The 72,089-nt window shown below is 46.2% G+C and overlaps 1 protein-coding gene across 1 annotated transcript; it reads left to right on the top strand.

Moving 5' to 3' along the window:
- The first annotated feature begins 21,645 nt into the window (after nt 1–21,645).
- Gpr26 (G protein-coupled receptor 26) lies at nt 21,646–48,846 on the top strand. The gene is made up of 3 exons (XM_005064291.3): nt 21,646–22,979; nt 28,477–28,590; nt 39,788–48,846. Exons 1-3 carry the CDS (start codon nt 22,312–22,314, stop codon nt 40,023–40,025), a joined length of 1,020 nt encoding a protein of 339 aa, XP_005064348.1. The 5' UTR covers nt 21,646–22,311; the 3' UTR covers nt 40,026–48,846.
- The last annotated feature ends 23,243 nt before the right edge of the window (nt 48,847–72,089 follow it).

The following is a 72,089-nucleotide window of genomic DNA, read 5'->3' as shown; positions in this document are numbered from 1 at the left end:
TTAACTTGGACCAGAATGAGTATCCAGAACCTTCCACTGAGGCTCAATTCTCTGGAGCACAAATGAAAGAATTCTAGGATTTTTAAGAGGGGTGGTTCTCATGGTCACATGGGATTTGGAGCATGTGGCCTTCCTCCCAAGGCATCCTACATCTCATGTGCAGCCAGGGTGAGCACTGGGACATGCTTCTGCCTCCAACCTGCTTATATTCCCACTCTCTGCTTTGTAGAACCTCTTAGCTATGCTTGGGAGTCTTTATGGCCTGCCCCCTCCCTGCCATGGTGCTCCCCAAGAGTCCTCAGATGCTTGGAGGTAGCTAAAGCACACTCTCCATGTTACCACCACCACCCCTGCTTTCCCCCACTTCCCCAACCCCAACCCCTACCCTGACTCCTGCACAGTCATTGTCCTGACCGAGGAAATAGACCATGTGATGGTCAGAGAAAGAGAACCCCCCTGTAACTTTGTCCTGAGAGGATCGACTCCTTGCCCCCGTATCACAGGCCCATCCTGCCCATTGTTGGGTAGATCTGCCAACATCAGCCCAGATAAAGCCATCAGAAAACCTGCTGCTTGAGTGCTCAGTGTCTCAGCAGCCCCCGCAGAGGAGTTTAGATAGGATTCCTCGGTAATGTATTCCTGCCCCTGGGTTATTATTATCCCCATTGTACAACTGAACAATAGAAATCGGAGTTGGAGGGATGAGCAATGCGCCCACAGACCCAGAGCTCCAGCCTGCCTGCTCAGCTTCTGGGCTTGGGTCCTCCCCTGCCTTCTGGGCACTGCTGCTGTATCTTTCTGGGAACATTCTGGTACAGCTAGAGCCACAAGTAAAATGCAGGTTCCTCTTTTGTGACTTTTCCTTGTCCTCTGCATTGTTGTAGGGAAGCTTCTCTTTTAGAGCTGTGCCCACGAGAACCTGCTCACACAGTCCCCAGGAAGAGACCCATTGACCTCATAGAAGGGTCTGTGCAAATAAAGCAGATTGAACACTCTGGGACTGGGTTATTTTTGCTTTGGAGGCAGGTGGCTGAGGCAGAGTCATCCCTAAAATAGAGGAATGTGTAAAACGCTCGCTTCAGATTCCCTTCTCAGGAAGTGAAAGAGGCTCACCTCTCAGGCCCCAGCCTCCAGCCCTAGGCCTCTTCTGGGAACTCAGTGTGAGAGCTTCATCCCCCATGAGGGTCTTAAATGTCAAGTCATGAGACGATTCCTCCAGACTCCTGAAGGGAAGACACTGCAGCATCCTGCCCACAAAGGTGGGAACCATGGGCACAGAGTAAGGGCACACAGCCATGGGGCAATGGGGGATGGGGGGAACTTCCAAACCCCAAATCAAAGAACAAAACCTTAGGGGAGTTTAGTACAGATACCTTGGTCACAGCTAAGAAAATCTAGTGGACAGGGGATGATACCGGCAGACGCTCTAGATGGTGAGTTTGTCTATAAGGGGCTGCCTTGACCTCTTCGGCAAGTCTGTGACACTTAACTGAGACTCTGCTGTGCTCAAAGGCACCCGGGAATGACACCCTCTGGGTGCCACTGAGCAGTACACTTCTTTGGACAAAGCGGCTCTGAAGGACATTATGGGGCCAATTGTGGCAACTGGAGAACAGTCTGGGAGGTAGGTGCCTAGAATGTTCCAATATGACAGGAAAGTGGGGACTGTTGGCTGAAAAGACACCAGATTATAAAACATTATGTACATAGTGATCTCATTTGGGTGAAGTGAAAATGGAATGAGACATACTAAGGTGTTAAAAGTGGAAATCTTTGGAAGGCAGGGACGCGAGAATCTTCCTTTTTATCATTGCCTGCCTGTGTCTCCCATTTTCTCCCAATTTACATGCAGAGCTCCAGGAACAATGCAAGACTGTTTAAAAATTTAAAAGCCCATCCGTTTGGACAATGTCAGTAAGTGAACGTGGTAGAACAAGGTTACCAACCCAAGGCAAACATTCCCATAAGCCGCCCAAAAAGCTCCCAGTCAGGAAAGAGGCTGGGGAAAAGGAGCCACAAACAAGGAAATGGAAATGACCAGTACATTTGAAAAGGCTCAGCCTCATTAGTAATCAAGGAAATGCAAAGTAGAACAAAGAGCCAAATTTCTACCCCTCTGACTAATGTGCATTGAAAAGATGAGAACCTGGGTCTGAACTGAGGTGTGAAGAGCTACTGGTGGGCATGGCCACTCCCTCTGTTGTGGAGCTTATTACATCTTGCGTGATGTCCATGCTCCTCAATCTACTTCTGGACTTCTTTTTAATTTAAAAATTATTTTTATTTATATGCCAACCCTAGTTCCCCTTCCCTTCCCTTCTCCCAGTCCCCTGCCTCTCCCACTTCCCACCCCCCATCTCGTCCTCATCAGGGACAAGGCCTTCCTTGGAGAGTCAACTAAGTCTGGCAAGCTGAGGCAGGACCAAGCCCCTCCCCTCTGTATCAAGGCTGAATAAGGTATCCCACCATAGGGAATGAGCTCTAAAAAGCCAGTTCATGCCTGTGGGATAGGTCCTGGTGCCACTCACTGCCTGGGGCCTCCCCAACAGATCAAGTCACATAACTGTCACCCACATTCAGAGGGTTTAATTTGGTCACATACAGTGACTGTCAGTCCATAGTCCATGAGCTTCCCATTAGCTTGGATCAGCTGTCTTGTGGCTTTCCCCATCATGATCTTGTTCATATGATCCCTCCTTCCTCTCTGCCAGTGAACTCCAGGAGCTTGACTGTGGGTCACTGCATCTGCTTCCATCAGTTACTTGATGTAGATTCTATGTTGACAATTAGAGTAGTCTCTAATCTGATTAAAGAGGAAGGCCAGTTCACATACCCTCTTCATTATTGCTAGGAGTCTTAGCTGGGGTCATCCTTGTGGATTCCTGAGAGATGACAAGCCAGAGTGAAGCAAAAAACAAAAACAAAACAAAACAAAGAAAACCAAAAAGCAAAAAACCAAAACAAAACAAAAAACCAAAAAGCAAACAACAAAAACAAAACAAAAAAGCAAAAAACAAAAACAAAAGCCACCACCATCAAAAAAACCCAACCCAAACCAAACCAAAAACCAGCTAGGACTGAGTACATGGTTCAGCAGGGAGACACTTGCCTAACATATACAAACAAGACTACAAGACTAGGTTTGATCACCAGTATTGAGAAGAGAGTTTCACTATCAGGTGAAAAATGTGAGGCATCAATCTTACCCAAAGCAATCTACAGATACAATGCAATCCTCATCAAAATTACATTATTGACAAATCTGAAAAGCTATATAACTCATTGTATCCAGCACCTGGAAGACAGTCACTTAGCAGTCCTTAGATGGATTATCCCAAAGAAGTTGAGATGAGTTGGGCTGATCTTGTTAGAACACTTAGAAGTGTGAGCCCAGCTGGGGAGAATAAATGACCAGAAAGAAGTATGAAGAAAAGAGAATAAAGAAACCCAGGGATATGGACAGCATTCTGCTGAGGCGCTGGGATGGCAAGTAGACATGACCATCCATGTTCCCATATATCCAGATGTTGATGGAAGTCTATTCAGGGTTTTGGAAAGTAGTACAGCTTGCAGGAGTGCAAGAAGATGATTGAAGCCATGGGTAAATGGCAGCCATATGCTGGTCAATTCTCACACACACCCAGTAACTGGTCAGGAGGCCACATACCCTTCCCCCCAGGAAAAAGCCAAGAAGCAAAGAGAAGTCAGATGTTCAGTAGCAGGACCAAGGGAAGGTAGGACCATAGTAGAGGTCTGATGCCACAGCCAGTCTTCATTGCTGACTTGTCAAGAGTTAGAATGAGCTAGGGTATCTGTGAGAGTATTTTCAGACAGATTTAACTGAGGAGAGAGGTACTACCCTGATTATGGGCAGCACCATTCTAGGGGCTTGGGTCTCAGATTGAATAAAAGGGAAAAGGAGAAGGTGAATTTAGCACCAGCAGCCCACACTCTGCTTCCTGGCTGTGGCCACAATGTGACCAGCCATCTCACACTGCTGCAGAGCCACTATTGTCAATATGCCTCCCCTGCCTAGTGGACTGGGCACTCACACTGTGAGCCCAAACAAACCTCTTCATTGCTGGGTCACTTTTGTCAGACGAGCATCACATGGGAAGTAGCCTAGGGGTGGCAGAGATGACGCTTATTTGCCTGGCTGCAGCCAGACCTCGCCAAAAACAAAGCCATCTAGGGAGTTGGGTGCTAAGGGGACTCTCCTACCTTGGAAGCTTGGGCTTCCACAGAAGCCATAAAGACAGCTCAGAATGCAGCCTGAATGATGCGGCTGTGTCACATTGGGCAGTGCCATCCCGGAGTCCCTCCCTAGTCTTGTCTCCCCAATATATTCCACCTCTGCCACCTCCTCGTGTGGCTTTGGGCAAGGGGTTTCAACCTAGCTGTGTTGTGTTTACCTATAATTAGACACCTTGCTTATTTCCCAGGGTTTTTATGACAAATTACAGCTGTGGACTTTGAGCTATCAGAGCTTCAGTGTTAAAATTCAAAGCGTTGACAGGGCTGCGCTTCCTCCAAAGGCCCACAGGCGGATCTTTTACTTGCTTCTTCCTGGTTTAATGTGGTTGCTGGCAATACTCGATGCTTCTTGGCTTGTGGCAACATCACTTCTTCTCATCTTCAGTCTTGACACAGCCCTCTTCTTTTTGTGAGTCTCTGTCAAAATTTTCCTCTCCCTATAAAGGCACCAGGCACAGGATTAGCCTCCTAATCCAATAAAACCCTGTCCTAACTAATCAATTACATCTGCATAGACCTTGTTCTCAAATACAGTCACATTCTGAGGTTCCAAGAAGACTTGGATTGGAGGCATGGGGGCTTATCAACCCAAGGCAGACGGAACAACAATCACACTCACATCACATGGTTGCTTTTATAAAATGGGTTATTCTACATAACCCAGTTAGGACAGATCTCCACATATAGAAAGCACCGTCTAAGTGGTGCCAATGACTTCTCTCCAGCTGCAGTCTAGGCTACCATATGGAACTTTCCTCTTCTCAAAGATGCAGACCAAATAGTCCAACCATTTGCAGCATTGGCCCAGTTTTGCTGCCAGTCACCCAGGCTGCCCAGCTCATCTTCCTTTATTGTGGGATGAGAGTGAACAAGGGAGAGCTGACCCCCACCCCAGGAAGCATCTTGGTCCTCAAGTCTACATCCGAATACCACCCCCATGAGGAATGCATCTGAGGACACCCTGTTTGCTTCTTTTAAAAAATGTATGTGATGTATGTGTGATACCCATGTGTATATGAAGTACATATGTGTGAGTATGGGCATATATGTGCTATGGTATGCACATGAAGAAGACCAGAGGACAAGTTCAGATCACAATCCCAGTCTTCCACCAGGGTGAGCATAAGGATTCTTTGTTGTTTGCCACTGCCTACACCAGGCTAGCTGGCTGAAGAGCTTCTGGGATCCTTTGCCCCTGCTTCTCATCTTACCACAGGCACTCTGAGGCTACGGACGCCCACTTCTATATGGGTTCTTGGGACTCAGGCTCAGGTCCTCACACATTCACAGCAAATGCTTTACCCACTGAACCCTATCTCACTGAGGTCACCTCTTTGCTTCATAAAACACTGTTTATTCCTACCGAGCCTTCTGGAAATATGAACATTCAAAAACTTACCCTTAGTCTGTTTCTTGCTTATTTGTAGGCAAAAGTAGCCTCCAATCTAGATTTCCTTTCATCCCCTTGAAGGGCTCACATCAACTGCATTTGTACAGAACACATGCAAGAAGTGTAAAGATGACACATTAGGAAGGGTTTGAGTTGTACCTCATCCTTTTCCTTCTTCTAACAGCTGTTATAGTTGTGCCCAGTGGACCAGGCATAAACACCTGACCCCAGCCTGGCAGTCAGAGCCTCCCTGGGATTTGTTCATGTCTAACTAATGGAAGAGGGTCACAAGACATAAGGGGTCACAGCCTTAACCACCATGCTGTCTACCAGACTAATGAAACCAGCAGAGAGAAAAAGTGGAACACAAACAGAAGAGGGTTGTATTCCATTCCTGCTCTTAGATATCTGCAGGGACAGAAACTGCTGTAGGAACAGCTGTTCCTTGACTTAAAGTGATCTATATCTTCCAGTCTTCTTCTAAGTCATCTCCTCTTTTGCCTGACCTAGTTAAAACTTGGGTTATAAACACAAATACTCTTGCTAAGATAGCTGGCTGTGTGCCAGTGTAGTCCCTATGTGTAGCCTCTGACCTCTTAGAGTGGATCTGGTGGAGGAAGGAAGAAACTGAACAACAAATTTTAGCTGTAACCAGTCAGAGAGAGAGAGAGAGAAAGAGAGAGAGGGAGGTAGGGAGGGAAGGAGGGAGGGAGGGAGGGAGAGACAGAGAGATTGATACATTAGCATGCACTCTGGTTCCTAGAAGGAAGAAAACAAAGGTATGTGTGTATTATTAAACCCAGAAGTATCCCACACCCCAGATGAATATTCAGAAATAGCCAAACAATTCTCACAGACAGCAGTGAGCAACAACAGGCTTGTTTCTTAGGTATTGGTGGGCAGGTGTACTGTGTATCTAGATCTCCGGTCAATTAGATTTTTCTAACCATATTTTATAAGGGAAAAGATTGGATTGGGGAGAAATGTGAGAGGTGCCTAAGATCTGAGAGTGGTTCATGCCTATGGGGCACTGCCATGTCATGATATGTGGCACACATAGCTGCACATTGACCTGATACACGGTCTACACACCCACGGGGTAGACAGCTTCTGCTGGTGACATTTGTTTGCAGACAGAAGCATCTATCACTTTACCAGGACCTTAAAAAGCCTTCTGATGGTTGTTTCTTGCTCACACCCAAACGTGAAGCAAAGCTGGGGCCTGGGGAGATGGCTCATTCAGTGAAGTGCACAAGCATAAGAACTTGTGAAAAGCTGGACATGGAGTACATGCTGCGGCGGTAGAGACAAGGTAGACTGGAAACGTGTTGGTCAGCCAGCTTAGCCTACTCAGCCAGGCTTAGGTTCCACTGAGAGACCCTGCCCACTGGAGGGTGCTGCACATTCAGGATAAGTCTTTTCCCTTTGCCACGGTCTCACATGTTAGTTCCCTCTGGAAATGCCTCCAGAGACACAGAAGTGGACTTCACCAGCCCTGACATCTCTTAATCCACTCAAATTGACAACGAGGACCCACCACCGCACCGGTGAGCCTGTACTCTCCTAGATCAGGTGACTGTTCATGGTGCCATGGAGCAAACTACCAGGAGGCGAAGGTGGGCTGAACAGATGAGAGCTTAAAACCCAGAGTGCCGCTTGCACCTGAAGTATGTGGTTTCTCTGTCAGGTTCCTTGTCTGCCCAGAGCATCACAGCAGTGGACTGTGTTCTTTTCTTGTACAGTTATGGTGAAGACAATGTTTATCGTGGTCTTGAGAGTATCTTAAAAAGTTCTGGACAGAATTCTTCATATCCAAGGATTTGTAAGACTTTCTAAGTATGTTACGTCCCTGCCTGTGAGATCGTCATGCAGGAGGCAGCTACAGTCCTGGGTCATACCCCTGGGTTCCTGGTGCTGCTTAGCACTGTCCAAGTTACCCCAGCTGGGCTTCAGCATTTGGCACTAAAATGTTGCTTCTAGAATGCCATCATGTTCCTCTCCGGCCAAACCAGCCTCTCAGCTAGGATCAGTGTGGTTCACTGTGGCCCCAGCAGAGGGACAGACACTTAATTCTACTTGGATTCCATAGATAGTTTAGCCAAATAAGAGCAGGTTTTGCACTGTGCTACACAAATATGTTCCTTCCACATGTTCTGGGACTCCATCTTTGCTTAATTCTCCTTTCTACTATTCTCCCCATCCAAGCCACCTGGCTCTCAAAACCCTCTGTAATGGCTAATTTCAACTCTCAATCTAGCAGGGTCTGGAATAGCCTGGGAAGAGCATCTCAAGGAAGGATTATCTAAATTAGGTTGGCCTGTGGACATGTCTATGAGGGACTTTCCTAATGGGATAGTTGTGGGAATGTGGTACCACCTGAATGTGGGCAGCACCATTTCATGGTATGGTCCTGAACTGAATATCAAGGAGAGAGAGGAAGCCAAGCACAAACATTCAAAAATTATGAAGGGCAAAGATTATTTCCCAGCTACTTTTACCAGGCTAGCACATCCCTGCTAGTAAAACTAGGCAACTATATTATAAAAGGACAAATATAAACAGATCTTTTTATGCACAGAGGTGCAAAAGTTCAGGATGTAACATAGGCCAGTAGAATCCAACAATACACAACATGGATAAGAAATGAAGACAAGGTGTGATTTCTTTCTGGGAGGGCAAGGTTGGATCAACTCTCAGAACATAATATAGTTCACATAAAACTGAAGAAAACCCTCACAATTTTTCCCATGGGCATAGCAATAGGACTTGATGAAATCATCATCATTCATTGTGCATCCCCACCCCAGAAAACAAAAGTAAAAAGGAACCTCCTTAGATTGATGCATGTTGGATATCTGCAAATTACTTACAGTTAGACATTGCAATCAATGCTGAGAAACCAGATGCTTTCACCTGCGATTGGTAATAAATCAAGACTGCCAAGCATCAGGGCTCCCAAATCAAAGTAACTGGTGACATTCTCTCTCCCTGCCGTGTGTGTGTGTGTGTGTGTGTGTGTGTGTGTGTGTGTGTGTTTGTGTCTCTCTCCTCTCATCTTCTCTCTGTCTCTCTCTGTCTCTGTCTCTCTGTGTGTATGTGTGTGTGTCCTCCCTCCCCCCTCTGTCTGTCTTTCTTTGTTTCTCTGTCCTTCTCTCTCTCTCTCTCTCTCTCTCTCTCTCTCTCTCTCTCTCTCTCTTTCTCCATGTAGCTCAGGCTGGCCTCAAACTTGCTGCATATCCAAGGAAGACCTTGGTCTCAAGATCCTCCTACCTCCACCATCCTACAAGCACACATCACCATAACTGGTAAATTACCCTTTCTTAATGTGATAAAGAAAAAACATCTGTGCAAAGCTTACAACGGGCATTGTAATGAATAAGGAATGAGATACAACTGTTTCTCTGAAAATGGGAACAAAGCACAAGTTGCTCCACCACCATCTGATATTGCACAAGAAACCCTGGCCAGTGAAATAGACAAGGAAAACAAAACTATTGTTTTGGTTTAATTCATAGTCAACATGATTATGTATTCACAAAACCAAGAAATTCATGAAACCATCCTAAACTCACTCACATGCTAATTCAGTGAGGGCACAGAACCAACCTCCCTCCCTCAACACAAATCAGCTGTATTTGTATATGCTGGCACTGGCACTGAACAGATCAAGGACACATTTGCAAGACAATGGCACAAATGATAGCGTTGAAGCATAATATGTGTGGAGATTAAAAAAGAAACACAAGACAGAAACTGCTGAGAAGAACTCCAGGAAAACTCCCAGACAGAATTCCCTCTTCAGAGACCGATGTCATTAAAAAAAACAAAATTTCTCAAACCAATGCATTGGTACAATGTTACCCTGTTAAAGCTCCAGCATGTTCCTGGCTGTACAGCAGCCAGGGTCTGAATTGATGTCCTTGGCCCCTGTAACCACCTAGGCCTGTTTGGATGCCCAGAGTCCTGTCAGCCACCTGGGACCATGTTGGTATCTGAGGGCCATGCTGCTGCCACAGCCATGCTGACCTGGTAACCTGCACTACTGTCATGGCCACGTTGGTTGAGGTCCAGGCCCTGGTTGCTGCTTAGGGCCATTTCTAGGTCTGTGGTCCTGCCACAGCTGGGGTCTGTGTTGATGTCTGTGGCCAGTGTTGCCACCAAAGGCAACATGGATGCTTGTGGTCTAGGCTGAAGCTTGTGGTCATGCTGGTGTCCAAGGGACATATCACTGCCAGGGCTATGCTGATCTGAGTGGCCTGCACTCCACACAGGGCCATGGTGTAATCCAGGCCCAGGCTGCTGCTGAGGGCCATGTCTGAGTCTGTAGGCCTACAGTAACCAGGATATGAGTTGATGTCTGTGACTTCTGTTACCACTAAGAGCCATATGCATGCCCAGGATCTGGCCAGCTACCTGAGACCATGTTGGTGTCTGAGGGCCATGCTGCCACTGGGGTCGTACTATTTCTGGGTGACCTGAGCTGCCACTGAGGCCATGGTGATGTCCAGGCCCAGGCTGCTGCTGAAAGCCATGTCTGGGTCCATGATCCTGCTGCAACTGGGATCTGTGTTGATATCCATGATCAGTGTTATCACAAGGAGTCATAGCGACAACGTAGTTTGAAACCCAAGGTCCATGATGTGCTGCCCCTGCCCTTTGCTGGCCCTAGGATAGCTGGGCCTGCCACTTGCTGGACACGTCAGTAAGAGAGCCACTCCCACCCCTCATGGGAGAGCTGACCCCCACACTCAGGAGAGATGGCCCACCCCTCACCATGGCCACGGGAGAGCTAGCCCCAATGGCATGGGCCTAGAGGAGCTGGCTGCACCCCTGGCCTGAGAGGGGGTGAGTCTAGAGGCCTGGACTGGCCAGATCAGCTAGCAACCAGACCTACATCATGGACCTTGCTTGGTCCACGCTAACATCTACTCCATATATGACCTGCTGGAGCACATGAACAGACAGGGCCTGAGGAACGATAGCAGCAGGATCCCCATGACTTAGGGCAACAGCAGGATATCTGAGAGGAGTTTCAGCGAGATGTCTTGAACCAGACCAATGACTCAGTTCAGTGAGCATTTGCAGGTGGAGCTGATTAGACAAAAGCTATACTGTGTGACACACTGCAGTGCCCAGTGCCAATAAGACGAATTAAAAGGTGTTGGAGAGGCAGGAAAGATGGAAGGTCAAGGTGGGTTTTTTTGTTGTTTTTAATTAATTTTGGAGAGAGTCTCTTTTTGAGGGATGTTGAAGGGGTGAGAGATGGATATGGAGGAGCCTGGAGTTGAGAGGTATTGGGGTACATGATGTGAAATTCTGCCCCCCAAAATCAATAAAGAATTATGATATATAAAATAATTCCAGAAAGCTTTTAAATATACATATATTCAAAATTTTGTAAAGTTTATAGGAAAAATTGACAGAAAAAAGAATAAAATGGGAGAAATTTTATAACATCATATTGGTATTAGGAAGTCTTTAAAAATGGGTATTAAATTGGCTTTTATGACTTACTATGAAGGAAAAATAATCAAGAGAGTATAGACTTGTGTCAAGACACACCAAGAAACAGAATAAAATAAAGCATATAGCAACTGTTAAGTGTTCAAAAGTAATTTAATGTAGGAAGCAAAACAGGTTCAATCTAGGCTGCTTGAAGCAATATCAAATGTAAAAAAATAAACTCACCTCAAGCCTATATATGGATTAATTTGAATGAGTTCTTTGCTTCAGTATAAAAGTTAAAGATACAAGACTTCTAGAAGAAAAAAAATGTTACCAGTTTGGGTTGGTTTGGGAAAATGTTTAAGGGAAGCCAGAGAGCAGTAATCATAAAATCATGATAGGCCCAATTTCATGAATATTAAAAACTTTGACTTCATGAATATTAAAAATTATCCTCATCATAGCATACCTTTAAGAAAAAGTATGAAGAGATGGCTGGAGAGTGGTTAACAGTGCTGTCTGTTCTTACAGAGGACCCAGGGTCAGTTTCCAGTTCTCACATGCTTGCTCACAACAACAAATAACTCCAGCTTCAGGGGATCTGAAACCCTCTTCTGACCTCTGTGGGGCAGCAAGCATAAACATATATATATATATATATATATATATATATATATATATATATGCATTCACACATGCATGCATGCATGCACACACACACACAGGCAAAACACTCACACATAAGAAATAAAATAAGTGTCTAAAACATTTTAAAAAATAAAAAAGGAGTAGAAGGCTGGCAAGATAGCCTGGTAGATAAAGGCACTTACTGCACACCTGAAAGTCTGAGTTAAATTCCTGAAATCTATGTAAAGGTAGAAAAGAGAATTGAGTTCTCCAACCTCTGCATGCTTGGCTTGGCATGTGAACCCCCACCTTGATCATGTGCATGCACACATGTACACACACATGTACAGACACAATAATAATCATTTTAAAATAACTTTAAAAGTAGAAAATCTACAGGTTAGAAGAGTACTTGAAACTCATGTATCTAATAACTGTTTTGAATGCAAACATATCTTAAAATATTATAGTTCATTAGGAAAAAAACAGTCTGATTTACTCTAGGTTGCATGGTAAAATTGCATTGACACTTTTGAAACTGGCATTTTTAAAAATAGATATATCATGATGTGGTTTCCCCTCCCTGAACTTCTTCCAGATCTTCCCCACTACCAAACCACCCAAATCCACACCCTTTCTTTCTCTCATTAGGATACAAACAAGCATCTAAAACGATGATGATAATAAAAATAGAAAATTAAATAAAATAAAACAAACAAGCCAAAATATAACAAAATAAACAAGAAAAAGAACAAAAAAATCAAGAAACAGACATAGAGACACACATTCACACACAAAACTCCTATAAAGACACAAAGCCAGAAAATATATATATATATATATATATATATATATATATATATATATTCAAGGGATCTGTAAGGTGGGTGGGGAGAAAGTCCTGACAAAGCTTTATAAGACAAAGAAACTCCAAAAACGCCATCGAGTTTATTTTGTATTGTCCATCTACTGCTGAGTATGGGGCCTGGCCTTAAGAGTGGTTTGTATACCCAGTGAGACTCCATTGAAAAAAACTAAGTTTTCATTCATGAGCTGTTATCAGTTGGAGATAGCTTCTGGGTTGAGGATGGGGCCTCTGTTCATTTTCCTCTCAGTGCATGCTGCCACAGTCTCTGTGAGTTCATATGTGGTGGACCGCTGTGTTTGAAAAGCCATGTTTGCTTGGTGTCCTCTATCCCCTCTGGCTCTTAGACTATTTCTGCTTACCCTTCTGCAAAGTCCCTGAGCCTTGAAGGGAGGGAACTGAAGGAGACATCTGACTGGGGCTCCAAGGTCTCTCATTCTCTGCAAACTGTCCAGCTTTGGGTCTCTGTGTTAGTTCCCATCTTACTTTAGAAGATTCTCTGATGATGGCTGAGCCAGACTCTTATCTATAAATATAGCAGAATGTTGTTGTCATTTTATTGCTATGTTCCTTTAGCAGAACAGTAGTATTTTGTTTTCCCCTATGTTTCATGCTCTTGGCCATCTGAGCAGTGTCAGGAATGGGTTCCATTTCATGGAATGGGCTTTAAATCCATTCAGATATTGGTTGGTTAGTTCCACAAGGTATGTGCCACTATTTCACTAGTGAGTCTTGCAGGCATGTCACCATTGCATATATTAAGGGTTTGTAGCTGGGTTGGTGTTTACTTTCTTCTTTGGTAGCATGCAGAGTACCTTCTAGTACCATGAACACTAGTCACTCTAGGTAGGAACCAGCTCAACTGTTTTAAATCTACCACAATAATGCCCATAGCAGCTTGATTCATAATATTCATGAATTGTATCTGTGCTTACTATTATGCCAATTTGACACAAGCTACAGTTATCTGAAAGGAGGGAACCTCAATTGAGAAAATGCCTCCATAAGATTCATCTGTATAGCATTTCCTTAATTAGTGATTGTTTGGAGAGGTGCTAGACTGATTGTTATGGGTTCTATAAGAAAGAAAGCTGGGCAAGCCATGGAGAACAAGCCAGTAAGTAGCACCCCACCATGGTCTCTGCATCAGCTCCTGCCTCCAGGTTCCTGTTCTACTTGAGTTCCTGTTCTGACTTCTTCCAATGATGGACTATGATCTGGAAATGCAAGCCAAATAAACCCTTTTCCTCCCCAACTTGCTTTTGGTAATGGTTTCATCACAGTAATAGTAACCCTAACTAAGACAGAGTCTGACACAGATATCTATCAAAATGATAATAGCTAAAACTTATGAGTATGCTCATGCAATAGGCTTATACTAAATAACAGAAAGAAATGAACTTGCAAAGGATGCAGCAGGGTGGATAAATCTAAAATATACTGTGCTATGTAAAAGAAGCTTCTGTTCAAGCAGAAAATTAATCCATGATGATTAAAGAAGAGAACAATAAGCAGCTGGAGTGGATGGTCACGGGTTGAATGTAAAGGGCCATAAAGGGCCTTTCTGGGGGAGATAGAAACACTGTCTCAGCAAATGCATAGATGCCATTGATGCCAATCTTATCAGACTCATCAGATGCTATGCTCAGGACTTCCCATTTCATTATGTAAATTTAAACTCCAGGAAGCAAACTTCTATAATGATCTGCATAAGAGGAAATGCTTCTGTCTTAAGAGTCACAGCATACAACATGCAACATACACATGGTGATGTGGTGGCTACTGCACTAAAGGTCAAAGGGCAGGGAAGAGGAGTACAGGGTGGAGAGGGGAGGCATATTGGAGGTGTGGGGCACTGAACCAAGGCTTCTTTCTATTTGTATCTGTCTGAGCCAGCCCATGATGACACATCTTGATGGAACCTCCAAGTACCAAAGCACTAGCTTTGTGAGTGGACTTCAGATGTTAACAAATGGTGCCTGAACGAGGAGCGTGTCTCGGATTAGGAAAGGTCCAATAAGCACAGTGCAGTAGGCTTGTTTATGAGTTTCTTTTTTCCCTCCAGATAGGGTTTACCAGACCTCAAAACTACCACCATTCTTCCTCAGCTTCTGCAGCTGCCAAGACCACAGGCATACACCCCTGCACCAAGCAGCGGCCCTCTTACTCAACATGGGCAAATAATTTGTTTTTTCCTTTAAAGTTACTCTCAGTATGTATGCAAATTAAGGACTATTTTCCTACTTTCTAAATCTTGCTAAGCCTCCCAAAGAGTTGAGTCATTTAGAAAAAGACTCATGTGGGCCTTGATTTCCCTGATCCCAAACCGGGTTGACAAGAAGCCATCACTTTCATGTCATTGGCTGGCTTGACCATATGCTGGGGGAGTTATGCTCCTCTCTCTCTCTCTCTCTCTCTCTCTCTCTCTCTCTCTCTCTCTCTCTCTCTCTGTCTCTGTCTCTCTGTCTCTCTCTCTCTGTCTCTCTCTCTCTCTCTCTCACACACACACACACACACACACACACACACACACACACACACACACACACACACCTCCTGGAACAGAGGAGCACACACCGTGGCTCTGACTCCAGCAGACCTGCTTGCTAGCAGGCTTAGTCCTTGAATGCACACACTGAGCAGGGCCTAAAATGCATAGGCCCCTTTGGTGCACCAAGGGCCGAGAGCTGAGCGCAGAGACTGTCCCCATTAGCTCACACTTGCAGGAAAGTGAATTCTCCCCCTCGTGTCCACCCACACAGCCCTCAAAAGCTAAAGTGGTACATGGGTTTCAGTTGCCACTGCAGCAGAAGGGACTTCATTTCTACCATATGGGAAAGAAGGCCTTTGGGTGCCTGTTTCTGGCCCTCTTTCTTCCTCTCTTCTTACCCATGTTCCTTGTGTGGCATTTTCAAGCAACCTAAATTCACAGGTGAAATCACCTTATCCACCCACCTTGTTTCCAAGATGGTGAAAGGGTGAGAAATTGTCTAAAGGCATATGGTCAATGATTTCAGAGACTAGACTAGAATCCTGACCTCATTGGCTTCCAACACAAAGTTTTATCAACAATGTGGTGCTTCTAGACAGGTACTAGACAGTGATATTCAGTCTAGGAGCTCCTCTTGTGGCTTTCTAAGGATGTGATATGACTGTTTCCTTTGGCTTAGTGTGGGGACACATCAAAGAAAAATTTGGGGTCACCACCAATAAAGGAGATAAGGGACTTTCTTTCATCTATTCACTGGAAACACACAAAAAGCTGATTCCATAAAGAGCCCCCAGGAAGTCAGTGGAGTAGGTTCAAGTCTTGTTATACATTCCATTGGGAGGGGCCTGATGAATGATGGAAAGTGTAAGACATGGTTTGAAACACCTAGCCTCTTAAAGTGACAGGGCAGTACAGCTCAGTGACTAAAACAGACTCCGTGGTCCAGCAGCCCTAGCTACTGCCCCTCATTGGCTTATGTGGACATGAAACACAGTTCTGAAACAGCCCTGAGCAGGCTCAGTACATCATAGCCACAGCTGATTTTTTCTGAAGACTCAGTTGGAGAACTCAGCCAATGTAGCCTAGCGGGGTTAGCTCTATCTACTTCTGCAGCCAGTGTTTCCTGAAGCCATCAGAGGTGAGGAGGGCAAGAGGTTGTGCAGGACCCAGGAGCTGTCCACCTTCGTGGTGCTGATCTCCCAGCACACCAGGCATGTTTCCAAACTTTGAGGTTGCCTAGCAATGCCCAGTGGCTGCAGGTAACTGAAAACCGGGACAGGGACAAAGACCTGAAGGCTCCATTTCTGGAAATATAAGGCAAGTTCCACTGTTCCTCTCCAGTTCAGAGACAGGAAATGAACAGTCTCGGACGTTTTCAGGAGTCAGTGCAAGCTCAGAGAAGCCATTGTCTGTGATAGGTTCAGTACCTCATGCCCCCAAACCCAGAAAGGCCAATGCCTTTGCTTCAGGAGCCAGTTTAAGTTGCAAATAATGAGGTTTCCCTGCATCAGGCAGATGAGATAATTTCTAAAGCAGAGTGAAATTGCCCCCTTCCCCCACTAGCTATGTGTGCACCTGAGCCCAGCAGAGAGAAGCAGCACCCCATTTTGGCCAGACACACTCTAGTTATATGGCAGCCACTTCCATCTCATCATCTGCAGGACAAATGTGGTATAAGAACCGGAGTCCTGGCTTGGAAAGCATCTGGTCTCTGATCTACCCAGGCTATTTGAGAATCACTGGACAGGCTGATTCATGCCATGCCTCCCTCCAACACCCAATCTACAAGCAGAGTGGTAAGCCCTGTCCCATGAACCATAAATGGGGAAATGAAGCAGTGTGCTCAGCAGAAGCCCTCTCTGGGATACTAAACTATCATACTGTGTAGCTGATACCCAGTCCAAGAACATAGTTAGGAAGAGAGTAGATGAGAGCAGAGTGGGAATGGCTGTCAGTGGGTATGACTAGGAGAGGCTGTGGGACCAAGTATGGCATCAGAACAGAGACAGAACCATCAAATACTTGGATCTGCATTACCCTCACTTTTCCCACTAGCTCTGGTCTTTGGGCATTGTACCTAGATTCTCGGAACCTGTTACCTCATCTGCTATAGCAGAAACATCTCTTGGTTTCCTTAGGAGACTACCAGACAAGCTATCATACAGTGGGACTTCTCTTCCCTCTTTTTGAACTTATCATCTCACATTGCTGGTTTGTGTGGTCTGGGGCCATCATGGAGACTTTGGAGTGGTAAAGGTTCAGGGCCATAGAGCCAGTTCTCCTCTTTGACCTCTTTGACATTGAACAGATGAGCCATGTGTGGTGATGCATTCTTGCAACTCCAACACTAGGGAGGTGGAGGTAGGAGGATCAGAAGTTCAAGGTGATCCTTAGCTATGAAGCAGATCTGAAGCCAGCCCAGGCCAGCTGAGATATTGTCTCAAAAAGCCATATATTTATGGTCAATTGAAACTCTGTACCCTGTTGAAATGATAGAATGTACAGTTGGTCCTGTTTGCCCAGTGCAAGGGCTGACCAGTGCATACATTTGGAAAGAGACTGCCAGTCTGGCATGCTAGTTGTAATAGAGAGCACTAATCAGTGAGCTAGTCCCTGGTCAGTATTCCAGGATCTAGTCTGCCACTCTGAGTCATATGTCCTTCTACAAAGAATGAATGCCTTCTCTATGGTCTCAATGTCCTAATCTGCATGATGAGACCATCTGTAGTTGGCCTCCAGTATACTCCAGTGCTACTGTGATGACTTTAAATATCAGTTGAGCAAATGATTTGAAAATGGAATACTGCTGCTGGGCCCAGTTGGGGAGGCTGACAGGCTGACTGGATGTGCCAGGCTGTGGAATTCATCATCTATCTCAACAGGCCTTACATTTTGTGCTTGTCATGGGGGCTGGTACATTCATCTGTGTCTCTTACCCTCCTGAAGGTCCACTTTATACTGTAGGGACACAATTCTGCTGGGTCTCTAGCCTTAGGTCCATAGGCATTTCCCTTGATACTTCTTTTCCTATAGAATGTCCAGAATCTTGCCCACTCTCTTTAACTTGTACAAATACAGAATCTCCTGGTTCCTTACTCAAATGACCACCAACATATGTGTTCTTTGTATCCATAGAACTTCAACTGTAATTTCCTTGGAACACTGGTATCAGTCTGGTTCTTGTTGTGGAAGCAGTGGAAGTAACCACCTCTGTCAGCAACGTGTGTGTGTGTGTGTGTGTGTGTGTGTGTGTGTGTGTGTGTGTTTTATAGAGAGCAGTGCAGTAGGGAGAATGCGGGGGTTTATGCCTAATAGATGTGGATCTCTAACTAATTCACTTGATTCTGTCAACTGATGTGACTGAAAGTGACCTTGAAGAAACTGTTGCCTGTTCTGGAAGTGTTCTTTCACTCCAGGATGGGCACACCGGAGAGTTCCTACAAGGACTGACAAAGTCACGTGCATTCCTCTGCCTCTATGGAGTTCTGTTGCTGAGCCTCCCCAGGGGGCACAGTCACAGCATTTTATGAGTCATGTTAGTGCTGTCATCAACATTCCATCACTGCTGACTTCCCTCTGGCTTGAAAGTGCATACTCTATAGAACCACAGTGTGGTTGCCTGGCAGGCATGTTCCAGACCTTGCAGGCTCCAGTTGGTTGAGTGGGCTGAATTCTTAGATTTTATTCTGGAGGGTCAGCAGAAGCTAGTATTGAGTTCCACACAGGGCTGTGCTCTGCGACTACAACCTCATTATCAGTGTGTAAGGCTATGCTAGACCTGAACTCAGTGAAGACTGCCCTGGATAAAGCCAACAAGCCTGGGGACCTGGTCGCTATGGAGATCAGCCCTCCAACAATACCACTGCGAGCAGGAACTTTTGTTTAAATAAGCAGAAGAAAATGAGCTTTGGTTCCTCAGTAAACTGAGTTATAATATTCTGAATTTCTATTCTGGCATTTTAACCTTTCAGTGTTGCTCTTAGGAATTTAGAGAGAAAATGATCTTCAATATGCTGTGTGTGTGAGAGAGATAGTGAGTGGGTGGGAGGGGGAAGGTTGGGAGAGAAGGAGAGAGAGAAGAAGAAGAAGAAGAAGAAGAAGAAGAAGAAGAAGAAGAAGAAGAAGAAGAAGAAGAAGAAGAAAGAAGAAGAAGAAGAGAGGGAGAGAGGAGAGAGGGGAGGAAATACTGATTTTTTTTTACTGTTGGGCCCGTTATCTGTTTATCAGCATCATTTGATGCTGAGAAGTTAAGGTTCTTTTAAGCTATAGACCAAAGGCATCTCATTGAGAAGGTGACTGAGGAGCTCCAGAGCACACAGTCAAAGCCAGCCCATGTCGCCAATTCTGTCTCTTAACTCTTCTGTATTTTGCTGTCCTTATCTCTGAGATACCAAAAGTAGTTAACTCTTCATATCTATCATTCTTGCAATGATTAAATCAATTGTGATATTTGAACAGGCTTTGGCAATTCATGTGCTATGAATATATTAGTTAATATTTCACATTTTAATGTCTGTGCTCCCTACAAACATGGGTAGTCCTGTGAGGCCAGAGCATCAGGCCACTGATGGAGGATGTGTCCAGAGCAGGATTAGGCATCAACTATCTATCCTGATCACTTCTGGTCATCATATGTAGAGTTAGTAAGCAGACAGAATCTCAAACTCTCTGACTTGGAAACCCTGGGAAGAGGTGACCCCGAGATATAAATCTTTAACCAGCACATAAGGTGATTCTATAGAACACTGTAATGTAAGATCTAAGGATCCATTGGTGTATCCCAAAATAAACTGGTTTACTCTAGAAGTAACCCTGAACACCTGTCTCATCCCAGTGGTGGTTTGCCAAGTCAGTCTGTGGAAACAGGAAGACACACAGGTGGACAGCCCACTGTGTTGTCGCCAACCAAGCAGGAGATGAACACCCACAGCCAACCTGAATTTTGTAGGCCACATTAAGAGACCAAGAGTTGAGAATATTGTGGGTATTCTGCTTGTTTGGCCCTTCCCTGAGAAGCAAAGCCACCCCCACACAATATCAATGCAGCTCTGAAAAACAGATAAAGAATTGAACTCGGGGAAGCTGGGTGCCTTGCCCTGGGTCCTGTGAAGTCAGCGGGTGGTGTGCTAGTAAATGCTTAACCATGGGCTCAGATGATGGGGGCCCTGAGCTGTGGCATTTACTTGTTTCTATGGTGCAAATGCCCTTAGGATGGTAGGTTTCAACCACAAGCGTGCTGCCTCTGAAGGGGGCTGCAGAAGAGCTCCCAGGGCACCCTTGAGAGCTGGAAAGAAGTGGTGCCAGAACTCTACTGTATAGTGTTGTCATTCACTACAGTGACTGCTAATAAGCATCTGTCGGGGTGCAGAGGAGAGAGGACATTGTTTTCCTTGCCTTCCCAGTTCTTTATATGAACCCCCTCCATACTTGAAGCTACGTGAGGGGAGATAATTAGTGTGATGCGGGAGACAAGTATCTCTCTTAAGGTAACTATCTATGCTTGGATTCTTTTAGACTGAGGTCTGGCCATCTGCAGTCATCATGCCCAGGCCCCACAGTGTAGGTGGTCACTGGAGGAGGGAGCGTCTCACAGAAAGGGAAGAGGCCAGGGAAGTTCCAAAAACTGTCACCTGTCTGCCCATGAAGCACTTTTGGAACTGTAGAGTCTGGACTGGGAATAAGAGAGCCACAGTCCCCACGTGTTTACCCTTTAGGGCTGAGACCCTTTATGTCCCAAGTTCCCATGACCTGGATCAAATCATGCCATCCACCATCCTCCCATTTTCTGGACAGTTCACCCACATGCCTAATAAGCATAATTTACTGTCTCACCAGAAATAGCTTGCTGTCTCACCGGATCCAGAACAGACAGACAGCAGCTGGCACTGGACACCACAGGTGCCCAGTACCAGCCACACCGGGGTTACTTCTGATGGCTATGAACCCATAAAGTGTTCTCTCGACTGAAGACATGCCCAAGGGATGTCCCAATGAGCCTCAAGTGTCTTTCCACCAGGTATGAGAATGCTGCTGAATGACTAGAGGGATAGGACGAAGCCCTGGGGACTCACTGTGCAGTAGTCCAGTAGCTGCCTGTGGACAGACGGGCAGAGATCTCAGGAGATATCTGGTCCTAATGCAAGATAGAACTACGAATTCCATCCCAGCCCAGCAGAAGCCAAACTGAGCTCCACAGTTCATCTTAGATAACAGCAGCAAGCCCAGATGCTGGGCAGCTATGGGGCAGGAAGACTGGATCAAGGTCTGGTCAGCTAGGCTAGACCAAGAGGCACTGAGGCACGAGGGTGCCCAGGCATCCTTCTCTTTCCTTAGATTCTTTTGACTCAGCCCGTCTCCTGCTCATATAGGGGAGGATGAAGGGAAGTGGAGGAGGGGAGCCACAGGGAGCCAGTCACTCTGCTAGGGAGCCTGCAGGGCTCCTTCCTTCCAAGTATGAGCCTGAATGTGGAGGGAGGGAGGGAGGGAGGGAGGGAGGGAGGGAGGGAGGGAGGGAGGGAGGGAGGGAGGGAGGGAGAGAGAGAGAGAGAGAGAGAGAGAGAGAGAGAGAGAGAGAGAATCAGTGGGGTTTTCTTCTCAGAAGCAGTCAGTTTCCTGAGAGAAAGAAGAGAGAAAAGAGAAAGGGAGGGAGGGTAAGCAAAGAGGGAAGGAGAAAATTGGAGGTGGGAGAGACAGACGGGGGAGGGGGAGCAGAAAGTGAGAGCACACTGGAGACTGAGCACAGAGGCAGAGAGAGGGAGACAGAGAGGAAGCCACAAAGCAGGAGGGTGTGCGGTGCAGAGCCAGAGCTTAGAGGGACCCGGTGAGGGCGGGTGCGAGCAGGGGGAAAGCCAGTGACCACAGGCGCCTGCAATCCAGGATTCCAGGGCACCACAGGAGTTCAGCGGCACACCGGGCGACTGGCCAAGAGGTGGTGCGGGGCTGGGGGTGATCGCTCTTCCAGGTACTCGCAGGTGGTGAGGTGACCCAGAGTGTTTCTGCTCCCAGGTGCTTGCTCGCCTGGGAGGTGGAGCAGGGCGGCTCCGGGTGGCTGTGTCCCTAGGTGCTGGTCCAGGGGGTGGCGCGGGGCTCTGGGTTGCTGGACGCCGCCCTCAGGGTAGCCATGGCGACAGGAGCCAGGGGTCGCTGGGCCACCGCGTCGCCGAGGGGCTGAGCCGGCAGTGGGCTGCGCCATGGCGGCGCGGGGTTGCGGGCCCTGAGCGCCAGCTGCGGGCGCGCACCATGAACTCGTGGGACGCGGGTCTGGCGGGGCTGCTGGTGGGCACGATCGGCGTGTCGCTCCTGTCCAACGGGCTGGTGCTGCTCTGCCTCCTGCACAGCGCTGACATCCGCCGCCAGGCGCCGGCGCTCTTCACCCTCAACCTTACCTGTGGCAACCTGCTGTGCACTGTGGTCAACATGCCACTCACGCTGGCCGGCGTCGTAGCACAACGACAGCCGGCCGGGGACCGCCTGTGCCGCCTGGCTGCCTTCCTCGACACCTTCCTGGCTGCCAACTCAATGCTCAGCATGGCCGCACTCAGCATCGACCGCTGGGTGGCCGTGGTCTTCCCGCTAAGCTACCGTGCCAAGATGCGCCTCCGCGATGCCGCGTTCATGGTGGCCTACACGTGGCTGCATGCTCTCATCTTCCCGGCCACCGCTCTCGCCCTGTCCTGGCTCGGCTTCCACCAGCTGTATGCCTCGTGTACGCTGTGCAGCCGGCGGCCGGAGGAGCGCCTGCGCTTTGCTGTCTTCACTAGCGCCTTCCATGCGCTCAGCTTCCTGCTCTCCTTCATCGTACTCTGCTTCACGTACCTCAAGGTGCTCAAGGTGGCCCGCTTCCACTGCAAGCGCATCGACGTGATCACCATGCAGACGCTTGTGCTGTTGGTGGACATCCACCCCAGGTGAGAGGCCTGATCCAGTGCGCTGGGGACACTAGTGAGTTGGGAAGGTCCCAGCATCCAGGGTAGGGCTGTGAGAGAATTCCCTTTCCTCCTCACTGCAAGGGTGGAATGGCAGGTGCTGTTTAAATGATACCCAGAGCTTCATTTTCTGAAGCCCCAGACTGAAATCCCAGCCAGAACTCCCTCCTTATCCATATACCATCTTAGACAGTGGGCTTTGTTCACTGTGCAAAGCTTGAAAGGGGTTTGGATATGGCCCTGAGAGACGACTATAGAGGCTTAGAAAACACTTAAGAACTCTTCAAACTTTGTGTGTTACTCCTCCGGGTCCTTGCTATCCTTGGTGTGGTGCTACATTGATCTCCTCTTCCTGTGTGTGTCAGAGTTCCCATCAAGCAGGATCCATTGCACCTTCTCACTATGGTGGGTCCCGAGGACCTGGGGTTGACTTGCCTCCCTAAAGCACCCTGTCCCATGTCTTCTGGACTTGGAGCCTCAAGGTCCCTTCAAGAATTTGTACCTCAGGCTCCTGAAACTAAGCCTGTCCTATCTGCCCACCTCCATCTTCTTGACCCACTATTTCTCAGGACAAGATGGAAGGAGGCAAATGAAAGGACGGGCTGGGAACCTCTGTGGTCCTTAATGTCCCTCTGGGAGAGAAGGAGAAAACTGTCAATCAAGCTGTCCCGAGCTCACCTTATTCTTCCTCTCAAGACTAAGGGCATCCAGAGGGAGGGTGCTTCTGTGGCCTCTGCCGGTTTATATACATTAAAAGCTGCCTCCCTCTCTGCTACCTGGGACTCTAGATAAGAGCTTAGGAATCCACTTGGCACAGAAGATACAGCACAAAGAGTGCACTGGTGATGGAAAGGCTATGGGTCTGGGTGTGAGCAGAGGCCCTGATTCAGGAAGCCTGGGGTAGGAAGAGTGTAGACCTCGATGTGTGTCTGCCCTTTAGGGCACAGCAAACAGATGGAAGGTGTTCATCTGAGCAAGGCCACTTGTGGGGCTCCTTGCCTTAGCACTAAGAAGCTGCTGAATTTCACCATGCCTGCACATTGGAAGGGCATGGCAGAGTGTGTCTGCCGTCCCGCTCTGAGCAACTGTTCCAGATGACAGGCTGCTCTAGTCTTCTCTACAGAACTCTTCCCCACAGAAACTTACACGGAATGTTCTTGCAGCAGCTCTCTCTGCCTGTGTCTGTGCAGCTCAAGAGTCAATTCAGCAGGAAGTCTGAAACCATGCTTGCAGAAACATGTCCATCGCCCTTCACTTTAGAAAGGGCCGTCCCAGGGCTGGGGCTGAGGCAGCTTGTGAGGATGCATGGAAATGTTAACTCTTGAAGACTTGAACCAGTCCTAGAAAGCCCACTCAGAGAGCCTCCCAGTGGAGGGAAAGAGAAGTGGAGCCAGTTATTTTAGGGTGAGGCAAAGCCCAACCCCTGCTCTTAATCCCCCAAAGAGGAGGGTAGAGGCCACTTTGCATTCTATTTAGGGACAGGGGCTTCCTCTGCTCCTGTCTCTCTGACTTTAGGTCAGAACTACAGAGAGTATTTAGGAGTCTCATAAGCAAAGACAGACATTGCTGCAATCCAGGCCTTTGTCAACTCTGAGGAGAACCCTGACCTCCTCTAAGCCTCGGGCTGTTTGGAGGAGTCCCTGCTTCTAGACCCTCCAGGATGCTCCATCAGGTCACAGAGCCATGTGCTCCTTGGTGAGCACGAGCTGTCCTTTACAGAGGTCTCAAGTAGGAGTGGGGAGGTGGTTCACAGATCATGACAGTTCACCTACCTCCCTGACAGCTGATATGCTGGCTGTCTCTTTGATGGCACAGTTGAGATGCTGTGGTCTTAACTCTGAAGGCTGCAATGGAGTCCTGCCCTATCTCAGGCTCTGATATCCTTTAGTATCAAGAACCTATGAAATCTTAGGGCGTCAGTCCCAGGACAGTCCCTGGACAGCTAAGGGAGCAAGTGGAGTCTTAGCTCACTGGAAGTTATCCCAGGTACTGGAGCCCAGGTACCATTTGTTAGGAAGGGATGGGAAGTAGCTGATTTTCCAGTCGAATAGCAAGTTTTACCCCTTTGCTACGATCACTGCCTAAACAGCAGGCAGTCCCTCTTTTCTAAATCTGAGACCCAAGGTAGCATCTCCTGTTTCTGTTGCTCTGTGTCCATTTCCTAGTCACTACGTTTACGAAGCAGGTTTTGCTTTGCAGTGTCTGGTCCACACTCAGCTCCACCTGCCCAATGTCTGCTATTCAGTTCTCCCAGTCAAAGCTCTAGACAGGCCCTAGTTAGACTTGTTCTGCCTCTGCTGCCAAGTACAACCAAGCAGATCAGGCTCCACAACCCAGCCGCAGTGCTCTCTCTTTCCAGCCCAGCCCAGGCTCACCATGCTAGGTAGACACATTCCTGGAGCTAAGCAGTTGGTGGAAGAGTCTCTCCTACAAGCTGAATGGGGACTTCCTTACAGTGTTACTGGGGTCTCTCTCTAACCCCTCAACATCCTATGAATCAAGACCAGAGGGCTGACTCTGCAGCATGTCAGAGGTTGACCAAGGAGGCAGAATCTTGACTAGTTGATCCCAAAAGGGAGGCACTTGACGAACTCTAAAAAGTAGCTCACACATAAGTCTGTCCTTGAGATTTATGGATGGAGCACCCAGGCAGACAGAGTCTCATAAACTGTCTGTGTAGATGCTTAGAAGTTCTAATTTAGCTTGCAGACAATTACATGGAATATTTCCTAATCCCTGTATCTTCACAGATATACTTCCTACAAATGGGGCTCAAATTTAGGATTTACAGGCTCCTCTGAGGCTAGCGTCATCTGGGCTAGAGAACACTAAGTGGTCCACTTACCTTACTTCTCCATCCCTGACTCTACCCAGCACCAAAGGTGCCTCTCTTGGGCCATGTGCACACTACAAGTCTTACAGTCATGTTCCATATATGTGATGCTCCTCAGGCCTTGGACTGATTGCATCTACAGTACAGCCCACCCTTTGATGGGGACCAGAGTCTGCATGTATTTTGGAATCAGAATCAAGGCATTTAGACAAGGATTATGTGTCCTAGAAAATTAGAGTTTACTCTAGTGTAGAAGGGGTGGGCTCCAGCTTTAATGTGTAGGGAGGGCCCAGAACAGGGACTGCATTTGCTAGAAAGGGGTACTGATAATGCCAGCATCCTAACCACAAACCCAGAGCTCTTTCTCACTATGAGCCATCTTGTCTCATGTCTTAAAAGCCAGAAAACCAAAAGGGACCAGCCTATGAGTGCTCCAAGTGTGGTCTCTGGAAGGACAATGGACAACTCAGATCATCAAGGTTTCTGAGACCACCTCCTTCACTGTCTGTTAAGATACTTCAGAGTCTCTGTTACTGGAGCCTGCTGAGTGCATCTCCTTAACCTCATGTGTCAGAAAGCCAGGGAGGCCATCTGCTTTGGTCTCAAATCTTGTGGCACCCCCTACTCCAACTCCAGGCTAGCACACATGTTCACACCACAATCAGGGGTCCCTGAGTGAGTCATGTACCTCAGGTCTCTGCACCACAGACTCTACCCAACAGTCCAAGGATTCTGGGTGCCACCATCAGACCAGGGGTGGCAGTGAGGGTAAAGGGAACTCCCTAGAGTCAGGTCAGGATATTTGAGATGAGACTTGGTTCTGTCCCAAACTGCCAATATTTTCTTGGGCATGTCCTAAACTATGAGGGTCCTCATCTGAGAACAATCACAATGCAGCTCACAGGGATACAAGATTTTCTGGACCTCTGGGCTGCAAAGCTGTGGTGAGAGAAATGACAGTAAATGGTTTTGTGATCCTATCATTCAGAGAGCCCAGTGAGCTGTCTCACACCTAAGTGATGGGAGTGCTAAGCTGATGGTCAAGCTGCTTTCTAAACATGGGGTCAGTTGACCTTACTCACCTGCAACCACCACTGCACTGTTACCCAGGAAACAGTAGAACCCAGGAAGGAAAGGTAGAGCTGGTTCCAGCCCTTTTGTTTACAATCCTTCAGGGAAGGAGTGCCACACCCCTAACTGGAAATGCTGGGCTGGTAGCCAACGCCCATGTATCTGAAGTCCCACTTGTACCTGAATCTCAAGGCAGGCAGATCCTTCACTCCCATAAGCCTCCATTTCCCCATCTGTAAGCTTGGGTAGGCATATGCTGCAGAATCTACTGTCTGTCCCAGCAACAACATTTCCCTGGGGCTAAGTGCCCTCTGCAGACAGTCTCTGTGTTCTACTGGCATGACACATTAGATTCTGTGATGTACTTGTAAGATCCAAGTGGGCCAGAGTCAACTCAGAACTCAATGTCAGATTGCATGATGCTAGCTCACATCATCCCTGGTACAGTCCCCAGCCACAACTGCCCTCTCCTAAGGACAGAGCATAGGACAAGAGGGACTTTTACGGAAAGAGGAAACCCTGTGGCTTGGAGGTTCATGGCGGAGCTAGAACATAGTATACTGTTTGCCAGTGAATGTATACTGAGTTGAGGATAGTTTGGTTAATGCTCACTAAGTGTTCACTGAGTCAGGCATGGTTTTTGGTAGTTTTCATATTTTAACTCAGTCACTCTGGATGTGACCCTACAAGGCAGGGTCTCCCAGAACCCTCATTTTTAGAGATGAGGAAGCTGATATACAGACAGGCTGTACCACTTGCCACCCCGAAATCAAGGGCCTGGATTTGAATCTAGAAGTTCAACCCTGCCTCTTCACAGTTAACCAATAGGCTATTAGCTATGAAGCAAAGGCCAAAGAAGACACACAGCTACAAAATGCCTTCTGCTTAACCTGAAGAGACAACACAGCAGATCTCTGAAGATCTGTGCAGCCTGGGGGGGGGGGGGGGGGGAGAGGCACAGACAGTCCTAGCCTTTCCTTCCTTCAGTCATTCCAGTGTCGGTCTCTCTGAAGACCCCAAAGCCATTATAGATATTAATTACCCGAGGCTTTGGAAGAGAGAGGGTCCATTATGGAGAGGGAAGGGACTATAGCCCCTCATCAAAATTCTGACTCCTTGGAGAGCATAAGGAAGCTCCCCATCTCTTAGTGTCCTACTAGTTAATGGGTCGTGTCCATCCCCACAATGAAATTTTTGCTGTGGTGAAATCCTCTGAGAAGTGGGTACTCATGTTCAGAGAGGCTTGGTGATAGGTCCTTTGGTCAGGGTGTTTTATCGAAAAAAACATAAAGGAAACCAGACACTGTGCATGGTACGTTTAATTCTTCAGGCAATCCCATTTAACATTATATTGCCTATAAGAAAACACATCAATAAAATGTGATATATGATATTACACTGCAAATAACGACCTTGACAATGTCACACAGTTTGTCCAAGAGCACAAGATCGAGCCCTAGGTCTCTGGCTTCATAGCCACGAGTCTGGAGTCCACTGTTTGTGTCATGAGTAGCACCTCCCTGTGTCCCGGCCATGCCACCCCGTGAATTACCTTCTCCTCTCTGTCCCATGTAGCGTGAGGGAGCGATGTCTGGAGGAGCAGAAGCGCAGGCGACAGCGTGCCACCAAAAAGATCAGCACCTTCATAGGGACCTTTCTCGTGTGCTTTGCCCCCTATGTGATTACCAGGTAAGCAGATGGGAAACAGGGCTTGGAGGGCAGAGTGGGGCCTCTATTGCCACATGTCTCTCCTACGGGCATGGCAGGGTGTGAATGAACACTGGTATGCTTCTCTTCAACCCCTGACCCTCCCTTATTAATAGCTAACATTTCAAAGGTTCATTTTTTATTTTTAATTATGTGTCTGTGCATGTATGTGTTTGTGTCTGTGTGGGAGTATGTACAGTTGAGTGGAGGTGTCCTTAGAGGCCAGAGAGAGTTTTAGATTCCCTGGGGCTGGAGTTACAGGCAGTTGTGAGCTGCTGAGAACTTCTTAGGTAGTTATCGTCCTCTTCGGTAGTCTGAACTTGTAGCCACCAAGCTCTCTCTCTAGCCCCTTAATTAACATTTTTACTGCACATAGTTACCAGTACCTTGTGATGATTCAATACAGGTATACAATGGGCACTAATCAAGTCAGGATAGTTAACATGTCCTGTTCCTTTAACAACAGTTTTGATTACCACATAATCACCACAGGAACCTATGAGGCACTGTGTAAAATTACACTATATGCATGCAGTGTGTGCTAATCGAATTGGGCTCATTTATTCTCCATCTCCTTGCCATGCCTGTGTGTTTGGAGCCTCTGAGCACCTCTCTGTTTATTTTATAGCATATGTAACAGGTCGTTGTGAAGTGCAGTCCTCCACTGGACTGTAGAAAGTGAGAAAACATGTCTATTTTAATATCCATTATCCACCCTGTCTCCATCATCCCCTTCGCCCTAGCTCCTGGGCATCACTGCTGCATATCCTGATGGGCTTTTTAAGGTGTGTTTTTATGGAAGAACATGTGGCACCAGTCTGAGTTATTTCATCGTGTCCCCTGGTTCCACCCATTTGTCCAAGTGACACCCTGTTGCGCATCTATTCCACATTTTCTTTATGCGCTGGTTGCAGCCCCCACATTGGTTTCTGCCTTAGCTGCTATGAACATGCATCAATAAATACAACATGCAGGCGAATGTTGATTCTCATTTTGTTTCTTTTGATAATACACCCAGAAGTGGGCCAGCTGTTCTATGGTGGATCTACTGGGTTTAAGGGAAAACAACCTTCGCACTGCTCTCTATAATCAGTCTTGGGTTCTTATATGTTAAACTCAGTACCCCACAGTGGGAAGACTCTTCACTTGATCTCCAGATAACCTCATTCTAACTCTTCACCCCACACTCATACTCCAAGAGGTGCTGACCAGAAGAAACAGCAAGGAAAAATGGAAGGAAGTAGTGCATAGTACCGGGTGCTGGGTAGCCAGCCCCGAATGGTCTACTTCAGAGATACCTCCTGCCACGTGCATAGAAGCAGATATTTCTCTCCATGCCCTTCAAGGCAGACCACCTTTCCTGTGACTGCATTGTTAGCCAGTTTTTCCTCTCCCCAGAGTATCAAGAGCCAGGCAGGGTGTAGTTCACTGGCAGCAGGAACCAGCATTCCTCAGACTAGCCTGCTCCAGCTATGACAGTTCCCCATGCCAGTTTCTGTAAGAAAGAAAGGTGAAGAGAAAGGAAGAAAGGAAGGAAGGAAGGAAGAAAGAAAGAAAGAAAGACAGAAAGAAAGAAAGAAAGAAAGAAAGAAAGAAAGAAAGAAAGAAAGAAAGAAAGAAAGAAAAGGATGCTTCCCCTCCCACTTCTCCCTCCTAAGCTCCTCTGTAGACTGGTGGGGGCGGTATGGTAACCCACAGCTTTGTTTCCTGAATAGTTCTATGATCTGTGAAGTTGGGAGATCACAAAGGACAACGGTTCTAATAAGGCATGGATATTAAGACACGGAGGTGAGAGCTTTGATTGAGTCTGGGAAATGGTTTCCTCTGGGTATGAGTGTGTGTGTGTGTGTGTGTGTAGAGAGAGAGAGAGAGAGAGAGAGAGAGAGAGAGAGAGAGAGAGAGAGAGAGAGAGAGAGAGAGAGAGAGAGAGAACACAGCTAGTACCACTGCATGAGTGGGCATCCCCTTCACTGTCACCCAGCCTCCTGGCCCCCTGAGGATGAGCCAACTGTGTCTACTCTCTCTGCTCTCCCTACTTGTCTTTACACAGAGCCCCCCCACCTCAAACCTGGTTGCTTTTACTTTCAGTCATGACCTCCAGACAGGCAGAGAGGGAGCCTTGCTCACCTCTCTAGGCCCCTCCTCTCTTCCTCAGACAGCCCAGGCCTAAGTACAGTGCCACCCACTGCCTTCCATGGTATGTGTTTCTACTTGGGTAACCAGACTCAGCCCATTTCTCACTTTGAACACAGGACTTGGAGCTGTGTATGGGTTCCTGGATGCTTTGACCACAGAACAGGGTGGAGTTGTCCATTTTTCCTCTGGATCTATGCACTAGACCTCAGTAATTGTGCTGTGTTGCATACAGATGACTTGACAGAGAAGGGCTTCCCTAGGAATCGAAAGATATACTATGGGCTCCTTAATTCCAACCAACTGAACACCAGGAACACCTCTATCCTTCCCCAATGTGTCCAGTTTGATAACCAAGTCTCCAGTTATTGCCAAGTGTTCCAGGACCAGAGTCACCCTGAGTGAAAAACTGGTCTAGATTCATACCCCAGTCAGGAAGCCAAAGCTGGTTTATCTCGGGACTCTGCATAGACCTAACACAGAGAGACAGAGGGGCCTCCTCAGCACCACCTTCCTGCTATGCAACTTTGGGCCATTGCTCTCACCTCTCTGGGCCTCCAGAAGACAGTGTGGTATCCTGGGATTAAAGGATATGGAGCACTGGAGTGTGTGACACAGACATGCCTGTATGGATTCTTGAGCCATTATCTTCTCTCCCTGACACAGGGACTGAAGGAGATGTAGCCAGCCAGGGAATGCGGGTGAGAAAGTATATGGAGACTCTTCCTTTTAGACCTCAGGGTGAAGGGAAGTCAAGGACTGAGGAAGTGAACTTGAATTCTCAGAGAATAAGTAATATGACTCCTACTTTTGGCAGCTAGGCTTTCCTCAGGCTTAATCTCATTTCCTAATGTATTCTCTCTCTCTCTCTCTCTCTCTCTCTCTCTCTCTCTCTCTCTCTCTCTCTCTCTCTCTCTCTCTCTCTCTCTCTCTCTCTCTCTCCCTCCTTCACTCTCCTCTCCCTCCCCTCCCATTCCTCCTCCCTCTCCCTCCCTCTTGTTCCTCTCCCTCCCTGTCTCCCCCTTTTTTGATTTTAGTTTTTTCTTTTTTTAATCTAGAAACAATCATTTTACATATCAATTCCCTGATCCCTCTCCCTCCCATCCTCCCATACCTCCTACCAACCCCCCCAACCCACCCTCCACCTAATCCCCAAGGATGGTGAGGCCTTCCACTGGGGATCATCAAAGTCTGTCACATCATTTGGGGGTGGGCCTAGGCCCTCTTCCATGCATCTGGGCTGAAATAGTACCCCTCCATAGAAAATGGGCTCCCAAAGTCCATTTGTGCACTAGGGATAAATACTGTTTTCACTGTTAGAGGTCCAATAGACTGCCCAGGCCTCCTAACTGGCACCCACATTCAGAGGGTTTGGTTCAGTCCAATGCTGGTTCCCCAGCTTTATGACTGGGGTCCCAATACTCTCACTAGGTCAGGTCATCTGGTTCTGTAGGTTTCTCCAGCCCTGTGTTTACTCCTTTGCTCATCCCTCCTCCCTCTCTACAACTGGATTTCAGGAGTATGGCTCAGTGATTAGCTGTGGATGTCTGCTTCTGCTTCCATCAGCTACTGGATGAAGGCTCTAGGATGGCATATAAGGTAGTCATCAGTCTCACTATAAGGGAAGGCGTCAAAGGCAATCTCTTCACTACTGCTTCTTAGTTGGGGTCATCTTTGTGGATCTCTGAACATTTCCCTAGTGCCAGATTTCTCTTTAAGCCTATACTGGCTCCCTCTATTAAGGTATCTCTTTTCTTGTTCTCCTCTATTCCTTCCCTGCCTCAATTTTTTATTCCTCTTGTTCTTCTCCCCCCTCCTCTACTCCCCTTCTCTTTTCCCTACCTCCCAACCCTCCCTGCCCTCATGCTCCCAATTTGCTCAAGAGTTCTTGTCCCTTTCCCCTTCTTTGGGAGACCAAGTGTTTTTCCTTTAGGGTCCTCCTTGTTTCCTACTTTCTCTGCTGTTGTGGATTGTAGACTGGTAATCCTTTGCTCTATGTCTAATATCCATATATGAGTGAGTACATACCATGCTTGTCTTTCTGTGACTGGGTTATCTCACTCAGATTGATTTCTTCCAGTACCATCCACTTGCCTGTGAATTTCAAGATTTCATTGTTTTTTTCCACTGAGTAATACACCATTGTGTAAATGTACACATTTTCTCTATCCACTCTTCAGTTGAGGGGCATCTAGGTTGCTTCCAGGTTCTGGCTATTACAAACAATGCTGCTATGAGCATAGTTAGCATATGTCCTTGTTGTATAAATGTAAATCCTTTGCTAGATCAACTGTCCCCCGTTTTTATTATAGTCCATTTCCTTCTAATAATGTCCAGGCAATAGTGTTTCAGTTAGATTGCTAACAGATTCAAATGGGAATAATATAATTGAGTTTTAAAAAAGCATTCACAAAACTGTGCATCTTGCATGAGAATAAGCAGCATTTCCAGGGGAATAAGGGCCTCACTTCTTCCAGTATAGAACCTGAATCAGGGGACTCCACCCCACCACATCATTTCTTCTAATATAGAACCTGGGTCAGGGGATGCCGTCCGACCTTGTCACCTCCTCCAGTATAGAACCTAGATCAGGGAATACCACCCTACCCCATCACCTATTACCAGTGTCTTCTCTATCTGTATGGAGAACTACCCCAAGCAAATCTCTCACGACAGTGCTCATGCTCACCTCCCATAACTTTGTCACACATGCCTCTGGCACCTTCTCTATGCCAACTATCAAAGTTCACCTGAAGATGAAGGATGAATTGAAGAGATACCCAAGAGTCCCCTGATAGGAACTCTGGCCCTGAAAAATAAAGCCTGTAGTTAGGCAGATCCATTCCATCAGGCCAGGATCCAGGGTTCTGAGGCAGAACGGAGATTCCTGACTAGGCTAATGGGCAAAGCTCGCAGAGTGAGTGTGGTCAGGTGGGTATGAGGAGGAGTAATAACTGGAGCAAGCCAGACAGCATGAATGGGATCTAGGGTGGTGTTTTCTAGTATGACAGACACCAGGCATGGCTGGCTGCTGAGCACTCAAAATATGACCTGTCCAAATTAAGGTGTTCCTACTTCAGGCTTATAACTTCCAAAACTTAGTATGATAAAAAATATAATCAATTCGTCTCATAGCAATTCTATAGTGGGATAATAAGTACAATAAAAATTAAATTCATCTGCAGCATGCATATGTGCATGCATGTATGCATGTGTGCGTGTAGGTTCATGTGTGTGCGTGTAGAAGCCAGGCTGTAGGTGTTGTTTGGACACTGTCTACCTCTTCTTTTTTTGTGAGAGCTCTTAATGGAGTCCTGACATGTCTGTGTTTCACAGCCATGCAGCTCCTCTGGGGTCAGTTAGACTGTTCCTGGAGTAACCAGGCAGGGTCTTCAGGGCCACTGCACATTTCTGCCCACAGGCTCTTGGGAAATATTTTCAGAATTAATGTTCACATGCCTTCAAGTGATTGTAAGCCTATCGTCTGCACAGCAATCTATACTTACAAATAATTACAGTTGTCGTAAATCATCAGGATCAGGTTTGGAGGCATTTGCGGATCTGATGGCCCCATTATTATAGCTTTCCAGAGTAATGGAATGATGGCGAGGGGAGAGGGGTTAATATGCAGGTGGCTCCTGACTGTTAACGTTCTATTAATAAATGACTCCTCCACTCTAATGTCTTAGGAAAGCTTAAAGCATTGCTTAGAGCTTCCAGGCCTTCGCATATGCAGACAAGTACAGATCCAGCCTCCAGAAGCCTTGAGGATAATTGGGCTGTTTTCCTAAGCGATGTTCTGTGACTTACATTGCACTTTAATGCACATACACTGTGGGTGTGGGTGTGAATGTTTGTGTGTCTGTATCTGTGTGTCTCTGTGTGTGTTTCTGTCTCTGTGTGTATGTGATTGTGTGTCAGTGTGTCTCTGTGTGTGAATGTTTGTGTGTCTGTGTCTGTGTTTCTCTGTGTGTGAACATTTGTGTCTGTGTCTGTGTGTCTCTGTGTGTGTGTTTGTGTGTGTGTGTGTGTGTGTGTGTGCAGAATGTTACAAGGAGAGACAGAAAGACGGACAGAAACAGACAAAGAGCAAAGGCCAGAGGAGCGGTGATGAGCAGAAGAAGTATAAAGAAGGGACTCTAATGTGCTGCTTTACCTCCAGTATTTGAAATAGAGGGTGTCAGGTGCACTATAAAACTGGAAACAATGCAGGAACCTGAGGCAGCCTGGAACCAGGAAGCATGAGGTCTCTGGTACCCAAAGCCCAGGCTTCAAATCCTTTCTTTCCCACATCTGGACCATATGACTAACACAGAAATTACCTTGGTCTCATCTTTCTGTGATACAAATGTGGGGAGCTGGAGGTGCTGTCTGAGAAGCAATGAGGTGCTGAGCCCTAGGCTGCTGAGTCACTGCACCTCTCACCCTGAGCCTCCCTCCCTGGAGACTCCCATTGGGAACAGGTCTGGACATTAGTTCCTCCAGGACTCCAAGTGCCTCAGAATTCAGACAAGTGTCCCCCTCCTTCAGGGACTAGGGCAACTCTGGCTGTGAGTAGTGTGAGGATCCCTTATGGCTAAGGGCAAGGGTGAGAAGCTCCCTGTCTAGTCAGCTCTTTTCTGTGGCAGTCACTTCAGAGTGCTGCCAGCAAGCATCAGAAGGGCTTCACACCAAAGACAGCCACAGTTCAGAGAAGCCCAGCAAACACAGAGCCCTGGGCAGGCACTCGGAGTAAAGAGAGCTTGATTTCAGAGAAGCCCAGCAAATACAGAGGCCTGGGCAAGCACTCGGGATTAAAGAGAGCCTGATTTTGGAGAAGTCCAGCAAACACAGGCATGGGCAGGCACTCAGGGTTGGGGGTTATAATCTGTGCATATCACATGTGTTCACCCTCTCATTCAGCTGTAGCTCTGAACCTTGAAGTATTTTATACACTTAAAACATGCATGCACATACACAAGATACACACACACATATGTACACACACATATGCATATATTTTTACACAAAACACACAGTACATATACATGCAGATACACATGACCCCACACATGACCCACATGAACACATATGTACATAACTCATACACCCATATGGCAAACATGCATACACATGTACAAATATATACATAATGTATATATGCGCACAACACAAGGTACACATGCACACACTTAAATAACACAAATGCACACTTGCATAACACACACATACCTCATGTGCACATACACATACATTCAGGTGACACAATGTACTCACAGGCATGTAGCACACATATGCACATACAAATAAATGTGCTCACAATATTACATGCACACCATACACGACACACATGCATGCCTAGCATAGAAGCACATGCATTCTACATGCACAGTCATTCACACAGGTACATACACAGATGCAGGTTGGGTCACTCCTCAGGCTTCTATAAAAGGCTCAAATGCCTTCCTCAGAATGGCCCGAAGTATCTGGAGAGGAGACCCCGCCCCTCATGCATCTTGCTGTACCCCTGCCTGCTGACTGGTGTGGGCACTCTGAGGTGATAAGATAGGGAAGAGGGGGTATGAAGGATTGATCTGCATTCATTATGAGCAGAGGTCTTTTTTTAGTTCACACCCTAGGAAGCATATGGAAACCCCTTTGTGCTCAGTGAAAGGTGCGGGCATGTGGCAGGAGTGGTACTTGTGGAACAAGCCCGTTTGCTGTGGAGTGGGAAGGGCCTCTGCTCCAGAGGTGCCAAAGCTGCGGAAGTCCCAGTGTCTCCCTTTGGGGTCTGGGAACAGGGTGGAGATCAGGTTTCATTCCAGTGTTGTTGCAGTCAAGGACCCCAGAACACCCAAGCAACCTAACAGCACCTCCAGATCCCTGTGGGGTTCTTTAGGGATGTTTTGGAATCCTGCAGCTGCCAGAGCTGAGTACCATAACAGAGGGCTTAAATAGCAGGAAGACAGCCTCATGTCTCCTTGGCCAGAATTATGTCAAGTCAAATCTGCTTTGTGTTCACTTGAAGCTCTCCTTTGTCTGGGACCTGCCAAAGGTCAGAGAGACTTTAAAGAAGAATTTGTCACAGGTTTCGTGGGGAGGGACAAGAGACAAAGATTTAGCACAGCCAATCATGACTTCATGGAAAGGGCAACTTAGAGATGAAAGTATCCGAAATGCTCATCTTGTTACCTTGCAATGCTGAGATGCAGGTCCCAGCATGGCCTCCAGCTAGGCTTAGAGGGTGGGCTTGCACATGGCAGGAGCCCCTGGATTGCTATGCAACCTCTTTGGACCTCAATGGTCTCATTTATAAGATGGGTATGAATCTCTCTCTGCTGGTTCCTATGAGATGAGAATGTGCACACAGTGAGGGCTTAGTCCAGTGGAAATTATCTGAAGGGCTTCAGACCTTAGATGAAGTTTTGGGGAAGCAAGTGCCATAACTTTGCCCTCCATAGCCCCCAAGTACTACTTTTGATCTTTCTGGAGGTTTGACAATTGATCATTTAAAAAAATTCTTTTGGGTCTGGAAGAAAAACACAAACAGTAATGTGTTTGTCACATGTGAATAAGTCCTGAGTTAGGACCCATGTCAAAAACTGGGTTGAACAGCGGATGTGTATAATCTCAGAAAAGATAAAATGGGTGGTGGAGTCAGACAGATCCCTACAAAGTTGATGGCCAGTTATCCTAGCCAACTTGGTGAGGTTCCAGCCCCACGAGATACCCTGCTGTCCCAAATAAAATGTGGAAAGTCTCTGAGGGAGAAACACACCAAGGTCATCCTCTGATTTCCATGAATTCATTCCCACATACATATGTGTACCTATATATACACATGAACACACACACGTACACACATGCATGCACACCGCACCTATATTTTGGGGAAAGCCACAATGCTAGGACCAATCTTAACAATATATAGAAGACAGGACATTTGGGAAACATGATTTGGCATCACTTGGTATGCTAGATAGTTTTATGTCAACTTGACACAAGCTAACATCATCTGAGAGGAGGGAGCCTCCATTAAGACAATGCCTCCATAAGACCAGATGTAGGCAAGCCTGTAGGGCATTAGTGATTGATGTGAGAGCGTGGTGATATCTTGTTTGTACTCTAACAAAGAAAACTTGCCTGAAGATCAGAGGGCGGTGCTAGCCACTAGTTAACCATAGAAGTATGGAGGTCTGTACAGACAGACAGGAAGCGATACAGATGAACTGAGAGAGGAAAATAAGGTAGGAGGAGACAGGAGCTCAAGCTTTTTTTCGAGTGAGAGGTTGGTGAGGTAAGAGGTAGCAGTGGCTTGCTCCTTTGTTTCAGCATTTAACGTGATATCTGACTCTGGGTTTTTATTATTAAGACCAATTAGAATTCGTACTGCAGGAGAGGGCCTAGCCAATTGTGGATGGTGCCATCTCTGGATGGATGGTCCTGGGTTCTACAAGAAAGTAGATAGAACAAGACATGAGGAGCAAGCCAGTAAGCAGCACTCCCCCCACGGCCTCTGCATCAGCTCCTGCCTGCAGGTCCCTGCCCTGTTTGAGTTTCTATCCTGACTTCCTTTGATGATGAGCAGTCATATGGAAGTGTAAGCCAAGTAAACTCTTTCCTTCCCAACTTACTTTTCAGTAATGGTGTTTTATTGCAGCAATAGAAACCTCAGCTAAGATACAGGGCAACAGTGAGCCAGTGTCTGGATATTTCATTATGTGTGAAATGTAAATTTGGGTCTTTGTCTCTTTTAATTCATCACTTCTAAAACATACATTTTAAAAAAGTGAATATTTCCCTGATGCTCACAGCTCCAGTTCCTCAGTTCATCATTCAATCTGTCAATGAAATGAGGAGAAAGGTAACCCTGGATTAAGGCCAAGGGCAAAGAGTGATGCTGAAAAGACGAGGCAAAGACAGTGGTCTCATTATGGACTCACTGGAGATCCACTCAGGAGAGGTGTTCTAGTGGGGAATGATATACAGCACCTGTCCTTCCTTCTAACTACTCTAAGGTCCATCATGCAACCTGAGCCTGAAGAATACCCAGGAAAACTAATCTAGCAGCAGAGTTACACTCTACCCCTCTTGTCTCTGAGCCCTCTCCCTGGCAACTCACTGTGCTGAGAACAACCCCTGCCTGCTCTCCTGGGGATGCCCCATGTGGTGGCCAGCTGCCAGAACCTAGCTGGATACAAGCACTAGGCTAACATCCCTCTCCATTCAACTGCCTCACTTGACAATGGGTAGAGGACAGGTGATTCAGGGTCTCTAATCTCTCCAAGCTTTGTGGGTCTTTTTGACCTTATGCTACTGCTTGATACTATCTCAAGGTTGACCAGTGTGGCTGGGAACACTTGGGAGAGAGTAATCAAGATTAGAGGTAGGAGTGGGGACCCAGGAATTCTTAATATCAGTGAGTTCCATGATTTCCAGGAGAACTTGAAGAACTGAACTCTTGAACATGCGGGATGATATATCTTCCCTTGCTCTCATCGATGAAGCTCACTTTCAGGTCCCCTGACTGCTGCTATTGTCAGAGGCCACCAGGACCCCAGTCCCAGGAAGAGCTCTTCTTCCCTGGCAGATGCTCTACTGGGGCTTTGCAGAATGTTTGCCAAGTTTTTTTTCTCAGCCCTCTCTCCCACATAGCCTCCTCAGTAAGGCGGAACTGAATTTGAGGCTGAGCCAAACCAGACTCTCATGGATTAAAAGATAGAAACAAGGCTGTCCAGCTTCCTTACTCTATAGACAAGACATGAAGACCTACAGACTATAAAGACGTGTCCTGAGTCAGAAGCAGAAGTGGAGCTGGCTTTAAATCCTGCCTTTATAGTTGCTGTCCCTATGAGCTTGGGGATATGAGATTGTCATGTCTTCCAGCTTCACTACAGTAACCTACGTGCATAGTTGACAGAGTGCTTAGAATAAGTGCCTAATCAATGCCTATTGCCATCATTTTTATTGGTGGGCCTCATTATTGCTTTCATGGTTACCTGACATAGTTACATTCCCCTAACGCATGCCCACAGCACCCTCAGTAACACTCCTTATCCTTCCACAGGCTGGTGGAACTCTTCTCCACAGCACCCATTGGCTCCCACTGGGGTGTACTGTCCAAGTGCTTGGCCTACAGCAAGGCTGCGTCGGACCCCTTTGTATACTCCTTGTTGCGACACCAATACCGTAGGAGCTGCAAGGAGCTTCTGAACAGGATCTTCCACAGACGCTCCATCCACTCCCGCTCCGTGGGCCTCACAGGTGACTCGCACAGCCATAATATTCTGCCAGTGTCAGAATGAAGGACCGCTCTCCTGCTGGGGAGTTCAGAATGAGGTGGACAGAGCAAAGGGCAGTGGTCTAGGACTCCTGGGTGAACAGTAACTGCCACCATTGCCTGGTGATTGCAGTGATGTTGATGTCTGAACAAGTCCTGGCGCCTGCTTCTTGGTCCTTCCAGGGGGGATATCAGACTGTCCCGTCACCAAAGGATGGCCATGGGCCACGTCCTGGTCGTTCTTTCTGGGAGTGTGTTTTGAGCACTTAGACTCACCAAAGGATGGTAAGCTAGTCGCTGTCAAGGATACAGAGTGCTGGTGGCAGGTGTAGGGCATAGCACCCACCTGTTTGCTAACCACTGGTCATGGGGCCCCATGCTCCAAGGGACATTTCAGTGATGCTGAATGCGAAGGTTGGCTGTGGCCATCTGGCCCCAGATCTAATATGGCATCTCTTTCTCACTTGGTAGTGGTGGCTGCTGTAACCCAAATATTATCTAGCTGGTGCCAACTACATTATGCTCAGCTGACACTCTTGGGCTCTGCACTCAGTGGGAAAGTGTTTAACAACCAGTTTGCTGCCTACCAGTTGTCTGAGGAATGATAAATTGGATTCAACTTTTGTCCCTCTTCCATCAAACAAACTCATGTTTGTGTGTATTGACAATCTTAGCATGAAAGTGGTCTCAATAGACAGGTAATAGACAATGTTAGATTCTCCGAAATCTGAGAAAGAAGTCACCTTCTTCTGATCTGCATGTCATAGCTATGAGAGTCCAATAAAGCAGGAAGAAGGTATCTGGTCTATCCTACCTCCCCAGTTGGGATCTGAGTTGGTAGGAAGCACTCCCTCTTATCTTAGACATCTTGCCCATCATAACCTATGAGGTGGATGTACAGGAGCTGACCTGAACATGGATGCAGCCTTAGTTTTCAAATGCTGGGTACCATTATCCTGGTGGCTCATTAGTCTCATTCTGTAATTCTGTCCTGAGAAAGCAGGGGCCGTCCAAGGTCACCACAAAATTGCTTTGTGCCACTGATGAGAGAGTGCAATTAGTATAGGATGATGTTCCCATAATATACATGCCAGTCCATTGGGAGCCATTGTCTTAGTCTCATTAAAACAAAGATAAGGATTGGAGAAATAGCTTAGCCAGTAAAGTGCTTACTGTGCAAGCATGAGGCCCTGAGTCTGACCCCAAGAATCTGCACCAAAAGAAAACTGGACATGGTGGCATGCACCTGTAATCCTAACGCTGGAGAAGAGAGAGAGGTGGCTCCCCTGGACTCACTGGTCGGCCAAGACTTAGCTGAACTGGTGAGTTGCATGTCAGAGATGAACCTCAAAAACAAGCCAGGACAGGTTCCAAAACAATACAGAGAAACCCTGTCTCAAAACCCCCCCAAAATGTAGATGGTGACTGAGAAGCAACACATGAGGTTGACCTCTAGCTCCCACATACCCACACCCACACCCACACCCACCCACACACCCACACCCACCCACACACACACACACACACACACCAACAATGGCCATGCCTTCTTCCCATCTCATCATTTCAGATTGATTTGAGAATGATCCTTGCAGTTGTTTCTCATCTCTATAAAACCTCTAAGAGACTCTTCTGGGTGGAAAGGGTTGAGAGCTATCAAACCAGTATTTCTTTTCTTATAATTCTACACATCCTAGTCTCGGAAGTACAGCAGGAACTAGCCACCAGGGACCAACCTGAAGAATGTTGGTTTTCCCTGCCAGGCAGCCCCAGTAGTTAAAGGCAGAGAAATGTCTGCTTGTCTATTTGAAAAGATGGCCTATCATTAACTCTTGGCAATTCATTTAGAAAACAACTCCACCAGGCCTAATGTCATCAGGCTTCAGAGTTTCCATGGAGACAGCTTTAATATCTTCCCATTGCTGGGAGAGGTATGCTCCCACCTGCCTTGTTAGAGTAAAAGAACCTGGGGTCCAGAGGGAACTCCTTGGGATACTTGTTTTAACTTTATAGCCATCTCTTCCCACCCAGTCATCTGGGGGAGTTGGTGAGGTACACCCCTCCCTCCTGTGATAAGGGATGTCACATGGTAACTTGAAATTAGCCACAGTGGAAGTTTTTGTAAATCAGGTCTCTCCTCCAGAGCTGGTTGTCACCCATCTAGCAGCACCACACTGACACATATTTGTTTCTGGGATAAAAATGTCCTGGTTCAGAGTCCATTTGGTCCCATCTAGCCCAAATCACAACAATGACTTCTATAGATTTCCTAGTGAAGAGCAGCTGTATCCACCCGGTGGTCCCAGAACTCAGAGTGCTAGGGGAGTTCAAATCAAACCAGTGGCCAAGACAGCATGCACAAAATGATCCCCCTTTTCACACAAATACTGTTAAAGTTGGGCAACATAAGAGTGGTGACCCAGAGGGTGAGGTCAGCAGACAAGCAAAGTCGAGTAGGGACATCCACTTCTCCCACGTTGGTCTAGAGGGAGAGTCATCCTACAAATCCTTTCCCTGCTTGCTCTGTGTAGTCAACATATTGTACCCCGAGTTGCAATGAGATCGCTTTGTCCCTTCCCTAGCTAAGAAACAGGAACTGCCACCCACGATACCACTTATCCGGAAGGATATATGCTGTAATTTTCACTATACCTCTAAAACTGCTTACCATCTAATAAAACCCGTTACACTGGCATTGTGCCACTGACAAGAACCCCAGATAAGCCCACTGATGGAGAGTTTTCATTATCACTTAGACACAGGCTTGAAAACCCAAGGGAAGTGAGAAGGAAGTGCCTCCGTTGGCAATGGTCACCAGCCAATGCTGCGGCAATCGCCTTCCCATAAATGTTTATCATGAGCCTGCACATCTCTGAAACACACTCCCTGTGGTGATCACAGTTCCCACTTGAGCAGTCTACCTCATTCTGGTGATTTAATTAATCAAATGACATGTGGTTTTCTCAGGTATGAGGTATATAAAACAAGACTCCGTCCCCCAAGATAGAAGGTCTCAGTGACTTGCTTGACTCCCACTGGTGTACAGACTCCTATCCACTGCACCTGCACTGCCGCTGGGCAGGGGAAACCATTCTGTGGAGCTCCAACTCCACTCAGAGGGCTCAGTTTATAATCTCTGCCCCAGTCTGCATTTTCCTTGCATCCCTTCTAGGAGGTCGGTAACTTGGAAACCTGGGGCCCTGGGAATACAGGACGCTTGCAGAATGATGCAACAATGGTGTCTGGGTGTCTGCATTCAGTTAGGAGACAAGCATGGCTTGGTGTTTCCTACTGTGTTTTCTTCCAGGGATTAGCTCAGGCCTCCAACATTCTGAGCAATAAACCTCTTACCTTGTGCTTGTGAGATATGCTTTTTTTCATGTGTCTCTCTCCTTGAGAGAAGGTAGACAGACTAAGACCATGCCTGTGTACTGGTTGTCATTCCTTGGAAGGATTGGATGTACAGGTAGTCATCTGTGCTTAGCTGTTGGATGAACCCCAGTGTTGTGTGTTGTCAGGATTTGACCTTAACACAGGGTTAAGTAAGTTGCCTGATTTTCTTGGGGTTATTCTATAAGGAGCCAGAAACCTCATGGATCAGCTTTTTTTCCTCCAGCCCATGAACACCATGGGAAAAGATCTGGAGATGGTGAGGTTCCCATTGTCTTCCCAATATTCTGGGGATCTTAATGGAAACAGTAGTTATTAAACTTCCCCATCCCCAAGTGTCACCAAGGGAGGTGCTTTTATATGAACTCCTGAATTCTCCAGAGGTGAATTTAGGCAAGATGGAAGGACTTGGGTTTCTATGATCTATATATCAGTGTCCAGGCAGCTGACTCAGGTAATCTTTCAACTCTGTCCTCAGCAGTGACAGCTCCTCTGCAGGGACACTACAGGATTAGTATTTTAGGTGTTGAGGAGCCCTTGTAAACCTGCATTTTCAAGAAATATTGGGCCATCATCTCCATGAGCATCAGCAGCATGAAGCATTCCCCCAAGACCCAAGTAAGGCTTCTCATTTCCTGAAGTGTTAGCACATGGAGATGTGCAGAGCCTTTTGTACAGGGGGAAGAACTCTGCATCTCTCCGCATCTCTCCTTTACTCCTACAGGCTCAGCAGAGAAGTCTGTATGTGAGGAGCCTGCCTTGTAAGCCCCCAACCTTCCCTACCAGCACCTCCTTCAACCCAAGCTTTTCCTGCCTTTCTGCAGAAGATACTGTGGGATAACAGGTCTCAGCTCCTTCCCCAAGCACAGAGTGAAGCCTAGGAACTGGACTCTTTGGCCAGTCAGCTTCCAAGGGGGAAGGAGTCATGGGTCCTGAGGAATGGAAGTGATTCTGGATATAGAGAGAACAGGCCTGGAGCTTAAAGTGGTTTCTATCAGCCTGACCCAGACATCAGAAGTCAGGGACTTTCAGTGCCAGAAGGCCAGAGAATGGGTTTCTGCAATGACATGATGAGTGGCTGGTGAGAAAGCTGGATCTGACCAAGTGATGTGGGAGTTCTCACCTGTCACCCCATAGTTCTGTAAGCCAGAGCCTCCTGTGTCATGCCCCCAGGGGAGATGAGTATTAAGGGTGTTGCTCAGCACTGTTAATTAGAAGCCCTGGAAGACTTTGCAGAGGCAGTGGGCTCTGAACTGCTGCTACAGCATGGGGTTGAGATGTGGACTAGCCTGGTAAACATTCAGTAGAGTAGGGCTTAGTGTGCATTCAGAAACACTGTCCAGGGGGTGCTCAGAAGTGGGCAGTGCCTCCTGAGACACAATGAATGCCATCTGTGACCAACAGGGTGGATGTTCTTGAAGTAAGAACAAAGTTAGGAAAAGATGATAGGGGGAAAAATCCATAGATATTTAGCCATCCAAAAAGAGAAGAACAAAAAAACAGAAGGAAAGAAAGGAAGAAAGGGAATAGAAGAATGGAGATGGGAAAGGCGAAAGGAACTGCATTCAATTTGAAGGATCTGTCATTTATTCATTTTAATTAAATATTTTATCTACTCGCCACCTAGACCTTCCCTCCAGTTCCACCACCCCTCTTCTCACATAAGTCTAACCACCCAACTTTATGAACTCACTGAGTTCAAATGGTGTTGCTGGTATGTGTGGAAGTGTAGGACTGTCTACCAGAGCATGGGCAGTCTACCCAGGGCCAGACGGTAGAAGAAAGCTGATACTCCTCCAGCAGCCATCACTGCTAATAGCCCCCCAGCCAGAGAGTGGGGCTTTGTGATCCCCTCCCTGACGACCCATGTTGGGATTTGACTAGCTTTGTCTTATGCAGGTGAATGCAGCCATGGCCACCGTGAGTTCATGTGTACTGTCATGTCCAGGAGACATCTTTTTGTTGCAGTCCTCCCAACCTCTGGCTCTGACCATCTTTCTACTCCCTCTTCAATGATGGTCCCTGAGCATATCAGAGGAGTCATCATATAGACGTCTGAGTACTCTGTGAGTTTCTTATGTTCTGTAATTTGGTCAGCTGTGGGTCTCTGTATTAAGATCCCATTTTCTGCAAAAACAAAATTCTCTGAGAATTTTATATAATGTATTTTGACAATAATTCCCCTCAATTCCTCTCCTTAACTTCTCCCAGTTCAACCCACACTCTCCTGCCTCCCCAAATTTGTGTCCACTTAAAAATTTTTTAAACCCATCAACTCCAATGTGGGCTGTTCATATCCTTCTGGGTGTGGAGACAACATGCTTAAAAACTGACTCTCCCTCCTCCAGAAGCCATCAACTGTCCAGACCTCCTGAGTTAGGGCTGAGGGCTCATGGATCCCTTACCATTCCATGCTAGAATGTTTGCTAACTTGATATTGTGAGGCAGCCACAGCTGCTGATAGATTGATGAGCACTGTAGTTCTCGCATGTCTAGAAGACACAGCGATTTTAGTCTGGTCCTCCCCAACTTCTGGTTCTCAAATCTTTCTGTCCCAGTTTCCATCACTAACCACCATCCACTGCATAAAGAAACTTCTCTGATGAGGTCTACAAGCTTCACTAATCTATGAGCAGAAAAATATAAATTTAGAGGGCATATTAATACTGTCTCCATTTATCAAAATAATAGTACAAATCTATAAAATAACTTTCACACACACATATCCAGAGCCTGTGAATTCTCCAACCATGGATTCTTGGCCAGATTTGCAGTACCAGGCACGTGTTTCCTCCTGTGTAGTAGGCATTTGATCCAACCAGAAAAATGATTGGTTACCCCATAGCATTTGTGACATTATTGTACCTGTGGGCAAATCTTGCCTTGTTGGTCTTTGTTATAGTTATCAGTGCTCACAGATGACTAAGACTGCATAGCACCCTCCAGTACTATGAGAGCTAACCAGCAAGGGAGAAAGCTTTTGGAAGTCAGTATTGATTTTACCACGTCCTGTGAATAATGTGTGTAGTGTTTTTGGCAACAGGGTCATGTCATCAAGTTTGGATATGCAACCAAGCCAACATTCATTCTTAATGACAGTGTCCATTTCTCTTTTTATTTGTTTACTTATTTATTTGCTTACTTACTTACTACTAGTTTGCTTATTTTTAAGACAGGTTGTCCCAGCTAGCCTTGAGCTCACCATATATCTCATACTGACCTCAAACTTGTGGTGTATCTTAGAGAAATTAGCAATCCTCCTGCCTCAGCCTCCTGGGTGCTGATATTGCAGGCATCAACCACCACCAGCTTCGATTAAGTCTCAAGAAACCAAATCCAGTCACATTGTCCTAGGGTACCTCCTCTGATGATATCCTGAGTGGGAACAAATGTGTGTCACTCTAAGGGGGTGTTTCACAGTTAACATCCATGTAGGGTCTAAGGCGTACTGCTGCCAATCCCCAGGGACAAAAGGAAGAATTAACATAGCATAGTGTACAATAACACAGCCATGGTACAAAGGTTGTCCTCACACTTATTAGGCAAGCCACACCCTCACCATCTTTTGCAGGGGAGGTGAACAGTTCATTCTTGAAATGTGTCATGTAAATACATACGTCACATTTAAAGGCCAAATGTGAATCAAACCAATAGCAGCATAGCTCTGTTTTATCATCCACACTCACATTTAAGGATTTATTTTAAAAAGAAATTGATATTTTAGAGTCAAAGGCTTATGTGTATCCCTTGGATATGGATGCTCTTAGGAACACTGAGACATGGTATTTTCCATGTCCTCTCACACATGTCCAGTATGTCTGCATAGTCACCATCAGATTACGGTGTGATGGTTTCCAAGGGCCCAGAATCTCTATTTGGAGACAAGCAGTCTCAGACCTCAGTCACACTCCACAACACCCAAAGAGAACAGGTTTGGGATACAGAGAATCAGAGGCTATCACAATGACATTCTTGCAATGTGTCTGGGTGCCAAGAACCAGATCATAGTAATTGCTCAGGCTGCCTAAAAATCCCCAACACCTAATCCCCAAATACCCAGCCTCCCATGGCCTTCCCTTGGCTCCTCTGTTGCCAAACCTCTTCTTGAATTATTAATAGTAACCAACCCACCCTACTTGAGAAAGCTTCAAATACCAAGCTTCCTTGCAAACTGAAATGATTCCAAACCTCAACCATCCTTTTTTACAAGAAATGTGTAAACACAATATCTCTTGGAACATTGGGGGCGTTCATAGGATCTAGTGTCCTGCCAAATTCATCAGGGTCTCCTGCAGGAAACTCAATTGCTCTGAGCTGCAAACAGCTCTCCCTTCCACCTGGGGCAATTAGCTCGATGTTGACTGGATAGCATTTTTTGCTTAGGCACCTCTGGGAGAAGGAATTGAAACCTTCTGTCTAAATACAGGTTGCTCATTTGGTGAGTATGCTCTTGGGTGGACAGAGCTCCCCCTCTGGTGCTGTGTCCTGTGTAGTGGATGGGAATGGACACCATCAGCCATGCCCATCCTTCCTCCCCAAGGAAGCACAGCAGGTTCATCTTGCCCAGTATCCAGTAGAAGAAGCATCACTTCCTGCAGGTGAGAGGAGAGGGAGTGAAAGGCCACTACTAGCATGCCATCCTGAAGGCTCCTGGGTACCAGGGCACCAATGACCAATTCTTTACACCCCTGTGTTTCCACATATTTCATTTGTTTTTGCTATCTGCAAAGGAAGGTGAGGAGGCTTGGGTCATTCATAGCTTGAGGCACCTACAAAGTGGCCAGTAGATGACATAAGGGTCCTCACAGCTGGGAAATGTCAAGTGTGCCCAGTAGGGCTCAAGCTAGAATCCTACAAGGAAATGTACTTTATATCTTCACATTTCAAGAAAACTAAGATTTAGGAAAATATCAGGTATTTCTTGCGACACTTGATTGGTTTCTACAGTGTTGCAGTCCTCTCCAGGAGATTTCTAGGAAAATGAATGGAAATACATGTGCTTGCAGAGTCAATGCTCCCCCCACCAGTGTGCATGCCCGTGAGAGAGCACTACATATGGCGGGAATTCAACACAAACAACTGAACACTGAGCACCAGATGAAGCAAAAGTTTAGCGTCTTATGTCATTGTAGTTTTAACTTTGCTTTCTAATTTAATGAACGAAACTGTGGCTCCATTTATTCTTAAATAAAGTATCACTACTCTCTCTCCCAATGTGGCAACATTTACCTTCCCTGTGACACACCTGCCAACAGCTGTATTCTGCTGAAATGGGACTGGAGAGATTTGAATTCAAGGCCAATGCTGCCTGCTCTGTTTACAATGGCTTGCGTTTTGTGAATATATATCAAATGTTGTAATATATTTTTATGATAGAATTGATGGTTAATACAAGGGAAATATCTATATCTATATATTGTGATTCTGTCCAATAAAATTCCTGTTATAAAATCTCACCTGTACTTGGCTGACTTGGTGCAGACACATTTTTTTTGTGTGTATATATAAGCTAATTGTCACAAATGGTGGCACCAAAATTTGTCTTTCATTTCTTTCTTGCCTTCCGAGACTACATTCTCATTTCTACAAGCCATCACTGCCTCTGACCTCAGGCAGCTTTGAGTTTGAGGCATTCATCTTAATTTGTGCGAGCACACCTGCCATGGGAGAGGTGTGTCTTCCACTATGTCCAAATACAATGTGTTTTAAACCATTCAGTGCAGCTGAAACAGAGTACTTGAGACTGGGTAATATACAAAGAACAGCACTGAACACTGGGAAACCCAAGACTGGGGCCTGGTGTCTGACATGGTGGACAGCATCATATGGCAAGAAAGAATATAAGAAACTGAACTTGAGGCATTCAGACCCCCTTGCAGTTGGTGTTAATCCAGGCCTGAAGGTGGAGGTTCATTACTTAAATACCTCTCATTAGACCCTGCCTCCTGACATAGCAGACTCAGTTTCAATCACTTGCTTCGGGAGGCAGGGGCAGACTCAAACTGTAGCACCATGCAACGTTTAGATTTTGGGCAGATTCTCTGGGCTTTGCCAGGTGATCCATGAGCTGGATTCCAGAGTTCTGCAAGGGGAAGAGGTCATCCTCCAGCTGCCATATGCTTGTTCTGAGGTCTCAGCCAGTCTCCTTCCTAAGAGCTCCAGCTGTAAGGATTTTCCCCTATCATGCTTCAGTGAGGCGAAATGACTTGGGACCAGAAGGATGAATCAGGAAGGAGTCTGTGTTTGCAGATGGAATACCCTGGTCCATAGTGGCTGACCACCAAGGGCCAGCCCTCGAGCCACTTCAGGAGCAAGGTGCTGAGTGAGGGTGTGGACCACCACAGCCGCCTGAGCACCTGCTGTGTCCCGGATGCTGCATGCCACACACCAGCAGCATTACCTCTGTAACCCTCCATTTATTCGTGTGAAGGCGGCATTATCCCCGCCCCAACCTTTCTGTGGTGAGCCTGCCCGTGTGGAGCAACAGGTGTAAGGTGAAAGAGATGCTCCTTGAAGACTCTGGCTGGCCCGCCCCTTCTGCAGCTACCCTCTAGGCAGGCTGGTGGGCTTTCTAACACTCATAGTCCCACTATGATTTATGCTTGTGGTCTCCCTTTCATCTTGGTTTTCTTTTCCAGGTTTTTGGTTATGTCAAGTCAGCTGTGGTCCAAAAGTATTAAATGGAAAATTCCAGAGAAAAATGATTCACGTATCTTCAGCTGCATATAAGAATGTTGAAATCTGGTGCCACCCTACTCTGTCCCATCAGGACGTGACTTAGACCTTTACATGCAGTGTCCCTTATGACTCACATACAACTTGCTCACAGCAGATTGGTAGCCTCAATGGCTGTCACAGTATCTATGAGTGCTTATGTCCAGGTGCTACTTAATATCAACCACAAAGCACAAGAGTAGTGATACTGGCCGTGTGGATATGACTAAGAAAAGTTACGGGGCATTTCATTTAAGAAAAAAGAGAAAAGGTGTCAATGTAAGGAAAGAAAAAAGTCATTTGTTGATGTTAATAAGATCTAGTGGGAAGAAGGACTATCCTCTTGGTGAAATGGCATAGAAGGAAAAAGAAATGTCTGGTAATTCTGTCCCTGCACATAAAACTGCAGAAATGGTGGGCTTGGTGTATATGAAGAATTCCTTAACTTCTCTGCATTCTCTATGGCTGTGGGCACCCATTGGGACAGACTCCCCCAGGATAAGGATAGATCACTGTCTTCTTAATTTTTCTAACTTCTGGTAAGCCCTGCATGCATTTTCAAATTCTTTGACACTTTCATACATGCATAGAATGTATTTAGATCACATCCGCCCCCAACTCCCCTCCTCCGAGGTGCGTATTTAGAAGGGCCGTGTTCTAGCCTGGCTTCTGACTTATTTTATCTGCCTTTGTACAAGACTCTTCTGTCTGTCAGTTCCAATTTTCCCTTCTTTAAAAATTAAGCTGCAGGGAAAATTTAGATATGGAAATTCAAAAAAATAAAAAAAGAATAGCATTCAGAAACAGAAAACACTTTGACGGTCGATTGACCCTACATAGGTACTAAGGCAATCCAGGGGGAAAGGAAAGCATTCCGTCAAATGGTGTGGAAGTAGCTGCATATCAATGCCCCTAAATAAGCAAGACTTGACCCAGCCTGCCCCATGCACCAACTTCTCTTGAAAATTCTCATACACACAAACGGAAAGCTAAAAATCTAAACTTCCCAGAAGAAAACGCTGGAGAAAATCTCAACAACTTTGGGGCATGCAAAATATGCCTTTGGGAAAAACCAAAACAACAACAACAACAACAAAAAACGATTGTAAGTGATGGTCGGGACTTCATCACAATGGGAAATGCCTGTTCCTGAAATACCATTAAGAAAATCAAAAGAGCAGGGGCAAAAAGGGACATTTGCAATTCCCATGTCTGGCAAAATAATTGCATCCATAATACATAAGAGAGAAAGCCTTACGGAAATGGGTAGAAGAAACAAGTGTTGCCAAGGAAAAGTATGCAAATGACCAATGGCATACAGAAAAGTCTTGATATCAAGAATCATCAGGCAAATGGAAATTAAAACTGCAGTCAGATACCACTCCACCACACATCCCTGGGGACAGCTCAGCCAAAGACTGTGAAATGATTGACAGTCATACGTTCTGCTTGGGAATGCATAGAGATCTTGTGCTTATGTGCCTGTGTGTGCTTGTGTGGCTGCGGGTACACATGTGACTATGTGTGCATATAGATGGGGGTATGTGTGTTGCTGGAGTGCATGTTTGTCTGGGAATGCATTTGTGTGTGGAAGGTACAAATTGATGTTGAATATCTCCTCGGTTATTCTCCAACTTGTTTAAACAGATTTTTTATTGCATTTTAATTCATTTTGTGTGTGGGCATTCACAGCTTGTGGGAGTTGATTCTCTCCCTCCACTATATGAATCCTAGGGATCAAACTCAGGTCATCCAATCCATGATGAGGGGCAAGCACCTTTATCTACCCAACCATCTCACTGGCCCTCCACCTTGGTTTTTGAGACAGGGTCTCTCACTAACCTGAAGCTGACCAGTTGGTTAGAATGACTTAGCAGCAAGCTCTGGGAATCTTCCTGTCTCCATGTCCCTCCACCTAGGTGCTTGGTTACATGCTCAGTTTATATATAGGTGCTGGGTATTAGATCTCAGGTCCTCATGCTTACCCAGTGAGCACTTTACCCACCTAGCCACCCCTCCCCCCGCCCGCCACCCTCCCTGTCTTAGCAATTTCTCAGAACAGTAAGCTTACATTTACAAAAGTGCAACTCCAAGTCTTCTCCCAAGAGAAGCGAAGAAGTGTCTGAGTGTGACCTGTGCCTGGGTCTTCTCAGCAGCTTTGCTTGTCAACAGCCCGAGCATCCAACAGCTGAATAAACACTTGTCATAGTCTTAATCTTTCTGTTTTTGATTTTCAAGACTAATATAAAGTGATAAAAAAAGAGATCATGTGGGTTTGGAGTAACAGACATCTCAGAGGCATATTGCAATATTGGGGGGGAGGGTCAACACAAGAGTGCCTGCTTAATAGCATTGCTCCTTGTGTTGTGTGGAACTTTTGTCAGAGCTCATCTGATCACACTTAGGATGGTATTGTTCATCTGTCACAATTAGGATGGCATTTATTGCTGATAGACACATTTCCATTGAACAGAGGGTCTCATGAGGGAAGCCACCTGTCTCTGAGACTTCTTTTCACTCCAGGAAACCTTGACCAACTCTCAGAATTAGCTTCTCTCATCAAAAAGTCTTCATTTTTCAGAACTATTAAAAATTGTCACCAAAGACAGAATCCTTCATGTTAACAAGTCAACTTTGGAGCAGGGGAGGGGGGATTCTGTAACCTTTTATGGGCTATGGGCTGTTAGCAGTCTATAATACCAATGGATTCCTCAAAATGACTTTTGGAATTAAAGCACTAAAAGGTTCAAAAAGAATCAAATTATGCTAAAAATATACCTGCTAAAATGTTCTTGAAAGTTGCAGTAAAGTGATACAGATTGTTGCACTAAAAGATAAGATCCAGTGACAATATAAATACTGTTGTGACATTATGCTACATTTCAAATAGTTGCAGAAATAGTAAGGTGACATATGATATCTGTAGTTTCTATTGGTATTAAGGTCACAGCTTAGCTAATATCCCTGTAGTCTGCTCTTCAGTATAACTCAGGGTAATGCCAAGTCTCTGTCAAAGGTTAGCAAAAATGAAGATACAACCTCCCATTGACTTCATAGACAGAGCTATATCTGTGAAACCCTGTTAGGAACACACTCGTGCCCTGCACACCTTGTGTGAGGCACTAAGCCAGACTTCTCCCAGTTCATCCTGAGATTGGCCCCTCACCCACATGAAGGTGGTGAAGGAAGCTAGTTCTTCTGGGAAATGAATCCTCCCCCATTAGCATGGGGATGATCCACTTGGAAATGTCTTAAGGGCCATCAGAGCTTCTTTTCCCTCCATATCTCTGTAGATGGGTTTCCCAGAATAGGGTTTCCTGGGTTCTTGAGATTGGAGGGACAACCTACGGCTGAGGGAGATACTAGCAGGTGTATTGGCAAGCTGGGCTGGTCATGAACTTGTCCTGACTGTGGACAGACCCAGGGTCAGGATGAGCACAGTAGACCCTCCATCCTCCACTACTACAACCTTGAGCAGGTTTCATGGAGATGGCAGGGTAGGAACCCAATCTCCAAAGTCCCCATGAGCAGCCCCATCAGATAAGTGGTTAAAATCACAATGAGTTGCCACTGCACACCATTAACACAAATAATGGAAGGATATGAACAACAGAAAATCACTCATATAGGGTGCTCACTATACAGTGTTTTAGGAAGTTCAATAATGTGTGTGTCTGTGTCTGTGTGTGTATGTGTGCATCTGTGTGTCTGTGTCTGTGTCTGTGTCTGTGTGTGTTGACACTAGGTTGAGTCCTCACTGCCAGAGAGGGGAACTTCCACAGAACTCCTGGTTTCACTTCTGTGTGCTTTGCTCTTTGGCTTGTCAAATCCTCTAGAGAAGGAGACACAGAGGGTGGCTACTGGCTGAAAGTCCCCATGGAGTCATCTTGAATGGAGGTTACAGGAGGAAGAAGGGGCTGTCACTCAGAAGAGTAGTTTTTTTTCCATTAGATCAACTCAGTGGTTGTTCATGGAATTTGGGGGTCAGACAGTAACAGCAGAGCTGGTTCCCATCTGGGACACCTTTGGAGCACACAGGTACATAGAGATAGAGTGAACCTCTGATGTCATCAGATTCCCTTCTCTTCCCCTCCCCTCCCCTCCTTTTCCTTCCCTTCCCTCTCTCCTTTCCTTCTCTTCTCTCTCTTTCCTTTCTTCTCTTGTAGCCCATGCTGACCTTAAACTAGCATACAGATAGAGCCAAGGATAACCATGAACTTCTAATCCTCCTCCCTCCACCTCTGGAATGCTAGGATTACAGTATGTGCTACACACATAGTTTAATGAAGTACTAGGGTCCAAACCCAAGACTTAGTGCTTACTAGGAAAGTACTATACCAAGTGGGCCATATCCCCAGACTCTAATCTATTTTTTTCTGGTTTGGTTTTTTTGAGACAGAGTTTCTCTGTATAGCTTTGTAGACAAGACTGGCCTTGAACTCACAGAGATCCACTTGTCTCTGCCTCACAAGTGCTGGGACTAAAAGCATGAAACACCATTTCTTGGCCCACCTAATCTATTTTAATAGGCAGGAAGAGATGGCCCAGACAAAAGGAGGAGCTCTCAACATCAACTAGAGGTGGTAAATGGTGAGACCATATGCTAGCTCTGGGGACAGCAGTTTCCAGAAAGACCCTACTTCAGAGTCACCTAGGCAGCTCATTCAAACGGGGACTCTGATACTTATACCTTTGAGACCAGTGTCTTTGCAGAGGGCCCTGGCATCTGCATGGCTGATAACAACTTGAGAGAATAATTCTCAGATGCATTTCAAGAAGAGGTTGGATGGGGACCTCAGGTGCTACCCTAGACTCTGAGCTATGGTCAGATGGGGGTGGGTCAGAAATCAGGCAGACTGTCTGCTTTATGGAGACTGCAAAGCTGTCTTCCACTCTTTTTGTTGGTCCCATCTTGGAAGAATGATGGGAAATGGGAGGTCAAGAGGGGAGATGAGTATTAGCTGAGATGGGGCCAAGCCAAAGGTGGCTTGCATATTACCACAAGGGGTGGGAGAGTGGGGATTACATGGGGCTTTCTATCTCCCTCTGAGCATCTGTACCACCAGGACACAGGTGGCCAAGGGTCAATGTTGGGCTCCCAGGTCAATGACCTCAGGACTTAGCCAACTTGTAACTTGGGTGTTGGTGTTCTCTCAAATCAGTCTGCTCTCTGACTCAGTCATGCCAGGCCCTGCTTCACACAGAAACTGGTTCTTCTGTCCCCTTTCAACCCATCCTGATCCCCTTGTGTCCTCACCTTCACCATTCCAGAAAGAAAGGGATACAGTTATTATGGAACAGGCTTTGTACTCTTGGGGTTGCTTCAGCCTAGGAAGAGTCAGGGGGAAGGGAAAGTTGCCTGATGCACCTTGGGACACTGGACTCTGTCCTTACCTGTTTTCCCCACATATTATATCCTGATGTCTTCTTTCTGAACAGCCCTGTTTGGAAGCACCTGTGTTTACCTACATGCTTACATACTCCATTTTGTCTTCTCTCCCACCCCCATCCTCCTCCCCATGTCCTAAGAACCCAGCACAGTACCCAATACTCAGCAGGTACCTCTCTCAGCAAATTCCTGTTAATAACAACACAGTGGGTATGGCGCTTTGATAATAGATTTTTCCTGTCACCTCTCAAGTTCCTGTAGACATCAGACATCACGGGGAATGCTGTTTTCCAAGTCAAAATATTCATTACCATTCATGCTGTTTGCAATTTCTTCAGTCTGAGTCATTACCCTGTAGTGTGCCTTGGGAGGAAATCGGTCCTCTCTTGGGAGTGCCATGGTGTGGTGGCTGAGATCAGAGCCCTGCTCTATGGCCAGTGACCCTGGTGGTGTGCTTGTTCTCTGATCCCGGCCGGGAAGCTTTCTGGATCTGCTAGAGTAGCTAGGGCCACCAGCCTGGATGACATTGAGATGTAAGAATCTCCAGGACTCCAGGAAAGACATTCCCCTAGACATGTGCAGACTGTACCAAGTGGTTCAGCAGGCTGAGCACCCTTCAGGCACACAAACACCAGAAGCAAAAATGAAGATGCCTCTGTTTGACATTTCCCCCTGTTTATCCCATTAAAACCAAATAGCTGTGCGGTGCTGAAGTTTGTTCCTGGACTCATTAGGTGCCTCCTCATAATTGTGGGTTTGAAAGCAAACTCGAGGCACAGCCTCTCAGGGAAATTAAGCTCAAAGAGCAAGAGAACAAGAAAATGCGTAGGAGCTGGATAATTGCACGGCCGTGTCTCTAGCAGTGGGCTCAGGCGCACAGAGCAGCATATGGGATCTAGAATGAAGGGAAGACTGAAATGAAGCTCAATTCAGACAAACAAGCCCGGGGGGGGGGCGAGCCTCTAGCTAGTTATTCATTTGGCGACTTTACCCAATAATTGATTCCATTTCTTCCCTATCCCTGGCAGCACTCACCTGTGTCCAACTCCTCTGAGTGGGGAAGAAATGTTTACAACTGCTCTTTGTGATTTGTGTCAGTGGACACCAGCCAGGGGACAGTTTTCCTTCACTCCCCAGCCCACAAGATGCATTCTTTGATCAAGCCATCTGCAAACCTGCCCTAGACACATGGGTCTCTTAATGCTACACTATGCTATAAAAGGTGCTAAGTTTTGATTATTTGAATATAAATTCATTTCTAGGGGCCACTCTGGTAGGGAAGAGATGAAAAACCACAGGCTTTGGAATCAGAAGAATGCTTGATGATGACTGGAGGTGGGGTGCATAATAGTGCCTTCTTAAAGATGTCTTGTAACACTGTCACATATGTCAGTCAGATCAGGAGACTTTGCAGGCATGCTTCAGTTAATCAGCTGAAGACAGGAGAGCTTCCTATGTGGTGTAATTATCACCTAGGCTGCAATCTAGGCTTCTAGAATGATGATCAGGATGGATGGGTAAGATGGCTAAACAGGTAGAGTTGCATGCCAGGGTCCTACATGATAGAAGAGAATCCATTCCCACACTCATGACATGTGCACCAAGCACACACACACACACACACACACACACACACACACACACACACACACATACAGAGAGAGAGAGAGCAATAATAATGTAATAAAAATTATTTTTAAAAGGAAGATGGATAAAGGATCAGGATAATCAAAGAAGGAGATGTGACAACAGGAACCAGGCAGAAGGAACCTGATTGTGTTGACTGCTGACTGTGACACAGAGAAGGGCTAGAAGTCAAGGACACAAGTGGCCTGTGAAAGCTGCTAAGAGCAGTGACTGGAACCCACCTCCAGGGCCTTCTGAGGGGCTCAGTCCTCAGACACTCTGGTTCACTTTGAACTTCTGAGCAACAGGACCTCGGAGGATGGTGTGTCTGTGTTGATTTAAAGTGGTGTGTTGCAGCAGTATAGGGTATTAGCATAAAATTAGAGGCACTTTGCTGTATCCTGGTCCATAAAGCCAATACCCCAGCCACAAAATGGAAGAAAACTGGTCTAGCAGTACAGCATAAAGATCTCAATTGTATAGCTACAAAGTGGTTGAGGTCAAATGGAAGGTTCAGAGCTGAGGTTTTTTATGAGCGATAAAACAACTAGAGTAAGGGTAAGAGTGGTGTTGGGGTCACCAAGTCACACAGAAATTGCTAATGTACTTCAGTGCCAAAGAATCCCAGGAAAGCAACATGAACTGGTCTGTGTCCTAATTGGGGTAAGAGAAGAACACAGAGTTCCCCTGAACTGAACCCACACAGAAAGATGTTGGATGCAAACTGTCGGTAAGTCTCAAAACTTGCAAGGAATGCATATCCCTTTCTGGCCAGCCTGCACTGTCCCAAGTCATAACGAGAACCCATGCAAAATGGTGTGGACAATGCAAGGAACCCATGCCTTGCATTGTTCATCATAATAAGTGTTTGGGAACTCCAGGGGACTGCTTGAATACACAGAGGTACAGATGGACACTCAAAGGCACTGTAGCTTTTTTAAGGACCTGGCAGGGTGTGCTGGCCTGCTAAGGATTACTCTCTAGAGTCTACGGCCAGCTTTAAAAGAAACATGGGCATGGGGATGGAGAGATAGTTTTATAAATTAAGTGCTTGCTTCATAAAACACGTGGTCTGAGTTCTATTTCCATATAAAACTTTGGTCTGGGGGCACATGCTTGTAATCCCAGCACTAGGGAGGTGAAGACAGGCAGATCCCTGGGGCTATCCAGTCTGGTCCAGTTGTTGAGTTTTCAGTCCCAGAGAGATGCATTTCTGTACTTTACACGATTTTAGGGGAATTTCATCACAGCAGCTCAAATGGCCATCTTATCTGCTTACTGACATGGGTGTATTGGAAGCACCCTGACACTTCTGTGCATCTTGATGGTCCCTGGACACTATTTGTTTTCTTTGAATTAAAACATGGTTGCATGGGTGACTTACTGCAGGTGTCATCTAGGCTCCAGGCAGTCAGCTATCCCTTCACGGACATGCTGTAGTCAGTATTGTGACTGTGCTTTAGAGAGGGGCCATTTCATTCACTGATGCATTTATAAAGAGCATTTACATTGCTATTAAGATCGGGTATGAGGGCCTAGAGAGATATCTCAGTGGCTAAGTGCATTTGCCGCATTTGCAGAGGGCTTGGGTTTGGGTCTCAGAACCCACCTTGGATGGCTCACCACCACTTATAACTCCAGCTACAGGAGATCTGACACCTTTTCTGGTACCCCTGAAACTTGCCCACTTGCAGAGCACACACATACCTTGAGGCACACACACACACACACACACACACACACACACACACACACTAAATCTTTTTTGCTTGTTTTTTGTCAAGATAGGGTTTCTTTGTGTAACAGCCCTGGCTGTCCTGGAACTCGCTTTGTAGACAAGGCTGGCCTCGAACTCAAAATCTTTTTTTATTTAAAGATAAGACTTGGAAAGGATGGCTGGTTTATCAGTAGGGGATATTCAAACCTTGGTGAATCATGAGTGTGAATCTCATTCACTGAGACCAAGAATGTAGCAGTGGAATTTATGGATCAACTGGGTTGGAATAGCTGTGGGGCACTCAGGTAGGGGTGGCCAGTGGGCTGTTGGCTAGATGATTTTGATGAAGGAGAGAGAATTTGAGGATGGAGATGAGGATCTGGGAATCATGCAGATTTAGAAGGTGAGTGACCAAGACTCTCCAGCTGGAGAACCTGCCTATCAACCAAGTGAGGGGGCCCTGGGAGCAGGTGGAAAGAGAAGGATGAAAACAGAAGACACAGAATGAAAGCCAGGGAGCAAAGCAGGTCCTTAGCCTCTTGAAGAAGTTTCAAGACAGAGAAAATGTGTCAGAAAGGATCAGCCAGGTGAGGTCACCAAGATGGCCGTGGCTAGAAAAGTCTGGAGTCAAGCACAAAGAATGGTGATGAGACCAGGAGATCTGGGCCCTCACTAGGGCATGAGACTCAGAGGCTTGTGGAGAACTAAACAAAGCTCAAAGAGAGAAAAGGTTTAACCCCATGTCTCCCAGAAAAAGACTCTTCTTCCAGCCCCCCACCTGTGTGTGTGTGTGTGTGTGTGTGTATCTGCTGTGTATATATGTCTATGTGTGTGTGTGTGTCGGTATATTGTGTAAGCCCCTTTGCTTTAAGATTGTGCCTTGAAGCCGGGCGGTGGCGGTGCACGCCTTCAATCCCAGCACTCAGGAGGCAGAGGCAGGTGGATCCCTGTGAATTCAAGGCTGGGCTGGACCGACAGCCTTGAAAACAATACAGAGAAACCCTGTCTCGTAAAAACAAACAAACAAACAAAAAACAAAAAAAAAAGAAAGATTGTGTCTTGAATGATCCAAAAGAAAAAACACAAAGTTCTACACATCCATCAGGGCTTTTCAGAGAGACAGAGCCTATATATTAAGGCATTTATTTTAAGAAATCTGATGAGTGAACTTGAGGGAAACTGGTGCTAGGAACCCAGACAAGAATGGATGCTGAACTCTTCCCCTCCAGAGGACCTCTTTTTTCTTTTTAAAGCCCTTGACTGTTGAGATGCCCCCACTCCATCCCCATCCCATTCTTGTGAATAACATCTCCTTGACCGAAGGTCATCTGGTAGCAGATGTTCACGACATCTGCAAATACCTTCCCAGTGGCTCACTAAAACTGGTGATTGATTGAACAGCTGGTAACCCTGGTCTGGCAAAGTTGACACATAAATCATGCACGTTAAAGTATTCCGCTCAAGCGGGCAAGCAGACAGGTTGTTGCATCTGATGAAATGCCGCTGGTAAAGTGTTTTCCTTGCAAGCACAAACACGTGAATCCCACCCCCTGAACTCATATATAAAAAAATCCTGGGTGTGGTGGCATGCTCATTGCCAGGCTAGCTTAGCCTGAGGGGTGAGTCCCAAGCCAGTGAGTGAACAGTGCCTAAGGGTCAACAGCTGACAATGTCTTCTGACCCTCACATGCTCACATACATACATGTACAGGTGTGGACAACCAGCATGCCCCTCCCACACACAGGGAGGGCTGGACTTGGGAGTCCTCCTTGCCCCACGGTAAGTCAATGAGAAACAAAAGAGGAACGGTAGCCTCACTTCTCAGATGGTTTCAGCTCCTGAGGAGTTCACCCCACTCGGCCTATACATGTCTTCCAAAGAAGTGTCGTACTATTTATCTAACAGTTGTAGTCTCAGAGTGACTTTCTGCCCAACATGTTAACAAGCAGGCACCTTTGCAATGACAGTCAGGGAGCTGATAAGTGCTCCCTCCCACACTCGGTTCTCCAGGTCCACACATCAGTCAGCACAGCCAAAGTGCTGAGTCGCTGCCCACCTGGGCAACCCTTCTTCCCCACTGACTGAAGAGGGCTGACTCCCTGCTGGGAAGTCTCCTGCTGCAGATAAGGACTGAGCAGCTGGAAGGGGAAGAAGTGTCTTGGTATTGGGCTTGCTACTGCAGCTCCCCAGAGCAGTGATTCTTCACCCAGCTTTTAAAATTGGTAGATCCATGGTGACCAGCACCCGAAGAAAGTGTGCTTGTGGCTCTCCCTGGGATATGGACCCATATGGTAAGACTACAGGACATGGCAGCCAAGGACTCCTTCCACTTATTCCAATAACCACTGGGTGGACATAATTCACCTGCTTTACCCTATTTTGTTTGTGTGGGAAGTAGTCGCTATGCAACCCAGTCTGGCCTTGAACTTACAGCCCCCCTGCTTGTGCCTCCCGTGAGTGCTGGGATCCCCAAACCGACATGCCTGCCTTTGACTATTTCTTCCTTTGTATACTCTCATCTCACCGTCAACATTGAACCCATGGATTCTGCTGCAAGGAAAGGGTTAGGCTTTTTGAGATGAAAAGACAGAGGCTCTGCTATGGACTCCACAAAACTCCACTCTCAATGAAGCTGGGTTCTCCTTTGTCTTCCCCAACTTCTAAAAGTTATCATTTCTGCTACTGTTAGTGTAGATGATACTTCAAAGCAGTTCAGCAGCACTGTCACAGACACCCCTAATCATCAGGTATTTTGGAATGGAATTATAGTTGCAGAAGTCTAAATATAGCATTTCTGCTCGTTGCTACTTAAAAAGATGTTGCCTTTGAGTCAGAGACTAAGAGTTCGCATTTGATGTGATGATAATGAGGCTTATCTATGAATGCATCACTTATTTGTTTCTTAACATATTTTAATTGTTATAAAGGAATCTTGAGGTAAGTGTTTTTCTTCATCGTTTTACTTCCATAATTTTTGTGTGGGGAAGTAGATGATGCTTAGGAATCCACAACAGAGAGGAGATTCTGAACATCTGCCCTGGATCAGTGCCTTTCAAATTGCCTGAATGATCCAGGTAGTTGTGGGTCATGAAATCCATTGAATGGATGGTAAGTACTTTGCTTCAAGGAACAATGAAAAAAATAGAAAATAGAAGAGCATGTCTGATGTGCTGAGGGTACGTTGAACTCGGATGACTGTGTGATCCTTGAGCCTTGGCTCTCAGGGAAAAATCCATTTCTCAGCATGCTTCGGTTGAGATGTTTAGAGTCACAATCCCGGGCAGTCAGGTGTGTCAGGATGGAAACCCTGTCTATGTTTTGCTTTTCTCTCTAGTATTTAAGGCAATGTTTAAAATTAATAGGTGGCCATCAAATACCCATACAATAGAGACATGAAAAGCAAAGGGTAAGAACGTCCACATGATACACATTTCCATTAAAAATGGTTATAAAGGCACTCAAGAAATGCAGTGGGCACTCCATCAGGCCTGCAGAGTGTGCCTGAGGGAACTTCAAAGATCAGTTTACCCTCCTGAAGTTCTCTGTCAAATTAATGAATGATCTTTTGAAGTTTTGGCAAGAACACATGTCTAAGATTTTAAGCATGTGTTTTCTGGGTGTGTGATGCTTTCAAAGCCCCTGAGGAATATTGGAAGACAAACTCCATATGGCCTTTGCCATGGAGAGCCCACTGGCCTCAGCAGGAGAAGTACCAATCGATGCAGGGTAGAGTGTGCCACAAGTCACCAGGATGTGGATTTCCCAGTGACCACAGGGATGCTTCCCTGACTAGTTAAACCAGAGGGTGGGGACCCCTGCAAGAATCTCTGCTGGCATGGCATCCACCTTCCCAGCTCTCCTGACCCTGGCATTTGGATGCATAACCCAGCCTTTTCTTTCAGTCTTAAACTGTAAATCTGTCTGAGTTTTCAGGCATTCAAAAGATCTAAGCTCATCTTGGTATTTTCTAGCTGGCTAACTCATTAATTTTTTATCTCCTACTTTCTTTCTAGAGTTATTTTCTTTCTTCTTGAGATGTATCCACCAAGAGTTCTCTATTGAGGATGTCCCTTGCTTGTGGTGCTAACAGAACAGAGACTAGAGTGAGGCATTTGAAGGTAGACAGAGGTGGTCCTGGCCAGAGAGCTAAGTAGCCTCCCTAGCATAGACTTTCCTTAGTCTCAGAGTCATGTGCTCTAAGTCCTGAACTATGTCTTCCTTCCCCATGGACTGTTACCTTGTTTCATAAGTCACAAAGTGACACATCTTAAGCAGTAGTGTGTACAACTGTGCCAGGCAGGAACTATGTGCTCAGCTAAAAGCTTCATAAACAACAGACATTGGTGATTAGGCTTCCACCCACAAGAGAACACCAGAGCCAAGAATATCTCCTTACCCCTAAGGGCAATTCTCAAGCCCCAAGAAGCCACAGTCACAACTCCTACCTTGACTTCTGTCGTAGGGCAAGTTCTTGCACCTGAGTCATTTGCAACCAGATGACTGAAATGTTTGTGGCCTCTGAGACTGTAAGTCAGTCCTTGCCAGTCACTAAGTGACCCAGCCAGCTTTGCGGCAAAGCCCTATTCATGGGAGGACCATGGCGGGCAGTCTAGTGGCCTAGACTCTCTGGGGGTTGCTCTTACACCACACTAGGTATGTGTGGTGACTTCTCATGGTTTCCAGGGGGTAAGTTGTCTCTTATCATAGAGGATGAGCTTGCACATGTGTATGTACAATGTCAAGCTTTTAACACATACACACATCTGTGTACACACATACCCACAGAGAAGGAAGGGACAAAAGGGAGGGAGGGAGGGAGAGAGGGAGAAAGGGGGGGGAAGGGATCTCACAGAAGATTTCCTAACTACCCAACTGCAAAAAAGAAAGTGTGGAGGCTTTGAAAACTGCATCTGTCTTCATCCAGGTCTCCATGGAAACATTGAAACCAGACATGAAGCCCAGCTGAGTTATTTGCCTCCTCAATGAATAGTCACAAAAGAACCAAGTCCCCAGGGCTATGAGTTAATAAGACAAGGACTTTTCAAACAGACAAGTACAATGCTTCTCTGCCAAATACCATGCACAGGTATACTAGTGACATATCCTTCACTTGGTCAAATGTACTGATATGAGAAGATATCCATGCTTGGACCAACTATATCTTCAGAGGGGATACTATCTGTGAATTCTGCATGCTATTCTCTGATAATGGTGATAAAAATAAAACAGCAATGACCACCAATAGTTGAATACTTACTTTGGAACTGGGTAAAGGAGTTTTCTTCAAATAATCATCCCTATAATATGCACAACCTACTGATCTTTTTGTGGGGACAAGAACATCCTGAGCTTCCTGAACACACTCAGTCCTTTTTGATGTGGAGACCTCTGTGTCACTTGCCCTGCAGCAGTTGCTCTGACCTGCTGCATTCACACCCTTTGCCCTTCTTCTGGCAAGTGAGATTTCATATCCTCTTCTACTCACAGTGTGGGTAGTAGCCAACAGGGCCCAACTCCATCCCAGCCCGGGGGAACCTGGTGGTCCGAGTGCTCACTTGCACCCTCTTTGGCTGTAGTCATTCTATCTCACAGATGGATACTTGGACTAGCTTAGTCCTATGCAAAACCCCAGAACATTAGCATAAACAGGCAGGGGTTTACACCAGAGTCACTGAGTAGGGTGACTGTTTCTTTTGCTTGTTTGTTCTGAGAGATGGCACCTCACTACTGGTATCTACCTGTATACTCTCTTCCCATAAGTAAGTTTATCCTCCCTCAACCTCCTGAGTAGCTGGGACTATAGGCATGGATAGACATATCTAACTTAAATGTAGATTCCAGGCTGCTAGTAACTCACTGGGGTTGGCGGTTGTTCTATAACCAGCCTCTCCAGGACCTGGTGGCTTAAAGGAAGAACAATGTCACGATTCCTTATGATTTGGGGGCTTTAATTGGGATTCACTAGGACACTCCCTGTTTCCTATGATGATGGTGGGACTTCAGCCCAGCAGAGCCAGCATCTGATACTGAATGTAGGCTGATAGGGCAACCAGCAAGGTCTTTGACTTCTCAAATATGGCCAGTGAGCTTTAAAATTGAGCCTTAGCAAGTCTTCTGCTTGTCAGTCAGAAATGTTACTCACACAAAATCATATGATGCTTGCCTTCGTCACTCACATGACTCTGAAGGTCCCCTGGCATATGTGTAGAGCCATAGTTCATTCTGTTCTGTCACTGCATAGTATTCCATGGTATGAATTATGCCCCAATTTTAAAAACTAAATTTATTTTAATGGATCCCCCAAAGCATAAGAATTGTACAGGAATATTGTGTTTTCTGTGGTGTTTTTAAGATCTACCCACTTGTTGATGAGCACTCGAGTGCTTTCCAGTTGGGGTCTGTTACAAAGGATGCTCTGTAAATATATTCATCCTTAGGCAAAACTTCTTTAGTGTGAATGTCATGAGTAGAACCCACCCCCCAGAAATGGGATTGTTAGGATATTTAGTGGGCCTGGGTTTTTAATACTGAAGAACTAACACATTGTTTTCCAAAGTTATTAAGCCCTTTACCTTCCCAATAGCTGTGCATGAGAGGCATTCTTCTCTGTGTGATGACTGATCTCAATTGTCCATTTGATTGGATCTGAAATCAACTAAAACATAAGGTACTATGCATTCCTGTGGGAAACTCTCTCATTCAATGTTTGAGGAGGGAAGCCCCACTCTTACTGCAGATGGTACCTTCTGGTGGCAGCCTGGTTAAAAGGAAATGGCGGAAGGAAAGCTTTGCTACTTGCCCGCTTACGCCCGCTCTTGCTGGCAAGTTCATCTATCCTGTGGCTGCAGTATTCCTTTGTTGATGTTAGAATCATCCTCTTTGGGCTTCCAGTGTAGAGAGAAGACTGGAAGCTCTCCAAGGATCTGCCAGGCTGTCAGCACCAGACTGGAACAGCTGAGCAGCAACCAGATTCTCAGCCTCTTTAGTGTGAAGCAGTCATTGTCCAACTACCCAAACCCCATCATGTAAGCCAATCTAATAAATTCCCCCTTTAACATAAATTTCATAACAAAATAGAGGGTTGATAGATAGATAGATAGATAGATAGATAGATAGATAGATGATAGATAGATAGATGATTAATAGAGGAGATAGATGGATGGATATGGATGGATGGATGGACGGAAGGAGGATGGACAGATAGACAGGCAGGTAGATAATTTATAATTTATAGAATCAGTTCTGTTCCCCTGGAGAACCCTGAGTAATGCATCTCACATGCTTATCAACATTTGATATGGTTGCTTATTGTGGTTGTTCTCATAGGTGTGTTGTACATCTCCTTGTGGCTTTAATTTCCATTTTCCCATGACTAATGATGCTGGCTGTATTTTCACATGAATTTCTTTCACAAAGCTCATTCAAGGTTCTGTCCATTCTTTAACTGGGATCATCAGAATACTGTACCTCAGGCTCCTGAGTAACTGGGATTACAGGTATACACCAACATACCTGGCTTAAGATATGTTTGTCAGACTCCAAGTAACTCATTGGAGCTAACTATTGATCCATAATGCATCACTCCAAGACTCAGTGGCTCAAAAGTAACTCATTGGAGCTAACTATTGATCTGTGACACACACCTCTGAGATTCGGTGACTCAGGACTCAAGAGTTTAATTGGGACCAGCCAGGACCCTCCCTTTAGTTTCCTTAGTAATTTTTACGAGTTTTATTACATATCTGACTACAAATCCTTTATCAGAGCAATCGTTTGCAAAGGTTTTCTCCCAGCAATGTACCATAGACACAATGATAAACATCTAAATGCATAAAAGATAAAATAGAAAAGGTCTGTGACCTCTGTGAGACAAATATGGCTTTGACACAAACCCAAATCCATAAAACAGCATGATGAGAACCTGAATGTCATCAAACTTTGATGAGTATGTGGAATGCCTTCAGGATGAAGCAGGGATTCAGGCTCCAGGACCAAATCGGAGACATTCCAAATCGCATGTCCATAAACAGTCTCACTCTAGTGTTTCCCACAGAGTGTTCTGAGGCCGGGTCTCCATTTTAGAAGATAGGAACTGGGAGGCTGGAGAGATGGCTCAGTGGTTAAGAGCCCTCTCTGTTCATGCAAAGGACCCAGGTTCAGTTCCCAGCACCCATATGATGGCTCACAACTGTCTGTAACTCCAGTTACAGGGGATCCAATGTCCTCTTCGGTCCTCCAAGGGCACCAAGCACACATGTGATGCATATACTTATATGTGGGCACAACATCATACAAAGGAAATAAAAAATAAATAAATCTTTTAAAGAATAAAAGAAACAGGAGCTGTCTATTAATGCAGCTCTGCTAACGCAGAGAGTGGAATACTCCAGAGTATTTCTGAAACCCAGAAAGAATAGAAGAAGGAGACACAACTTCAACACTAGCAGCTCCATGGTCTGCTCAAATCTGTCATCTGAGGACTATGAAAAATGCCCACCTCCACCCCAGAGAAAGAGATGATGGGCTGTTTGGAGAAATATTCCTAGCAGAATCCTCCAAAGAAAGTCCTTCCTACCTAGCCACCTAAGTTTCATCGTGTCAGCTGTTGGAGATGCACAAAGTACCAAGCTGTGAACTCCACCAGGTAAGGCTTGGTGGGATGGAATTTGCTCATGCAAAATCAAGGCAAGGCTTCCAGGACTGGAGTTTGGGGGAAAATGGCACCATCACTCCATGTGATGCTTCATTATCTCTTACTTCTCAGAACAGAGCTGTCGAATTCAGGCTGTGGGCTTTCTAGTTTAATTAGGAATCTCTGTATAAAACTGCCCTTCACAATGTCAAGATGACTCTGGCCTGGGTTGGGGTCAGGGCAGGCTGAATGGAGTATGAACTTGAGAACCAGTGAAGGAGATCAACACAACCCTGCAACCAGGCCAGGTCAGTGGGTCTCACCTCTGTCCACCTGCTGACCTCTCTTCAGAGCCCCAGGATACCACCTGGGGACTACTGTCCCTGAAATATCTGCCTCAGGCATCTCTGAATCCAAAGGAACTTTGAGGAGAGTGCCCCCAGTGCCAGACACAGTGTTGCCATTTAGTTAGGACAAGGGTCAGGATTTCTATTATGTCATTGAGGTTGGTTGGTCACTGAGGAGACAGACTGGCCAGAACAAAGCATAGTGTACTCCACCCACGAACTTACCCACACAGCTGCTGCACAGGAAGCAAAGGAGGAGAAGGAAGAGGGAGAAGAGGGGGAGGAAGAGGAGAAAGGAGAGAAGGGGGAGAGGGAGGGAAGGGAGAAACGGAGGGAGAGGAATAGGAGAAAAAGAGAGAGGAAGGGAGGAGGAATACGAGGGGAGGGGGTAGGAGCAGGGAAAGAGAAGGTGAGTGGGGGAGAAGAAGGGGAAGGGGGAGAGAAGGGAAAAGGTAGAATGGGGAGGAGGCAGTGGCAGACGGAGGGAAGACAAGGTTCAGTTAGCACTAGGGAAATTCTGAAAGGAAACGGGGGAGCAATTTGGGGTCTTATGAGAGAAGGTGGAAGAAGAGAAGGAAAATCAAATATTGACTGGAAACTAGAGATCGTCACAGATAAATGGAAGTATAATAGTCATTAAGGGTGTGAGGGGGCTATTAATTTACACTCCTCTGCCTTCATGGACCATAGAGATAGAAATGGCTGTTGCACCAGCTCTGTTAAACTTCCTGTAGATGTGCTTTTCACAGGAAATAATTCACAGCAGTTAATAAGCGTTTTCGCATGTCAAGTCCTTTGCAAACACTGTCATATTTAACACTGTAACATCCCTAAAGTGTAGCAGTGCTCCCTCCTGTTGAAATATGAAAACATTTATGCTCGTGGGGCTTGAGTCTGTAGGCTGAGTGTTGAGTCCAGATTCAAATTAAGCCATCCCATGCACTATAGGGAGATTTAAATAGTATATGGGGGGTGACTGATATACACCCAGTGGTTCCCAAAGTCCTGGATACACAGCTCTAGTTAGCACTGAAAGAAGGGGTCACTAGGTGTGGGGAGACCAGAGGAGGATGGAGGGCAGGGAAGCTGGTAAAGGGTGTGGTAACTGGGTGTAGATAGGGAAGAGGCTCAACATACAGCATGGGGGCTCTGGTCCCAGGTTGTGCTGTGAGCATGTCTCTTGGGGGGCTAGTGGTAATGAGGCTTTGCTGGATCCCATTTGCCTAAAGGTCAGCCCAGGCTATGGGGTCACCTATACACTCAGCAACAGGTCTACCCTACTTCTCAGGAAAGCTCAGGGCATGCACTTCAGGGTAGACCAGTGTGCCCCATACTTCAGGCATCCCCTCAACTTCAGCTCTTTGTTGCAAACAAATGTGGTGCCCAGACTTTTTTATCACCAGAACTATATATATATATATATATATATATATATATATATATATGTAGCATGTATATATATGTGTGTGTCTGTCTCTGTCTCTCTCTGTCTCTCTGTCTCTCTCATACACACACACAAACAAACACACACACACACACACACACACACACACACACACACACACACACACACACCATCCAGTGGTTCTAAAGGAGAAGGAGCAACAGATCAACCTGCCTTGACTTTCCAAATATTTCCATGGAGACCACGAGGTGTGTGTCTCCAGTGTGTAGCCCAGAACCCATGTTTGGTCAGAATCAAAGAAAGGAGAGGAGAGGGCAACCACTGACCTGACTTGCTTTTAGAACTATGATGCTTTCCTTTCTTAGGGCCTCAAACTCAATCTTCAGACCCAAATGAATAATCCAGTTTTCCCAATGAATGCAGCCTGGGAGTCATCCTGACATTGCAAAGTGCAATTTTACTAAGAGATTCCTAACTAAGCAAGAAAACCACAGCCTGTGTTCTGAGTGCAGACCCACTTTGCTACATGTTCAATGGTCACGGTGTGTCCTCTCACTTTTGCAGATTAGGAGGGAAACCAAGCCATCAGCACATAGGGTCATGATAGGACTTGGAATACAAATGCTAATCAGATGTATCCATGAACTGAAATCACATGTTTGCAACATCTGTGTCCTCTGAGTATGTTTCATTCACACATCAGTCCCCCAAACCCCATTGCCCTCACCCCCTCACCATAGTGCTTCCTTTGAGGCTATGAAATATCAAATATCAAAGGATCTTCCCCAGGGTTAAGGGAGTCAGCAGAGATAAGTAGGGTCTATCTGCTCCCTGGCTGTTATGTTTCAGCCAGTCAACATTCTCTGCAGTAAAGTAGCTCCAGACATAATGTAGAGACATGGGGTGCTCCAGACAGAATACAGACATGGGGTGCTTCGGACACATAGTACAAACATGGGGTGCTTCGGACACAAGGTATAGACATGGGGTGCCCCATCAACAGAGACTCATCTGTTTCAGTGCTTGTGAATTCAAGCTCAGCAGACTCGGAGACTGTGTGTGGAGAATCACAGAGGCCTCTAATGTGCTGTATTTTGTCTAATTAACTACAAGATCTCAGTGCACCCCTGTCCAGATCACCGTGTTCCTTCTAGTGAAGCACACACTCATTCAACCCAATGCTATCAGTGACACAGCTGTCAGCCAAACAGCAAGAATCCTGTCTTTTCAAAGCCTACCATTGCTCCACATCCCAGCAGTTCTCTTCTCCTGGGAAAAACTCATTTGTTCATGTGTGTCTGTGTGTTCATGTGTGTGTGTGGGGGTGCATGTATGGTGTGCACATGAATGGAAGTTAGAAGTCCATGTCAGATGCCTTCCTCAATTGCTCTCCACATTAGGTTTTAGATATCTCACTGAGCCTGGAGCTCACCAGTTTAGCCATCCGGTTGGCCACTGAGCTCTAGAATCCACTTGTCTCTGCCCCCAGCACTGGGATATAAGTGTGTACCACTGTTCTACATGGTTTTACATACCACTTCTTATACATGGGTACTGGGGCTCAGGTCCTCATGCTTGCACAGCAAACACTTCCTCAATGGAGCCACCACCTTGGCCCTGGCACCCATGGTCTTAGGGTGGAAGCCATCTCTTCACTAGCCCCTGAACCAGTACCCAGATCTAGCTATGAGGAGAACTGCAATCCCTCTACTAAATAAATTGGATTAGAGATTAATATCTGACCCAAAGGCTTTGTGCAAGATTATTAAGTAGAAGAGCTCTCCTCCCCAGTGTTAAGACCATGGGATGAAAGGCTATGACACACCTCTAGTGTCTAAGAACACTTCTACTATGAAGCCACTTTCAAGGAGATCAGAGTCAATGTTTAGAGAGACGTTCCTGATGACATCATCTTCTCCAAGGTCCAGCCATACCTGGTATACACTAAATACATGGGCAGATTCATCAGCCAGTGAATGTCTGTCGCTGATACTTGTTTTAGCTGCTTTTCTGTTGATAGAGAAAGCCAGCCTCAGCAATGAGGTGACCTTTTTTCACATCCCTCAAAGCAGCCCTTCACAGCCAAGTCAAGGAGCAAAGCAAATCCCTCCCATCTCCAGAACATATCTTCCAAACCTCTTCTGTGCCACCACTTAGGACCAATACAACTTCCCTTCTCCCTGCAGGCACCTCATTTCCACTGTCAACATCCCAAGTCCTTCTGCTCAGCCAGCCCATGTGTATTAGTCAGGGTTTGCAAGGAAACACCATGACCAAAAAGCAAGTTGGGGAGGAAAGGGTTTATTTGGCTTACACTTCCATATTGTAGTCCATCATTGAAGGAAGTAAGGACAGAAACTGAAACAAGGCAGGAATCTGGAGACAGGAACTGGTACAGAGGCCATGGAGGAGTGCTTCTTACTGGATTTGTCACTCATGGCTTGCTCAGCCTGTTTTCTTATAGAACTTAGGACCACCAGCCCAGAAATGGTACCACCCACAATGGGCTAATTAATAAAATGCCCTATGGCCTTGTCCGTAGCCCAACCTTATTAAGGTATATTCAGTTGATGATCCCTCTTCTCAGATGACTCTAACTTGTGTCAAGTTGACATAAAAGTAGCCAGTGAACCATCTGAGTGGACATACCCATCTGTGTCCTTCTCCCTCAGAATCATTTCCGGTGCCAGGTACTAGAACTCAAACAGTCTTTTACCTCTTTTATTCCTGGGCTCAGGGTACTATTTTCCCACTGGCCTCCCTGCCAGGAGAGGAAAATCAGAATAAGCAACAAGAAGTCTCTTATCAGAGCTTGTGTTTCCTTCCCTCTTTATTGAGATAAAGAGAAAAACACCTCAAGATATGCAG

The sequence above is a fragment of the Mesocricetus auratus genome, unplaced genomic scaffold, assembly GCF_017639785.1.
Source record: "Mesocricetus auratus isolate SY011 unplaced genomic scaffold, BCM_Maur_2.0 Super-Scaffold_4256, whole genome shotgun sequence".
Classification (NCBI taxonomy): domain Eukaryota; kingdom Metazoa; phylum Chordata; class Mammalia; order Rodentia; family Cricetidae; genus Mesocricetus; species Mesocricetus auratus.
Note: the sequence above shows the minus strand (reverse complement) of the source record. Positions and strands in the feature narration are given on the sequence as shown.

Coding starts and splice junctions, on each gene's coding strand:
- Gpr26 (XM_005064291.3), top strand. CDS start 22,312: ATGAACTCGTGGGACGCGGGTCTGGCGGGGCTGCTGGTGGGCACGATC. Junction 22,980..28,476: donor TTGGTGGACATCCACCCCAG/GTGAGAGGCCTG, acceptor TGTCCCATGTAG/CGTGAGGGAGCGATGTCTGG. Junction 28,591..39,787: donor GCCCCCTATGTGATTACCAG/GTAAGCAGATGG, acceptor ATCCTTCCACAG/GCTGGTGGAACTCTTCTCCA.